Here is a 61,146-nt window from a genome sequence, read left to right as displayed (position 1 = left end):
AGAAGACGAAGACGAAGAAGAAGAAGAAGAAGAAGAAGAAGAAGAAGAAGAAGAAGAAGAGAACTCACAAGTCACAAAGCCATATCCTTTTGACCTGCTGGTGCTCTTGTCGGTGATGATAATTGCTTCAAGAAGCAGAGAAAGGAAGAAGCCTGAAACTGAAAACCTGTTTTTCTGCAACTTTTCGTGTATTTTGTAATTGTAGAAGAGAGTGGGAGAGATCCAGAACCAGAGGCGTCGAAACTCTGAGAGTAGAGAGCCTGAGACCGAAGGCTCCTCCCACTTTCGATAACTAGGTGAGAGCTGAGAGCCTGAGACCATCGGCCGCCTACCGGTGAGTGTTGTGAGAGCTGAGCTGCAGCGAACAAAACTTGAGATGAAGAAGGGACGAGAAAGAAAGGGTTTAGCCACTTAGGTTTTTTTATCGAAGAAGATGAAGAGTCGAAGAGGGATATTTTCTCTCTCTCTAGTCTCTAAGAAGTAAATGTACTGTATAGGGACTATGGTATAACTATGTCCTTACCAATAAAATTTTGAGTGAAGTACAAATCAGCCCTGCTCAGAATTTACTAGGCCCAAAGTAGAGGGGGAATGCATCATGACACTGAATTGATGCCAAATTCATGGGAGGGATGTGGTTTATAGGAGGGGACAGGGCTACTTATAGAAGGGGGGCTGGAATTCAGAATTCTTCAACGTGTCTCCCTACTTTTCCCTAAAATTTTCTAGAAAGGTATATATACTTATATATATATATATAATATGTATAATATAAATATATACATATAGAGGCTCGTTAAACTCGCGAGCCTAACGAACCGAACTTTAAACTGTTCGACTTCGGCTCGATTGACAGACGAGCCATATATGAGGCTCGTATTCGACTCAAAACTCGATCTGGGTCGAACCGAACTGAGCTTTGCACGAGTGAGCTCGAATAGCTCGTGAAGAGGTCGGTTCGTGTCCACCACTAGCAATTGCCCCAATTACGCCTCGCTTCTCCAACTTCCAATCGCCTCGCTTCAGCGGCTGAGCCAAAACCTTCAAAGTTCAAAGAAGCCCTTTCTCTCCCTTCTCTGTTTTCTCTCTCCGTTCTCGTTCGTCAAAAGTCAAAAAAACAGAAGAAATCTCGCAGTTGACAAACTCATATGGTTTGCTTCTTTGGTTTTGCTGATAGATGAGCCCAAGAAAACTGCAATAATGGAGAAACATTGCCTGAAGCGTAGCAAGTTATCAGTGGGCAACAGAGAGGAAGCTGAACCGGAGGAGGTTTATCATGTTACTTCAGGATATGAAGACTGCTCGAAAGGACTGAAAAGTAAGCAATGGTAACTTTGTACTTGGTACCTTACCTCTATCTGCTTGTGCTTGCTCTCCCTGGGTCTTCTTCCACCCAAGTGATTATTTCTAGCAGTTGAGATGTTGATGCGGCATTTACCGGTAATTCTTCTTGAGTAAACAAGTCTCGAACTTGTTAAATGGATCTTTCTGCTTTGTGGGTGTCATATTTTGCTCTAAATTTGTCACTAGAGCTAAGCATAAGACTGTAGACAGAAATAGAGAATCAGTGGCTTTGGATTTTCTAAGTGTCCCCATTCCTCGGTTAACTTGGAACTGTCATTGCAAGTTTGACCCTGATCCCTTTGTTCCTTTCTACTTATGGGCTGATTAAGGGAAGCCCTTGAGATGTTGTTTCTATAGATTTATAACTAATTTTAATTGAGTAAGCATTAGCGAGAATCTCCGATTTGTGAAATTAATCTGCTTGCTTTATGGGTTGCATGCTTTGCTTAGAAATTTCTTTGATTACAGAGTGGATAGTGGAATATCATGAAAGGAGACCGGGATTGAATATGTTGAAGCAAAGAATTGATGAATTCATAATTTCCTGCGAGGAACAGGAGGAACAGGTACCTTCCCTCTCTTATGCGTCAAAAATACTTGTTGACACTACTGCTTGAGATTATTCACAGTGACGTGGATTTCTGAAAAGGACATGAATATTTGCATTTATCCACTAGTCTAACATAGAATCATGTGTGGAAAGGGTTGGCATTATGCTAGATGTATTCAACTTTTTCTGCCTTGCGTACAAGAGTGTAAACCTTGTACCTTAACTCTATACATTTCTTATAATTAATAAAAATCATCATTTACTGTTAAAAAAATGATTGATCAAGATTCCCCATGCAGAAGCTATCAAAGTTTAGTTTCAGAGTTTACATGGGTTGTGGTATCCAATCTGGTGATAACAATTCTTTGGGATGAAGAAGCATCCATCACTTGCTAATTTCTGAGAAAAAGTCATCATTTCTGAAATCCCTATACTCTTTTTCTTGTCTTGGTTCAATGATCCATCTGGTTTGTAATCAAATCAAGAATGTTCACCATAGTTCTTTATTTGTTGTTGATGACTGTTGTTTTTCTTTTCTTTCATACAGATCATAAGACTGCTGCTCTCATGCTCCTCCACATAATCAATTCCAGTGTTTTAAAAGAAATTAAAAATAGTATTTAATTATAAATGCAAGCTTTAATTTTAAACACAATGTTTTAAAAAACCTATTAGCTCAAATTAAAATGCATAAACATAATACAGTAAACATAGGCAAAGTGAGGATGCAAAGATAAAATCAAGAATAACATATAAAACATGTTCAAGCACTCAACAATTCAAGCATATGAAATTTTCAACCTGTTTATTTCTTTCTCAATCACATTACTTCAAATAGCTAATGCGATGTTAAACATGTTGTATTGCTATTTCTGCAAGCTGCCTTTGTTAATTTGTACCAAGTCCCTTGAGGCAATACCAAACATGCTAGGTTTGCTTCAAGGGGCTTGGTACAAGGGCAGCTTGCAAATTATGAATATAACATGTTTAACATTGCATTATCTTTGCATCCTCACTTTGCCTATGTTTTCTGTGTTATGTTTATGCATTTTAATTTGAGCTAATAGGTTTTTTAAAACTGTGTTTAAAATTAAAGTTTACATTTTTTTAATTAATACTATTTTCTGTTTGCACCTTGCTGCAAAAAGCCTTTTGCCTTTTTTTTTTCACCTTGCACCTTAAAACATTGTGCACAATTACCCAGACAAAATCTCAGCCTCTCCCCATCACCCAACGTGTATCCTATCCCTTTAGAGAAAGAGCTGTAAAATTTTATCTCTTTTCATACAGAGTAGCCATAGGAAGCAAGGGGATCTTCTGAAGTCCAATCTGTTCTGGAGACCCCAAACTTAGTGGCAAGCAGCCTCCTCCACCACTTCTATCTTTCCACCCCAAGCATCCATACCCACTTCCCAAGCGAGGCAATATTAACATCTTTATTCTTCTTGATGCTCAAGCCCCCTTCCTTAAGAGGAAGGCAGATCTGATTCCAATTCACTACACGAATTTTGTTCTCCTCCTGCCATCCATGCCACAGGAAATCCCTTTGCAACTTCTTAATTCTATTAGCAACTTTCATTGGAATAGGAAACAAAGACATGGTAAGATGGAAAGTGAGAATGACAGCTTTTAATCAAGGCCATCCTTCCACCTTTAGATAGATATTTCATGTTCCAGGAGGAGATCTTTTAATAAAAGAAATTTTATTAAAAGAAAAAAAAGGTTATAGAAGAGTAGGAGGTGACAAGAAGGCACCTCAACACTATAAAGCAACAAGAGACCAACAAAAGGTCCATACAAACAAAAGCAAAATACTGAATACAAATCTGAAGAACAAAAACAACCCACCACTGTTTGTTCTTCTCTTAATCTTCTCTTCCCTCCTGGCTTTCTCAAGCTGTTCGAAATCCCTCCTTGCAACATCTTCCTCTCCCCCCCCCCCAAAAAAAAAAAAAAAACCCAAAGATTTTACCCACTATCACCTCGTTCTCGACCAAAGTATTAGTTTCTAGGTCACTCTTGTGCACCCCCTCTGAAACCCCTTGTACTCCTTCTCTTCCCTTCACTGCTACCTTTTCTTCCCCCCTCTGCTCCTCCAAACAGTCTTTTTTGTGCTCCTCCTATGTGGTACCTGTGTCAAACCCCTTATTTTCCTTTTCCTTACACAATTTCCTTCTCGCCTTCCCTACTATCCCCCCCCCCCCCCCCAACATTGCTAATTCCACCGAGGGGTTCTCCCCCACCTTTCAAGGGGTTCTCCACCGAGAGCTTTTTCTCCATGCTTTCAAGGACTAGGGCCCAAGCCCTTGGGGATTTTTTCTGGTCTTTCCTAGTCCAAATTGGATCCTATAAAGGGGGATCTAAGCCCTTATGTTGAGCCATTGCAATTGAAAATTAAAAGAGTTAATTTGATGAATGAAAGTTTAGTTTTGTAAATCCTGGTTATGTTCAGTTATTTCTTTATTCTTTATTTCTTTCTTATACAACAACTCTTTCTTGTGAAGTCTAAAACACACAAAGTCCATTAAAAAATGTCTAAAACACTCAGACAAGCTTCAACTGAATTGCATAAGACCAGCTTTATTCTCTCCAAAGAAGCTATATGGAGTGAATTGGTGTGGTTTCACTCAAAACTATTTTATAAAGCCAAATTTCTCAGAAAATAGTTATACTTGAACATGAATGGCTTAATCTTTAAGACATCACCAACTAATTTTCTTTAGTTTCTCAAAAAAAAAAAAAAAAAAGATAATGTAAACAGGTCCAACTTCAATGGCTCAAACAAGATCATTACTAAAAAGAAAACCCCATGAATTCTGCTATTAAAGGAATGACAATTCATGATTGTAAGGGGTGATGACTCATCACCTTCTTCTTGTATCCTCTTTTATTTTAATAAAATCTTTGTTTTTTACCTATCAAAAAATAAATAAATACAGCTTGCTTATGTCAGCAAGTCTCTATTGATCATGATCTGTAAGATTGCTTCAGGTTACTTTAATATCAGCTAGGTTGATCTCAGGTGCAGAGTAGATATATGGTAAATAGAAAAAGAGAAAGTTGTTACATGGGTCAAAGTAGTAAGAAATGATTTAAACACTTATAATTAAGTGAGAGATGTTGCATTAAACCAAATGGAATAGTGAAACAAGATTCATGTGGCTGACTCCATATAGTTGGGATAAGGTTTTGGTGATGATGATGACAAAGAGAATGGAAAGTGAAGAATGAGAGACAAGAAGGAAACAGAATAGTAAGAGCCAAGAGATCAGGGTAGTTGGTCCCTGTTTCGACTGTTGCTACAGTAGTCCGAACAGGAAGAAGAAGAAGAAGAAGAGAAGAAGAAGAAGGGTCTATCGAAAATCTGATGGTTGACCCATCCAGTCGACCCCCTTAATCTATATTAGATTCTAATAATGTTTACAAAGACAGAAATGACCTTACTTAAGTGTGGGGCAGAGTAACTCTAATAACACTGCCACATAAGCAAGTTACTTAATAAACAGAAGAAGACTAAACTACCCCTATTCGGCACATCTTAACACTCCCCCTCAAGTTGGAGAATATATGTCATATAATCCCAGCTTGTTACATAGATAGTTCACTTTCCCTGAGCTTAGAGCTTTTGTAAACAAATCTGCCCACTGGTCATTGGAGTCCACATGTTCTGTATTTATCTCTCTGGCAAGAACCTTCTCTCTCACAAAGTGGCAATCAACCTCTATGTGCTTTGTTCTCTCATGAAATATAGGATTGGATGAGATATGTAGTGCAGCTTGGTTGTCACAGTACAATTTCATAGGTTTATCCATGTGAAACCCAATTTCTTAGGAGATTCCTCAGCCACACTAATTCACAGGTAGTGTGAGCCATGGCCCTATATTCGGCTTCAGCACTACTTCTGGCTACAACCGTCTACTTTTTACTCTTCCATGTCACAAGATTTCCTCACAGAAATGTGCAATAGCCTGTAGTAGATCTTCTGTCACTCACTGAGCCTGCCCAGTCTACATCTGTATACCCAACTACTTCAAGTTTTCCTCCTGGTTTATACAATAGCCTACGGCCTGGAGCTCCTTTCAGATACCTCACAATTCTAAGGACTGAATCCCAGTGAGGTATACGAGGGTTCTGCATGAATTGGCTCACCATACTGACTGCAAAGGAGATGTCGGGTCTCGTGATAGTCAGATAGTTTAGCTTTCCCACTAGTCATTTATACCTTCCAGGATCTTCAAATACTTCTCCTGTATCACTACTCAACTTAACATTTGGTTCCATAGGGGTCTCAGCCAGTTTTGCACCTAACAATCCTGTTTCTTCCAATAGATCAAGGACATATTTCCTTTGGCACAAATTCACACCTTGTTTTGACCTGGCAACCTCTATTCCCAAGAAATACTTTAATGTTCCAAGATACTTTGTTTGAAAATGATTTTGCAGAAATACCATTAGTTTGCCAATCCCCAATTTATCACTACCAGTGATGACAATATCATCCACATAGACCACTAATAAAATCTTCCCAGCTTCTGAGTCATAGTTGAACACTGAGTGATCAACCTGGCATTGCTTCATTCCAAAACTCTTCACCACTTCGCCGAATTTCCCAAACCAAGCACGTGGAGATTGCTTTAACCCATAGGTTGAAGCAACTGACTTAGGTCAGGAGCATGGCTCTAATACCATGTTTCGACTGTTGCTACAGTAGTCCGAACAGGAAGAGAAGAAGAAGAAGAAGAAGAAGAAGAGAAGAAGAAGGGTCTGTCGAAAATCTGATGGTTGACCCATCCAGTTGACCCCCTTAATCTATATTAGATTCTAATAATATTTACAAAGACAGAAATGACCTTACTTAAGTGTGGGGCAGAGTAACTCTAATAACACTGCCACATAAGCTAGTTACTTAATAAACAGAAGAAGACTAAACTACCCCTATTCGGCACATCTTAACAGTCCCCTTATTAAATAAAAATTTACAGTAGCAACCCTTTGACCAGACATAAGTATGTTTAAATCATCACTTTGATCTTTTTACTAGTTTTCCTGAAACTAAATGGACCTTTCAAGCTCAGTCTCCCTCTTTCGTCCTCTTTCTTGTTTATTACTGAGGAACCAATGGTATCGGAATTAATTTGATTGACCATCCTTCTCTTGGTATACACATACTATTATTTCAAGAGGTAATTAATCATGTTTGTTATTTTTTGGAAGAACATTATATTTAGTTCTGTATTTATTTATGCAGAGAGTAACTTGATATCCAAGGGCTACATGGTATGTCTTAAGATGTAGGATATTGTCTAGTTACATATAGAATCGTTCATGTCTGCAACATGTTTAATACATCTATGTGTAGAGTTATTCTTTATGGTCCTTGTCCTTCTAGTTGGGATGCAGTTTATAAAATTTTGAAGGGCCTAGCCATTTAATTGCTTTTCAATAAATATAGGAGAAAAAACAGAGAGAAACCCAGGCTGCCGAAGGAGGATGGACAGTTGTGGTTCACCATAAAGGCAGGAAGAAGACAACTGATTCCGAAAGTGGGATAAGAGTGGGTTCTGTTGCCCAGGCTGCTGTGGTTGAGAAAATGGCCAAAAAGAAAAGCAAAGAAGTAGGTCTTGATTTCTACAGATTTCAGAGAAGGGAAGCCCAGAGGAATGGTATGGTACAATTACTGAAAGTTTAGCTTACATTTTTCTTTCTGAAATACTTGATCATGAATATTAATATTTCCTTCAGCTTGTCTTTTTACCTGTCAAATCCAAGACAGTGTAGATATATATGGTTTCCATTTGTAGTGTCCAAACCACCCAATGCTGCAGCTATACTTATTTTGCATCTACTTTTGTTGTACCGGCTATACTTATTTCATGCATTGACTACATTGTTTGTATTGATCATCTTGTTCACATGGGTGTCTAGAAGATTGGTTTCCTAGACATTCATGTGTTGCAGTGGAGTGGTGGAACCATAATTTATAGTGGAAGGCAATCCTTTGAGTTTGTTGTGCATTCTCCCAATTGCTTACACCTAGCTGTTTAATATAAACCTTTACACTTTGTTGACTATAGCTGGATCGTATGGTTGGGATAAGGTTTTGTTGAGTTGAGTTGAATTCATGAGGAAATAGGAAACTGGTTACTATGCTGACACACATGAACTTTGTATTTCAAGAAAAAAAAATATGACATTTAATATGCGGTTCTGGTACATTTTAGACATGCAAGATGCAACCAAAACCTCAGGGTAAGCCCATGTTTATTTGTTTTAACCCTTTCCAGCTTTTTTATACCGTCTTAGTGGGTTGAGCTTATAATCTATATGTAGTCAATTATATTATTCTAGCATGCTAATCAAGTTTGTTGGGGTCCCATGTTTATGCTGCCTTGGGCACATAAGATGGAGGATAAAATATGCAATTGTGTATCAATTATTTCAACTTACAATACATAAACACTTATCTCCAATTAAATGCCAGCAAAGCTATTTGTGTCATAACCTTGTAAGAGAACCTGTTTTCATTTAGCCTTTACTGATCAAAATTTTTTCCTTTAACTTATCAAAAAAAAAAAAAACTGTTTTCATTTCTGCAATAATGATCGTTTTCCCTCTTGTGCTAATGGGCTTTGCCTGATCAATTATATATTTTAAATCCTATGGGTGCAATACCCACGTCTGCATCCATAGCAGATAATTGGTTTTTCGTGTTCTGCCTTCTCATTCTGTTATATGGTTATTTGCTATGATCTGCTTATCCTATTCAGTTATATGTTATCAAATGTTGAAGGACCTTGTGGGCCTATATGGTATCTATTGAATGTAGACTGAATCAAAACATTTAATCTGTGCAGAGATTGTGATGTTGCAAAACAAATTTCAGCAGGATAGAAAGCGGATACAACAACTGAGGGCTGCTAGGAAGTTCCGGCCCTACTAAATGATGTAAGCCTTTTGATGGAAGATTTAGAAGCCTCCCAGGTGTTTCTCATGTATTTTCTATCAAACGAACACAGCTTTAATATTTCAAGATAAATTCTAGAGAATTTCTCGCTTGCTTATTGGTGAATTCTTGAAGAAATGGAGCAGATGGGTAAAACTCAGTAATTGAATATACCAGTTTTGTGTGGTTTAAGAGAAAAATTTTGAGGCATTTATCACACTAGATCTTTTCATTGGCCATTATTGGTTCCTCCATTTGTTCAAACGATGGTGACTTTGCCTACTACATACATTCTATCAACAAATAAATTATTTGTCACCCACTGTTAATTTCTTTCCCTTCGTTTCATCACTTCATCTTATAGCCAGAATGGCAGGAAGAAAGGCATCAGGACATTCCATCACATGGCACAACAAATGGAATACCAAAGCTTATGTGTTCCCAAATGAATACTAGACCTTGGCACACCGATGAATCTTGTTGCTCAGAATATCATGATAACATTTTTGTTCAGAACTTGAGGCTTCATATACAATACAAGGTTGTGGATGATTCATTTAGATGGGAAGGTGAACTTTGCAGTTCAGGCGAGGTTGATTTCATCCCACTGTCATACCCAGAACATAATTATTGATCAAATATTTCATACAAGATTTCCATGCAAGTTTTAGTCTTTTGAGATTCACCTTCACCTCAACCTCAACTTCTAAGCGGGAAGAATGAAAGAAGATTGAAGTGAAACATCTCAAGTCATGCTGCTGAATTTTGTTACTGATTAGATTAGAAGACCTTAAAGCACCATATTCTGAACAAGTGAGCAACCTCATGATGATGTAAACGGATTTGCTCCTTACACCAACCTCACAGTCAAGGTTCAAAGTATCGACGTGTATCGGTCCGTATCGGACGATACGTATCGTGCCAATGGCTTCCCGATACACTCCTCCAGGGGTTGTATCAGGTCAGACCATGGTTCAGAGGGTAGTCGGGCCTTAAACCGATTTCTGTGAACCGATTTTGAAAAAAATAAATAAAACTTACAGAAAAGTACCAATACAGGCTGAAATGCCCTACCAGCTTGTATCGATACTTTGAACCTTATTCACACTACGTTGCAGCCATGCATTCCATTGGGAATATCTCCACATGAATGTCAACATGTAAGTATGAGAGATTCTCGAATTGTGGTTGCAAATGCTGTGAGGTTGGTCTGGGGTGCATTCTGTGAGGAGCAAAACAAAACAAAAAACCATGCTGAGTAGAGTTAATGGAAGACCATGCAAACATACGTGGGCATATACCAATCACGAGAGAAATTTGGTTGGTAATACTGTAACAGGACCCTTGCAAAAACTGTTGTGGATTGGCACCTCTCTCTTTTCAAGGTCCAATCTCCAGCCCACGTCTATCCACATAACATCACTCACACACGAGGAACATCTCATCCTCCTATATAATATTATGCATGGGGAGATGTTGCCAATGCACGAAGGTATTGTGTTGTGAGACAGAGTTCTTGTGGACAGGAGATCTGGAGTCCTCTTTTCATAGCCTACTACAATTCTGGTTTAAAGAGGTTGTTAGGGTTCCATTAGAACTCAGGATGAACGTACAATAATCTAGTGTGTTTCAACACACCCTAGGATCCGTCACGTTTGCTGGAAGTAAAGATCTTCCTCACAATGTCCATTGAGTGAGTCCAGAACTGCGCCTCACTCAGCACGCTTCACTCCAACCTCACAGCGTGTCCTGATCACACATGAAGAACATCTCATGTACTTGTATTTATTATTCGTTGGAAGATGTTCTCAATACAGAGTGGAATGTGGTTGAAATTGCGGTTGCCCTTGAAGTATATAGTTGTTTAACCGTAAATAGATGCAGCCGTCGGAGAACTTTTGTTATTTAGAACATTCCTTCCATGCATTAGTGACCATTTATGGAAGTTGTCCAAGTCCAACTAGGCCATTAATTATTTTTAACGATCACCAGTAAAAGGCCTATGTGATGCATGGATAAAAATAGAATATAATTAATATAAACAAATAATTGAAATTCATTTTTAATTATTTCTAAAACCAATTATTGGATAATTACTCAACCTTTTTATAATTAAATTTAAAATATCAAACAAAATAATACAACCTACAATCCAAAAAACGAGCAAAACCCTGTAATGTTGACAACATTGAAATTATCAAAATAATGTCGGTACCGTTGAAAAACTTTAATTGAACTCTCTACAATAACTTACCCACACTAAATTGATCAAACTGAGTGGCAAATCTGTTCAATATTCATACCATCAAAACATCAAAATTATGTCAAAATTCAAAATCTACAAGACCTGTTGCTTGTGGAAGGAATCATTAAAAAAATATATCATAGAAGGGTAATCATGCATAAAGTGTTTTGAACAAAAATTTAAATTTAAATTTATCATAATATATGAGAACAATTATATCTCTAATCTTATCTTAATTTTACTTTATTAATAAAAGCCCTTTCTATGAAATTGAAAACAAATGAAAGGGTTTTAGTAAAATAATTCAAAAAGAAAAAAGAAAAGATATTTAACAAATAGCCAGATTTTGGCTTAGCAAAGTAGGGGCAGGATTCAACATGTAGTAACATAAATACTCTTAAGAAAAAGTCTAATTCACTTTGAATCTTAGGCCTCCTTAACCTCTCCATGACTCTAATTGCAGACATGTTCTTTTTGTAGCAATGTCAAGTATAAACAATCAAAATTAAAGAAGAATACACAAAAAAAATCCAACTACGAAAAATTCCAGAGGGGATGGAGAATTCCCGAACCAGCAATGAACTTGATTGCAAAGGTCATCATCACTCTAGCTTCTCAGAGAGGCCAGAAAAGCACAAATGATCTTCCTACCTCTCTAAACTATGAATTTAATATGTTTCTACTCGGAATAAAATTCTTAGCAGAACAAAAATAGAATCAGAAATTAACTAAAGAAGGAGATAGGGAATTCACTACAACAACCATATTTCTTAGCAGCTTCCTAAAGCCAAGGAATCAACGAAATGGAATTCTGAGACACATCCAGATCATTTTACAAGATGAAACTCGTTGAATTTCATCGAATCCTCATCTTTTAGTGTGAAAGAAGAAAAATATTCTACAATGTTCAATCTTATTATCGGAAAACAACAAGAAAATGGAGTGAATTCTAAGTAAATATTGATGTTTTGACAAAGGGTAAAAATGGATATATATTGATAGCAGGAATAAAAGTGGAAATATGAAATCAAGTTCTTTTGACAATAACCAATGAACCATTCTCATTTTTATTAATGGGTAATGGAGATTGGACTTAATCCTCTATCAAAAAATAAAAATTGTTTAAAAAACAAGTAAAGAAAGCAAAAAGAAAAAAAAAAATCTTCTTTTAACCTCCTCCAACCCAAAGGTCCCAAGCCCATTTCGATGGAGAGATGAAACCCCAAATCTCAGATGGAGTAATATAATAAATGTAATCATGCACAATTTTTCTTTCATGTCAAAGCTCAAAGTGAGGGTTACTAGTTGCTACTGTTGATATTATGTTTCTGATTTTCTCTCGTTCGTATTTGGAAGAGAAAATTTTCCATGTTCACATGATTTTTCTATTACAAGTTGGGATTTCGAAGAACCCGTGTACTTTTTTTGGAGAAAGAGAAGAGATTGGAAGCCTGCTTAAAATAATAACTAAAACATTAAAAAATATGAAAGTAAATATAAAAAGTTGATATAAAACAATTTTTTTTGTGTGTGTGTGAAAACAAATTAATTGTATCTTTAATGCTTAAAATATTACGAGCAATTTTAGTTTGCATGTCTAGGTGATGTCTAATTTAGATAATCTAGAAAGAAAAAATTATAAATATGAAACAAAATATAAAAGAACGATTCAAGTTTCAAAAGCATAATATTCACATTTGAAGAATACATGTGGCAAAAAATATGTAAACTGACTTTAAAAAAATAATTTGTATTTATATATGTATATGTAAACATCCTCGGCACCCTACTTTTGCCTCACCTTCACTTTAGGTCTTTTAAAACCTTTCCAGCTTATTCCCTATTTCGATTTTCCGATTAAAATGTTGAAAGGGATGACTTTAGAATTTAAAAAAAAAAAAAGTTTGATTTCCAACTTTATCTTTCCCAAATTAGTACCCTTATTTTATTTTTTTTTCTGATTTCTGAAAGCCTCCCAAATCAGCAAATGCTGTCACAAACTACGTATAATAAGAAATTTCTTTATTGTTTCCCATTTCCTCTTATTGTTATTAGGGAAGGGGTAAAACATGATGGTAAGTGGCTTGTCCAAGGTAAATTATTATATGAGAAAAAGTTTGCAAAAAATAAAATTTTTAATTAAAAGTTTGTTGAAAAAAGATAAATTTAAAATAAATAAATAATTTATAGATAATAATATATTTAATTTAATAAAATAATAAATAAATAAATAATCACGTTCATTGGGACAATAGAGTGAAAGAGGGAGACATGACTTTTGTCATTGTATTTTTGTTTTATATAGTGGAATAATTGTAAATAGTTAAATAATAATTAATTTAATTAATAAAAAATAAAATTATAAAATAAATAAGGTAAATAGAAAATCAAGTGAGGGAGTAAATATATATTAATATATACACGATTCTATGTCTTACTTTGCTAGCAATAATACTTTGTTCGATTATTAAATTATTAACTAATTAAATAATTTAGTAAAATAAGTAAATAAATAAATAAAACTTTATGTATTATCAACACAAGATTGGTAAAGGTTATCTCAAATTATTTAATTAAGGGAAAATTCTCAATCAATACAATGTACTTTGACAAGTGAAATTTTGGTCCCTGAAATTTAAAATGCGATAATTCAATACTCGAATTTTCGAAATGCAACAATCTAATACCTGCTGTTAATGGACCGTCAGTTATGCATATCACGTGACCTCATGTGCAATTTAAGACTTTTGATTATATCAAAAGTACCCTTCAAAATAAAATGGACAAAAATGCAATCTTTTATGACATACCCACTCATTGGATGGTTGGAATTGCTCCATATCATTTTTGTTTTCTTTATTTATATTCTAATGAGAAATGTGTAGATTATTACAATACAACTACTAAAGATGAAGAAAGAAAGGGAGAAAAAAACAGGAACCCAGAAAAGTAAGTTCTTCGTGTGGATTATGCATACAATACAACTAAATAAGCAGTCTTAACTCAAGTCTTCATACGCATTCCTGTTTTCTTTCTGCAAAAGTTGTATAAAATACGAGAGGAAAGAAAGGGAGGAAAAAGCAGCGAGCCTCAAATTTCTTTGAATTTCCCCCTAGAGAGGAGCCATCGGAGCTGTTTGCTGGTGATGGTGGGCGATGATAAATCATCTATTGCAATGGCGAGTAGAGATAGGGATCGAGAGCTTCTCATACCAGTTGCCGATGATGCCTCTTCCAAAGCTTCTTTGTCATCTGTTGCATCGTCTCATCATTTTGTAGAGAGGTCAGCTATTTTTCTCCCTTCCTAGCAATTCCTTTTGTTACTGGATTTGTCTTGCTGATTTGGTGGTGACTCATGCTATCTTTTTCCCCCTTGACTTTGATTTATTCTTTTTGAGACCTTAACACTTGATTCAGTTTGCTTTTAGAAACCCATTTGCCTTTTTTTAGGTTTTTGCTCCTGATAATGAGACACGCCTTATTTTTCAAATAGGTTCCCGTAGAAACCGATGTTTAGTTCTAGAGTTTTGTTGATAGTGGGAGAAGAAGGAGATGATTTGGTTTTCCTTGCATACGCATTCTCTCTCCTCTCCGAGAAGTCAGAGCTGGGAAGATTGGTAACCAGTACCAGAAAAAACCCAAGCGTATTATTGTTTAGTTTGCTATTTGATTGATTATCTCTCAGAGGGAAAAACTAAGAGGAATGAAAAATTTAATGGTTGGTTATGATTTTAGCAGATGGTTGATAAAGAAAATTAGATGACATTTGAAGAGCATTTGTGTCTTTTCACATGTCACTTAATAGCTAGTTAACGACAAGTAGGGGTGTAAACGGATCGAATTCGACTAGGATACAAATTCAAATCCGATTAGAAAATTCAATATCTGAATTCGACTCGATATTTGACGAATATTGAAAATTATTATCCGAATTCAAATCCAATTAAATATTCGAATATTCGATTCAATTCAATTTTGATTAATTAATTATTTTAAATAATTAATAAATATAAAAAATAAATATTTATTGATATAAAGTATATAAATATATAAATTATTTATATAACTTAATTATTATATATAAATTATACAAAATATTTTATATATTATATATAAGAATTAAATAATCGGTCAAATTGGAATATTTATCGAATCGAATAAGGTCATATCTAAATTCGAATCCAATTAAATATTCGGTATGAATAGGATATCTGAATTCGACCAATTAGATATTCGAATTATCCGAGTTTGATTCGATTATGTCGAATACCGTTTACACTCCTAACGACAAATACTAGATTGTCGCGTTTCAAAAGTTAGGGTATTAGATTGTTGCATTTTAAAGTTTGGGGACCAAATTGTCACTCGAACCAAAGTATAGGGTATAGATTGGAAATTTTCTCTTTAATTAATTAATTTATTATTGTTAATGGGTCGGGCTAAACTACTGGACTACCGAGCCCATGAACAAGATTAGCCCGGTTTGTGGCCCAGCCTAACCTAAGACCTAGCCCGCAGACCAGCCCAACCCGTGGCATGGCATGGGCCCCGTATGGGCTCAGGTTAAAATAAAATTTTAAGATCTTTAATTTTTTTGTCTATTTTTTTTAATTTATGTTAAAATTTTCATTATTTTTTCAAAATTTTTAAAAAACATGGCTTAACCCAGTTCGTGGCCTAGCTTAGCCTAAGACAGCCTATGGACCGACCTAGCCCGTGGCACAATATGTACCCGGGCCGTATATTATATACAATAATTATACAATATATTAATATATATATATATATAATTTTATTATCAATTTGATTATATTATTTCATTTTATTATTGCATATATAAACAATTTTACACATCAAAATTCATATAAAATAAAATGTTAAGATCTTTTTTTAATTTTTTGTCTACTTATTTTAATTTATGTTAAAATTTTCATTATATTTTTCAAAATTTTTAAAAAACATGGGTTAGCCCAGTTTGTGGCCCGACCTGGCCTAAGACTTGGCCTGTAGCATGGAATGGGCTTGTGTGGACTCGGACTGACCCCTAAAGTATCCTAGTGGTGGGAAGCACGACTTGTACGGCATGGCCTAATACGACTCGATTGTAAATAAAATGAGAGATAAAGTCAATTTTTAACAATTATGAAAAAGGTAGAAGTTTAGTGGCATCATTGTAAATAGTTAGTAGTGGCACCATTACAAATAATTACATGTTTAGTATCAAATATGAAAGAGGAAAAGGAGAAAGGATAAGTTATGATTTTTTTTTTTGTTTTATTTAATGACATCATAGTAATTAATTAAATTTGTAACGGTAATGGTTAAAAGCATGAAAAGGGAAAAATTATAAGATTATAAGATTTCATGTAGGTTATATAAAAAAAGATTCCATTTGGCAAATGTACAACAATCCAGACTTATGCTTTTAGGTTATATATAGATTATAATTTTTAGGCCATGTTTGGGAGTACTTAAAAAGTAGTGTTTATTTGAACTAAGTGTTTATCTGGGTTGGGACTATTACCATTAAGAACTTATTGGTGTTTAAAAAATAAGTCTGAAATAAGTGCTTATTTTAAAAATAATGGTTTATTTTTTAAGCCTACTTTTTTTTCTTCCAAAGTTATCCCTAGGTGAATTTTATAGAAGTGTTTTTATAAAAGTGCTTTTTTAAAAATGCTTTCGTAAAAGTGTTTTTATAAATGTTCTTTTATTATAGTGCCTTCATAAAGTAAAAGTGCTTTCATAAAAGTGTTTTCGTGTAGTACTTTTCATAAAATTACTTTTATATAAGTGCTTTCGTGTAAAAGTGTTTTTCATAAAATTACTTTCATAATAGAAGTGTTTTTTTATAAAAGTACTTTCATAAGGGTATATTTTGAAAATTAAAAAAAAATAGACAAAATAGTGACAAATGCTTATTTAAGCACTTACTGGAGAAAAAGACTACTAAAGGCCCAATATGAAATAAGTGCTTATTTGAGCACTTATTGAATAAGCACTAAATTTTGAGCACTTAAAAATAAGCACTTATTTTTAACATATACACTCCTAAGCATGGCCTTAGTACAACTTTCGAGCAATATTTTAGTAGATCACTAAATTTTGGGAGTTTAGACCTTTTCTCTTTGAAAGTTTAGAATGAGTGGTGGCTGAGTTGGTACGTTAGGTGGGTAATCCTAGCAAAACTGTGGATTTGGACTTTTAGTCATGTTACCACCTATCTTTGGAATTATTAGTGTGTTACCCTAAAATACCAAAAAAAAAAAGAAAAAGATTTTTGGCAAATTGCTGAAACCTTCCCTAAAACTTTTTATAGTTATTGATCTATGCCCTACTTTTTTGTATAATGGTAGTCAACTCCCTTGAAATTTCTAACACCCTTCCATCTACACCCTTTCTCTTATAATTATAATAGAAAATGTTGATGCCCAGGTCTCAATTTTTTTAGGGATAAGTAGACTGCTCCACCTCAGAATTCTGAATTAAACTGCAGACATATAACAAATCAAAACTATAAACACCTCCACCTATAACACCCATACTCGCTCGTGAATTGGCATCAATTCCGATCTGGCACCTACCCCTTAAAGGAAGGTTAGGATCCACCATATGGATGTCCGAACCATGTTAGATGGTTGGGCAAAATTTCAAAATTTTTCTAATCTTTTCGGGAATCGAATTCCCTATGTTTCGGAAAACAATATTTTTCAAGATCGATCTTGCACTGAATCAGACTATATTTGAAACCAACCAAAGAGGGAGATGTATACCTAACACGGATGACACAAACACATATCCCAAAGTGGAAGTTCACGCCCAAATCAGACCTAAAACCAGCATTCACTGAAGATGGCGTAGTGTATTCTTGAAGTCGGTTCAGCAATGCAGTTTTTAGTAAAATTGCAATCCAACTACTTAGATCAAACTGGGGAGGTGAGCATGAAATTCCTCTGAATTTTTTTTTTTTTGCAAAAATTAGAAGAACACTTATCTATATCAGTCTGGGAGACAAAAGGGTGCAGAGAGAACTAGAAACTGCAAAATATGAAACTGTCTTGGACTGGTCCGCCCCCTCTTTTTATAATCTCTTACGGAGCTATTTCCTAATCTAATTAGGAGATAATCCAAATCTAAATCGAATCTAGACTCTAATTAGAGATAGACCTTATCTTCTTATAAGATTATATGCTCTATACCTAAATCCAAACCCAGATTCTCCCCATGTCACATGACAACTTAATTAATCACATTAATTATGGGCCTTAGGCCCATCATCTATAAGGCTCACGACCCAAGGGTGTTGCATGGCCAAGTTAGGTTTGATTTCTATGGCGTGGGACCCCACCATGACCTCACATAAGTCCACATGAGATCAGCCCAGTCTTTGTTAAAAGGCTTGGCCGAATTCACTATTAAACATAGTGAACCCTTGAGCACATCACTATGGGCTCAAAAACAGGCCCAACATTTACACTAATGATCATTGAATCCAGTCATCCTATCAAGACCCAAGGATAATGGACTTAAGTAAAATAAAACCCATAAGGTAATCAACCCATAATGATCAAACACTGCCCGACAGGGAATGACCTCTCCCTTAGTTGCAAGGTACAGTGTCACACTCTCTACTCGGATGGATCTTGGGAATTAAAAAATTTTGCAAACATTTTTCATAAAATATAATATGTGTATATATATTTATATGATATGTGTATATATATATATTTGCAAAACCAAATCTCAAACGTAGTTGAAACCCATTGCCAGTAGTTTAGGTTTTCATCGGAGAGAGTAAAAACCCTATCATTCACATTATCCGACAAAGGGGTTGATTTTATATGATCACCCACTTAAATAAATTCTCAGACTGCTCCAGCATACCCAAGTTTTGACCTTTAATGGATCTCACTAATTGGCACATCAAAGACAACACAACCCAACACCTAGAGCAGTACCATAATCAAGTTTAGGGATTATGTGTAACTTTACAGTTTTGTCCATCAATCTCTAAGGTTCGGGACATAACTAAAAAATGGTCAAAGCTTAGTCAACCAAACATACACTGCGTGTACTTTGGGTCTAACCCTAACAACTAAGATAAGTTACTCTAATTTCTTTGGTAGCACATCAGTGTGAGCCTTGCCAGGATAGACTCTCCAAGTCTATCCAATGGCTGAGAACATTCTAAATTAACACGAGTCTCATAAGTATCCAATTTAAAGGATAATTTCACAGGAATATACCAATATCAACATGAAACAATAATGCACTTTTATTTACAATAAATGTATCTTTATATCAATCTAATTGAAACTAAGGACATACATTGTCTAACACCCCCAACTGTATGGTGGAGCTAGGATTTTTTAGGATGGGTTGAACAGTAAAAACCCCTTTTTTAAATTGCTAACACTACACTTAATTGAGACAATTTTCTTCAGAGGTTAATAATTGGCCTTGAGTGAGTTTTCAATAGTGCTTCCTATGTGTCCAGCATCTTTGCCACCCACCAGGTTTGCTCTCTTGTTTCTATTTAAAATCTTTTTTTTTTTCTAGTATAATTACTCATTTCTTCCTTGGATCTAATATACCCCAACAAGCATTGATTCTTGCTCGCATTGTCCTAGAGATAGATCTTCCACTCTCTTGCATCGGCCTAATCATATTTCTCTCAAACCCCTAGTTTCTTTTTTTTTTTTTTGGAAAAACGATAACAGTGTTATGAACCAACATTGGTAGATAGTTTATGCAACAAAACTTCCAACATCTTATTCATAGATGTCAGGTTCCATCTCTATGAACTAATCAGATTGCTTTTCAACGATCACAAATTCAAGACTCTCATCACCCCTTCCAACACAATTCATCTCTCTTTGAATCACCATCATTGTTTTTACCTGGGAGCATCACTGTTTGAGCAGAGTCAACTTGCAATAGATTTGGAGCTTCAGCCACAATAGAAATCATGATCCCCTTCCGCGATCATCTATGCTCACTGGAGCTCTTCTCCCTTTATCATCTCGGATCAAGACATCACTCTATAGACTGTTCTAGGAGGGATTGGCACTTTTGGAGGTCTCTCGTCCTTTGCCCTCCCAACTTATCACCTTCGCCACTCATCTTTTCAAGCTTTTCTTACGCAGCTGACAGCTCTCACTCAGAGGATAACGATAATGATAATCTCTATTCTCTCTTCTTGTGTCACTTGTAGATCACAACGGTTCATTTAGATGGTGTTTGGAAGTGTGGGCGTTTTTGGGACCAGGTTTCAAGAAAAAATGCCTATGCATTCTAAGACCCATTTTTCACAAAAAAAAAGAAAAAAAAAACGCTTTAATTTTGTTTGGGAATGTTTCTGTCACGTAGGTAGTGAGCAACACTATACTGTTTGGTAAGGTGATTTTCATCACCGCTTTTCATGTATGTGCACACATTACCCCATAAGATGATGCATACTAATATCATACCAAAATATATAGCAATGCTTATCAAATGGTCCAGATTAATTGGATGATTGTTTTATCCTAGAGATAGATATTCCACTCTCTTGCATTGGCCTAATCATATTTCTCTCAAATCCCTAGCTTTTTTTTTTGAAAAACGATAACAGTGTTGTTATGAACCAACATTGGTAGATAGTTTATGCAACAAAACAATCAGATTGCTTTTCAACGATCGCAAATTCAAGACTCTCATCACCCCTTCCAACACAATTCATCTCTCTTTGAATCACCATCACTGTTTTTACCTGGGAGCACACTATTTGAACAGAGTCAACTTGCAATAGATTTGGAGTTTCAGCCACAATAGAAACCATGATCCCCTTCCGCGATCATCTATGCTCACTGGAACTCTTCTCCCTTTATTATCTCGGACCAAGACATCACTCTATAGACTGTTCTAGGAGGGATTGGCACTTCTGGAGGTCTCTCGTCCTTTGCCCTCCCAACTTGTCACCTTCGCCACTCATCTTTTCAAGCTTTTCTTACACAGCTGACAACTCTCACCTAGAGGATAACGATAATGATAATCTCTATTCTCTCTTCTTATGTCACTTGTAGACTACAACGGTTCATTTAGATAGTGTTTGGAAGCGTGGGCGTTTTTTTTTCTGGAACTTCTAATATACATAATACAATTTCTAATTTTAAAAATGTAAGGTGAAATAATGTTTAAAGAATCTTGTACACAAATTTAAGATGTGACATACACATCTAATATGATTTACCATTTAAACTTGGTCTTAATGGAGACTTTAAAATATTTATAGTTGAATCATTATTACTAGCATTAATTGTTGGGTTAGTATGTGGCCATTCAGGTATTCTAAAACTTAAAATTCTTTATTGTAAAAGCTAGTTTTATCAATAAAATGCCCCATGAACAAATATAACTAATATTATATTTGGAGGTCTAAATATCAGATGTAAATGAAATTTTAAAATTAAGTTTTGATAAAGTACAAATTAAATTTTCTTTATATGAATAAAAAATTTAAAGCATTTTCTTTGATAGTATTTCTAGAAACTTTTTTAAATTGATAATTTACTGATTGTTGTAAAAATCTTTTGTAACCTAGGGTCTTTAGCTAACAATAACGGTTGTTCAACATGTGTAATATAATTAGCTAATTATTATCTAATTTTTTCTTAAGTGTTTAAAATTACCAAAATAACTTGTGCCTAATTGTGATTTATTTTAATTATTTTTATTTTTCAGATGATTGATCATATGTCTATCCAAATGGCCAATACCACTTACTATTATAACTAAAATCACTTATTCGTTCTCTTTTCACCCTTACTATTAGTAGTAGGGGTGATTTTAGTAATATAAGTTATAGAATCATTAGCATCTCATATCGGTGTTATAATATTATGACTAAGCATCCTCAACGCCAAATATGTTGGGAAAGGGATTTTGAGAGGAATCAACCATTTTTAAGAATTTTTAGTATTAAAATCATAAAATACAAAAATTATTTATAACTTATTTGGCCTGTTAGTTCAGAATCTCAACTTAATTTTAACTATTAAGGTTTCTAAACCTCCTAAGTTGTTAACTTGAGACACTTGAACGACTAAGAAGCACGAAATTAAGAAAGTATGAGATTGTATGGGAGAGTATTTGAGGGTATAAGAGAATATAAGAATTGGTGTGATGAAAATGAGGTAGGGTACGTAAAGATATCTATAGGGAGTTGGAAATAATTTAATTAACCAAAATACTCTTAAAAATTATTTGCTTTATAATTGTTAGGAGGGTTATTCTGATCTTTCATAAAGTTAGTTATTACTTTACCAAAATGCCCCACACAAATTAACTGTTATATAGCTATTGGGGGAATTATTGTTACTTTTTCTCCCCCAAAGCCAAAATACACATACCCCCAAACTAGCTATGTATAATTATTGGGGAGTATTTATGTAAACAACCCCACCCACCCCCACAAAAAAAAAAGTAAAAACTAGTCATTGGGGACCTCTAACGGCTCAAAGCTGAATTTGTATTGTGCTACGCCAACCCGCTGATTTCAAAACCCAAGCCTGGCACAACCTATATCGTGCTAGGCCGTGCTGGCTCATGGGTGGCACAACCCACTTTAAAATTTTACTCTTGGCTGTTAAAATGGAACTCAAAGCAGCTCATTATTTTTATCCTCAATGACCCGAGTATGAGCTGTGTCATGCGAGAGGCAAGCTATACACGCCTTGTTGTAGAGGCCACTATCAAACATTGTCTAAATGTTTCAAGTTTTGTCTATCCTTCCACAACTGGTTGCATGTTGGGTTTCTACCTAGCCCGCTCAAAGAAAACAATGATGTAAGCAACACTGAATAATAAGAATTTGTACTTGCATCCTAAGCATAAGTAACAACATTGAAATGAATGAATCCAACTGGCCCCTAATCCCAAGTCCCAAACTTCTCGGACAAAAAGACGAGCTCTCTCTCTCTCTCTCTCCATATAATCACATTTAGCAGTTTCTTGTTAAGAAACAGTGTCATTTCTCAATGTCATCCTACACAGAGAACATAGTGCAGGCATACTGCATAAGAGCAAGAAAATTCACCAAATCAAATGGTAGCAAGACCAGCATGACCCATTATCCACCACCATTCTACTAATAGATAAAAATAAGAAAAGAACCGAATAATAAATGAAAATAGAATTCCGCCCAAAGGAGAGAGAGAACAATAGAGACATAGCAAGAGAGCACAGCGGTGAACACTTCGGCCATGGCAGATCCGCCGACGTTAACTCCATTCGACAGTTGTAAAGCCACCTTTTTGGATAATCAACCATAGCAAATAGCAATTTATAGAAAAAAAAAAACAAAACAAAACAAAACTCCTGTTTCAAGCTCAAGAAGAAAGAGAAGAAAATCTCCCACCTTATGCAACTTCAGGCACAAGGCAAGCGGTGTACGTCTCTTAACACATTGGAGCCTACACCCATCACGTCCACTGCGAGGCTACCGAGGCCAAGCGATTTTTGAGCAACTTGCCTTGAGGCACACCTCTCGCCTCACGCCTGACGCCTCTAAAACCATGGTCAACAATGCAGATTTGCAAAGGAAAACTATAATAAACTTATGAAACAATTCCAATAATGTTTGTATCCTCTGATTGGCTAGTGATGAGAACCCCCACAAGATGTGGCTAGCTTATTCAACTCTAATTCTATGTGGCTACAGAAAAAAAAAAAAAAAGGATGAAATGCTTATGGAAGGTAACAAGAGCAGCTGTAGTTTGGACCATCTGGGAAGTAATTGAAACCCAGAGCAGGTCAAGAGAGGAAGTAATTGAAACAATCAGAATCAGATCTGCATACTGGGTAAAAACTATTGACATATTCAAAGATAGCTCAATAAATGATATAATGAGAAAATGGAAGGAAGTGACTCAGATGGGAACACAGAGATTACTAAGATGGACTGGAAACCTCCAGAACCACATAAATTGAAGCTGAACTTTGATGGCAGCTAGCTCCATTGGAAACCCTGGGAAAGCAGGAATAGGAGTATTCCGGAACCACAATGGGGAAATTGCGGCCTCGTACTCGGGACCAATTGGGTATGGAGACTCGGTTCAAGCAGAGACAATGGCACTCCTACAAGGCCTGAAAGTAGAAGAACAATTAGAAGCTAGAGATTTGGAGGGGGACTCACTTCTGGTTATTGCTTGGGCTAAGCAAGTAAACTCAGCACCATGGAAGTATAAATTTGCATTCAGGGAGATCAATTCTCTTGCTAAAAGATTTTACTCCACTTTTGGATGGGTTAAAAGGACAGGGAATGGACTGGTAGATACTCTAGCAAAACAGGGAGTTCATAAACCTACTCTATTTTGGGCTAAATTGTAGCTGGCTGTATCACAACAGTGGGAGGTTGATCTACATAATCTGGGTTTATTTGTGTGAGCGTTGAAAAACGGCTCACTTGCCACTTGGGCTAGCAATGGAATCTGTGTGATGAAGGGGAAAATAAAGGTAGTTTTGGGTGAAACTTCTCCGAGTGGGGTTTTTGGATAGTCAGAGATAATTCATAAAATCAGATTGAGCCAAGTGGGCCCGGATCGGGCAGACTTAGAATCCGGTCAATCTACGGCCTCAAAATAGAATCTTTGTGGGGTTGAGGGTAAATGAAGGTGTTTTGGGCTGGAATTTCGTATGTAGGGCTTTTTTGGTATTTTGGGGTGATTGGAAAAGTTTGATTGGTCTAGATGTGTTCGGATCGAGTGGATATGGGTTATGGGTGTGATATGGTCGAAATGGAATCTTTGTTTGATGGATGGATGAATGAAGGAATCTTGAGTTCAAATTTCATGAGTATGGGTTTTGGATGTTCCGGGTCTAATGGTTGTGTTTGATCTAATGAGGTGTAAGTGAGGGTCAATCGGGGCCATCGGATAAGTATCGGGTAGGTTTAACGGTGGATTTGAAGGCTCTCGGGGTGAAATTTGGGTTTTCTGGGTTTTTGGGTGTTTCGGAGAGGTCAGAAGGGTCTGATCGGGTGTTTGGGGTGAATTGGAGGTTCAGGGGCAGACCGAGCAAAAATCGGGTACTGACACAACTACCCCTCTTTCTTGTAAGGTAGGAAACTACGAAACAACAAAGACAAAAGAAGCACACAACTATTTTTGCGAAGGACAAGCTTAGAAGAGGGGCAAGACGAGGAAGGAGAATTGTAGTAAGGGAAGGCAAAGAAGATGAGGAATTCCCGTGCAGCACCCTTTCATTACGTTCTGACCATTTTATTCTTGGCAAAGCGACCTTTCCTAGGTAGCAAGAACCTTCGGAATCAGGGTACATTTGCCTTGAAAGAAAACAATTGATAATAGAAAAACTATTTAGAGAAAAGACCCCTCCTTGCAGAATCAGGGATACGTTTGCAAAAACTAGATTTCACTAAACCTACAAGAAACTGTATCTGGATAAATCTGCGAAAACTGGATTAAAGTAAATCTGCGAAACTTGGATCTAGGATAAAACTGTGAGAACTGGATTTATTATGGATTTGGGAAAAATCTGTATTAAAGTACATCTGGATCTGTGAAAACTGGATTAAAGTAAATCTGTGAAATTTGGATCTGAGAAAAATCTGCAAAAACTGGATTAAAGTAAATCTTCGAAATCTGGATCTGGGAAATCTGTTTTTCTGAGCTAAAAGTACATCTGGGAAATCTGGATCTGGGAAAGTTGGATTAAAGTAAATCTACGAAATACAAATATGGGAAATCTGTGAAAAACTAGATCAGGGTAAATCTGGGAAATTTGGATCTAGGAAAACAATTGTGAAAACTAGATTAAAGTAAATCTTCGAAATCTGGATCTGGGAAATCTATTTTTCTGGGCTAAAAGTACATCTATGAAATATGGATCTAGGAAAGCTGGATTAAAGTAAATCTACGAAATCCAGATATGGGAAATCTGTGAAAAACTGGATCAGAGTAAATCTGGGAAAACAATTGCGAAAACGGGATTAAAGTAAATCTGGGAAAACAATTGCGAAAACGGGATTAAAGTAAATCTCGGAAATCTGGATCTAGGAAAACCGGATTAAAGTAAATCTGTGAAATCTGTATCTAGGAAAAACCTGCTAAAATTGTATTAAAGTAAATCTGCGAAATCTGGATCTAGGAAATCTGTGAAATCTGGGCTAAAAGTACATCTGTGAAATATGGATCTGGGAAAGCTGGATTAGAGTAAATCTGCAAAATACAAACCTGGGAAAACTATGAAAAACTGGATCTGAGTAAATCTGGGAAATTTGGATATGGGAAAACAATTAGATTTCCCAGATCTAGATGTACTTTAATCCAGATTTTCCCAGATCTAGTTTTCACAGATTTATCCCAGATCTAGTTTCTTGCAGATTTATCCCAGATCTAGTTTTTACAGATTTACTCGAACCTAGTTTTCGCAGATTTCCTAGATCCAGATGTACTTTAATCCATATTTTCCCAGATCTAGTTTTTCGTAGATTTCCCAGATCCAGTTTTCACAGATGTATCCCAAATCCAAATTTCACAGATTTACTTTAATCCAATTTTCACAGATCTATATGTACTTTAATCCAGATTTTATCAGATCCAGTTTTCGTTGATTTTTTGATCCAAATTTTGCACTAATCCAGATTTCGCAAGATTTTCCAAATTTACTTTGAGTAAATCTGTAAAAACTGGATCTAGGATAAATCTGCGAAAACTGGATCTAGGAAATCTACGAAAACTAGATCTAGGAAAAGCCGGATTAAAGTACATCTGGCTTTGGGAAATCTATGAAAAATTAGGTTCAAGTAAATCTGTAAAAACTAGATCTGGGATAAATCTGCAAAAATTGGATATAGGAAATCTACGAAAACTAGATCTAGGAAAATTTGGATTAAAGTACATCTGGATCTGGGAAATCTGCAAAAATTGGGTTCAAGTAAATCTATAAAAACTAGATCCGGGATAAATCTGTGAAAACTGGATCTGGGAAATCTGCGAAAATTGGGTTCAAGTAAATCTGTAAAAACTGGATTTGGGATAAATCTACGAAACTAGATCTGAGAAATCTAAGAAAACTAGATCTGGGAAAATCTGGATTAAAGTACATCTAGATCTGGGAAATCTGCAAAAACTAGGTTCAAGTAAATCTGTAAAAACTGGATGTAGGATAAATCTGCGAAAACTGGATTTGGGAAAATCTACAAAAACTAGATCTATGAAACTGGATTAAAGTAAATCTATGAAATCTGGATCTGGATAAGTCTGCGAAAAACTGGATTGAAGTAAATCTGTGAACACTAGACCTGGGACAAAACTGTGAATATTGGACGAAGTAAATCTGCGGATTTTGGATTAATCCAAAATCTGATTTGGGAAAATCTGGCTTAAAGTACATCCAAATCTGCGAAAACTGGATGAAAGTAAATCTATCACTAAGAAAAACAAGTTAGAGACAAACAAATCAATCACAAAACACCAACAAGTATTCTTTAGCTGTTTTTTCTTTTTTCCTCCGTTATTTTTCATCAAACCGCATGGGTGTTTACTGTCTTTGAATACTGCTATACATTTTCTGTTGAATCTTTATGCTCTTTTGTCACTGTCGTAGTAAGTTAGATCGTGTCTTTTGGTGCATTTGATTTAGCTTTGTTTAACTCAGTGTGCCTACAAAAGAATTTTGGTTATTACCGAATGATAAGATTAGTTAGCATGGGTATTTTAATTTCTGTTGAACAGTGAACTATTAATATGAGTGTTCTAGCTTCTGTTTTTTCTTTCACCTTATTTTCATTATTATTCCTTGTTATTCTTACTTTTTCTCAATTTTTTTATCTTCACGTTCCATGGTCTTTTTGGATCAGGAAAAAGGGTTTGTTCTAGCTTGTTAAAATAATTGCTAGGGTGTATGCTCACTGGGGTAGTGATCGGTTATGTCTCTCATCAAGTTTATTTATGCTGGATAATGTGTTCCAGACCTTCATTTAATTCAGATTATCGGTTTTCCTTAATCTGCATTTAATGGATTTCAGCATCCCATGTGAGCCCCACTTTTGGACCCAGGAGAGGAATGCCTAACCCCTTCCCTCTCCCCTCCAAGACCTACCCGGAATGGTTGAACCAGTGCCTTGGGCTGCGGGAGCCACCATTAAACCGAGCATGCTTTCCAATGTCGATCTCGGAGGTCCCATCACCTCCAATCCCATGTTTGATGGGTGGCGACTCCATATCCAGCCCAAGTGGCAAGTGAGCCGTTTTCTGATGCTCACAATTTGTATATTGTAATACTCCGGAGTGCAGAGTAGAAAAAGAAACTGTAATCTGTTTTTCAATTTAATAAAAAGCTAAATTCTCTTTTGCTGAAAAAAAAAGTATCTAAACAAGCTTATTTCTAAATTATTTACTCTCTCTCATCCTAAGCCCTCCCACAGCAACCCATCTTAACACATGGGAATGATGGATGTCCATACAATACAACTCATCATCCAGCATTCCAGCCTATACTAAACACAAAATTTTGCAAAGTTCCTATGAAGTAAAAAAATAAACAAATCAAGACAAAAGAAGAAAAACAAATGTGGCAGTTGAGTCTATCGTTGCATATTTATCCCATAATCAATGAACAAGCCTTTAGCGTTAATCCACGATAATATATGCTAAAGATTTTACTCAGAACATCAGGCGTGTTATGATATACATCACTACATAATCATCCACACCAAGACCATCAACAGAGTGAACAGACACAATAAACAAAACAAGGAAACATATGATACTGCATTATATATGAACCAAAACTTTTGTTTTTTTATATATAAATTCCTTCTACAACAAGGATACTGCAGTTAACCAACCTTGCAAGGCCACGCCCAAAGCACCCTCAACCCCATATCTCACTGTCACTTTTCTTTTCTTTTCAAAGCAAAAGGTCCATTTAAGAACAAGGTAAAAAGAGATTAGATATAATGAATTAAAACTTACAGACTGAGATCAGTGGTGCCACTTTTTAATCTTTCTGGTTCTTCTGTCTTGAACTGACAATCATACAATGGACTATTTCCATATATATCTTTAGATAGTGATTTTGTTGTCCGCTTCTTTGTTGGTCGAGCTTCAGGATCAAAAATAGGAGCCTCTACGTAAGGAGTTGAAAGCCCCGGTCCACCAAGTTGCAACTCTGGGGAATCGGCAGGATCCGCCCACGATAGTGGATTAACTGCAGTAGAATAACATATATGGACCTTGTCAACAAGAAGACATTTGAGTACCATTTGAACAATGAAGGTTCTAAAGTTATCTTCGAAGATGTACGTTTGAGTACCACCCACGCCAGAGATACCTTATGCCTAACCATATGATTCAATCCATTCTTATAGACAGTGAAGAGTCAAGAGAGTAAACCAACTTTCCAAAAGAGTCGAGTGTATTGATTGGAACTAAAAAACATGTTGTGCACAGATAGCCCATCCCAAGCTCAAGGATTAGAGAAAAGCCTGGTAAACCAACCAATTTCTCTTGGTTTCACTGAATCCAGACACAAACAACATTCCACCCCCATGAGGAGATGCCCATTTTAGGAAAATTTTCCACTCAAATCACAATGATTTAAAGGCTAAAAATAGTCTACAGTAGAATTATCAAAAAAAAGTCTACAATAGAAAGGTGCACATAAGCCAAGGAAAATGAAGGGGGGGAAAGAATATGACTGAGGAATAACAGCAATCTAGTATATCCCATAGCCATCCCATTAGCCCTATACCATGATTAATGGTTAACTTAAATCAGATAAAGCATTTCAGAACACAACTTGGTTTAATTTAATGTAAATTCACCAACAATGTTGTGTATCATGCAATCTTCTATTAAACCAGAAAAACAAACTGAAGTTAAATCAGTCAGATAGATGGGTTTCAATCTAAGGGTTTTATGGATGATAAGTTCTAAAGAAGTTCTATTATATCAAGCTGGGCCAAAGCTAAAGGAATTTTAATAAATAAATTATGTTCTCCAGTAGGTACTCATAATTATGGTTAGTTTCTTCACGCACCATCTGTAGGTTCAAGAGGACTTGAAATTCCAAGACCAGAGCCATCATATGAAGGTGCCACCCGTGGGAGGCCTGGGGGCCGCTTTCTTACATAGTTTTCTTGTAATGGTTTTGGGATTTGGAATGAAAATTGTGACATAGTCACCCCAGCATCAGTATACTCTGGGTGTTCAAGTAAATATCTGCACAAACCAGAAACATGTAAAACAAATGTCAAGGAAAGACAGAAAACCAACATTTTCCTAGTACAACATTTACTTTTTATCACCTTTAGTTATGGTCACCCCACAATGAATATACTCCTAATATTCTTAGTTTTTATTTTATTCATGATCTTCTGAAGAACAAAAACCAAGAAGGGAGGGACAGGAAAAAGTCGTTTTTTCAGTTATTGTCATGGAGTACATGTACCTCTGGATCTCCACCATGGACCGGAGTCTCTTTCCTGATGGTGCAACATAATAACTGAAAACGTTTAAAGAGAAATCAAAATATTGTTGTGATTTGATGAACCCACAAAATATAAAATGCATCATCAGTTATCAAAAAGGGTCATGGATCATCAATTTCTTAATAGGATGTCTAGTGAATTTCCAAAATTATATATGTGGATTAACAATATATAGATTCAACAAGAGGAATGAAATCATATTACAACATCAGTTGCAGGACATGGTAGCACCCAGGACTGGAATAGATTTTTTTTATACAAGAGAGACACAATCCGAGAAAAAGAACCAACTAAAGAATCTACAAAAAAAGTTGTAGTCCAACTCCAACGAATGCAAACTATTTGTGTTGATTGAACATTGATGACCCTCAATGGCCACCCATCCGCAGCTTAATCCCCCTCCCTATGAACATGATGATAGCTAATTCTTAAACACAGCATAATAATCATAGAAAATGACATAATAAACTATTTACTGCACAGTCGGGAGTAATTGACAATATGTTCCAATTCATTAAATGCAACACTTAATCGCTGTTATGTGCCTATAGGTTCTGAACAAGTGGGCTGTTAGTGGGTCCATGGGGTCAGGTATTAGAGACTTAGGTGCTCAAATGTATGGAGCTGGCAGGGTGGGGGGCACATCTGGGTAAACTAATGTGAGACATTTACGTGTAAAAGGCTTGGAATGGTTGGTCACATAAGAGTAGGGATGTATGAGGGTTACTCCCTTGAGGAATGCTATGAAGTTATCTAATTACACTTTCAGTGGAGGTTATCCAATTTACTCCTACTCCTGGAGTGTTAGACAGTTTTGTATGCCCTTAGCTTCAATCTGATTTGATGTACTTTTGTTATTTAGTGGAAATAAATAAAGTGCATGTTTGATTCATGTTGTTTGGTTTAATTCTGTGTAAAACCCTAAAACTGAACATTTATAGAGACTCGTGTTAGTTTTAAATGTTCACAGCCGTTGGATAAGTCTGGGGAGATTTATCCTGCCAAGACTGATACTGGTGTGCCACCAAGTGTTGGGATGGCCTGTCTCAGCCACCAGGGTAAGACCCGAGGCACATGCAGTATGGGATTACTTGAATCCTTGAACCGGACCAGATTTCCAGTATTGCCCTGGACCTTGGAGATAGATGGGCAAAACTGGAAAGCTACACCTGACCCCTAGACTCGATTATGACACTTCACTAGGTATGGGATCAGGCTGCCTTTGATATGCCAATCAGTGAGATCCTTAGCGGGGATCAAAACCTGGGTATGTTAAGGCAGTTTGAGAATTCATCTGAGTGGGTGATCATAGTGACAGAATCAGCCACTTTGTCGGACAAAGGGTAATGATCGGGAATGCACTCTCTCTGATGGAAACCAAACTGCCGGCAGTTGATTTCAATCGTTGGAATTTTGTTTTGCAAAATTAATATATTTATATATATATGTACGGTTTCAAATTGTTTGCAAATGGTTTTAATTCCCGGGATCCATGTGAGAGGAGAGTGCGGCACTGTTCCTTGCAGCCGAGGGAGAGGTCCTCTCTTGTCGGGCAGTGCTTGATCATCAAGGGCTGAGAGGTTAAGTGTAAGACCATTGAGGATAATACCTGATGGGCTAATCTTGCACCTGCCCACAGTCCCTGAGTTTTTATAAGATGGCTTGGCCCAGGGACCACTTAATGTAAGTGTTGAGCCCATAGGGTCCATATGATGGACTCAAGGGGTTCATTGAGTTTTTCAGTGAATTCAGTTGGGCCTTGTATTAAAGAATGGGCCGAACCCATGTGGCTGGTGTGTAGATCAATGCTTGGGTCCCACGCCATACAAAGAAGACCAACTGGGCAGCAGATTGGAAAGTAATTAGACACTGAACACTTAATGGGCCAGAAGCCCATTTCGAGGTGGGCTGATATGATCACCCATCCTTAGGGCGAATCTGAGATTAGTGCTAGTAAAAGGATTGGGCCTTTAGCCTTATCCACTCTTGGAGACCAAATTCAAATTAGATTTGAATCTGGTAACATCCTGATAAGATCAGGAATAAGCTAACTTTATCTGCAGATAGGATTAAGATTATCCCCTATCCAAATACTGATTTGGATTGGGATAACTCCTAATTAGAAGGATTCTTAATCAAGAAGAAAAGAGGAGAAACCCTAACCAAAAAGGAGAGAAATACAACAGATTTCGAATCAAGAAAAATCGCAAGAAAGGTTCATGCGAATTGAGATCAGAACTCATACTCCAGAAAAAGAAAAAAGGCAGTTCAGCCTTTTCGCCTTTAGAGTTCTCCTCCTGCCGCCGCCATCTCCTTTGCAAGATTAGATCTTTGCAGAAAAGAAAGTCAAGAAATCTGTTCTTGACATCAGTCTTGCAAGAAAGACTGAAATAGATTCAGTGTTTAATGCTTCCAGAGGATATTTGCGAAGGATCCAATGTGTAGGACGCACCCTGCTGGTTCTGTTCCATCCACAGCTGTGTCATCTTCAGCAGGAACGGATCTTGGAGCATTCTTTGGGCGTGAACACCAACTTTGGGAGATAGTGCTTCTCCGGATCAGGTATATTCCTCCCATTTGTCTTTTGGTACAGATCTGGTTTGATTATGGTTCATGTAGGATCCTTGAATATTGTATTCTAAATTTAGGGAATATGATTCCCAGTTGGGAGAATGTAGGAAAATTTTTGAAATTCGCCCACCCATTCCGCAACCTTTATGGCGTCCATTAGATGGATCCTACCATTCTTTCAGGGAGGCCAATTACCCTCAAAGCAAACTACTCTCTTTTCTACATTTTACATTTTGGTTCTATTTTCTCAGTTAATGTCCAAGCAGGAACGTAACACACACTCAAAAAAAAAAAATATTGATCCTTTTCATGCACATCCACTTTTTCCATTAATGACATTGATCCAAAATAAAAGTAATGCAGAATTTAACAACTGATTTTTTTACTTTCTCTTGCAGACTGATATCCAGATCATTCATTCTTTTCCGCCTGGATCAGGTATTAGTTGTTCTGTTCTTGATTCTTTGGTAGAAATTTGCTATTAGATATCCTATTTGCAAGAACTAAGGCTTCAGGTATTTGAAAAATCTATTTTTGTTCATTTCAAAAGCTAATAGACTATTACTAACATACAAATAGCAACAATAGGTAATTTAGAAATTGATAAAACCATTACAAAGGCACAAGACAAACCACACACACAAATAAGTAGAAAAAAAAAAACTAAAAGAGGAATATTTTAAAAAGGTGTGCACTTCATCTAAGGCACAATGCACACCAAGCACACGCCTTTCTGAAAGGAGCTACACCTGGGTTCAAGTAAGGTACATGTCTTGCCTCTGCACCTAGGCAAGCATTCTTAAACACTGCTTAAGCCTCAAACCTTGAGGATTACACCTCATCCATCTAAAGGTCCTGGTGCCTTACCTCATGGCTGTGTTTTTAAACATTGCTTGATACCTTTGGCTCTTCTTTATAAAAAAACATCTTTAAAAAAAAAAAGAACTGCTTGATTACCTGTAAAGAGACTCAAAGCAACATGGTTTGGCAGCTATTTCAATCTTATATCAAAGACAAATTCTTTGTATACAAGGTATGAAGAAATCTGAATATTTTAGTCCACCAATAGGAATATCCACTTTCAGCAAACAGCAAATAAAAGTAGTTGTGAGTTTATCATCCAAACAAAGTTTGACCAAAGTTCTACAAATCCATTCCAAATTTTTTTAATGATTTATAAATAAACAAAATAAGTTAGACTGAATATAGAGTTAAGTTTTATGCATATTAAGGAATATTTGTTCACTTGCAATTTTTATCAGTACCTGATCAGAGTTTTATTACATCAAAAGAACTGCATAGTAAAAGGACTAGTAGAGGAAAAGAACATTAAAAAAACAGAGAGGTTGAAACCCTTGTCCAAATAAGAGAACTTTGAAAAAGAACTAAGAAGAAAAATAAAAATGAGAAGGTATACATACATATCAGCAAACCTGGTGCTCCCTTCACCTCTTATCCTAAGGAGTCGTTCCCATCCAGGAGGGGGCTGTGCAATATTAGGTTTGTCAATTGCCCAAAGCCTGCTTCCATCTTGGGAGATGTCTGTTGGATCATCACAAGTTATACCAGGACGCCATGCACGAGCTGTTTCACACACAAAAGGGTTCTGCAAAATAGTTTCACGTATTTCTTCATATTTTTCCTTTGTTGGGATAAGCCTCCATTTAAAACAGTTAGCACACTGGACAGTAAATGCCCCTACAGAGGGCAAAATTCTCGAAGGTGGGTTTGGTTTTGCGTAAATAGACAAAGGTTGAAGTTGATAACCATCAAGGTCAGCGTCATTAGCCAGTTCACTTTGATCTGTATCAGTAACCTCAGGATTATAAACCACTAACTGGTTTGAAGTATTTCCATTAAACTGGTCATATTCATCCTCTAGGAATTGCACATCATCTTCTTCCTCTCCCTCCAGGGGAGAATAATACCCAGGTTGCTGAATAGTGTCATCCAAGTGACTTAAGGAGCTAGACTCAGTCAGTTCATTCTCCTTTAACTTTGGGGGAGCATCACCATGAAATGTTTGCATCTGAATAGACCTTTAGTAATCTGCAAATATCGATAATATCATGATAAATAGCATGTATTGATGATAGTTCGTAAACCTTCTGCCACAAGCTATGGTTTTGTGGAGAAATAAATAAACAGATGAGCAAGGCTAGGAATGGCAATTTTCCCCATTTCCCTGGGGATCCGCCCCGAATGGGGCGGGGATGGGGATGATTCCCCCCCCCCCCTTGCAGGGACGAGGATGGGGAAATTTTCATCCCCGTTAGAGGGGACGGGGAGAGCACTCCCCGCCCCACGGGGATCTCGATCCCCGCCCCGTGGGATCCCCACTAGTATATATGTATATATGTATATATATACACATACATCTATATGTTAATATTTTTAAAATATGGTTGAATATATTTGAATCTTTTCTATTGCCATTCCTAAGCAAGGCACAATACAAAAGTCAAGTCTTCTGTCCAAGCAATTGGAATTCATTTATCAATCCTTTCCTCAAAAGGCTACTACCATCACAAAAATAAAATAAAACAAAAGAGAATAGAAAGAAAGGGGGAAGGAGTAAGGAGCAGGCCGAAAAGGAGTAAAGGAAATGGGTTGGAATAGTAAGCCATGATTTGAAGAATAACAATTTAACAATGCATATTGCCCTAGAGGTGAAACAGGATTTATCTCTCTGACACCAGATAGTTGGTCAAAACTTTGTTAATTTGAGTATTTTTCACCATTGCCTAACGGCAACTAAACCATCCACATAAGTGACTTAACGCGTACCACCCTAGAACACAATTCATCAATAAGTTGTTGCATTGCTTGTTCTCTAGCATATATAATCACAATGGAGCATCCATCTCTTGTTGATCTTCACGGCGCTTGCTACGGCATGAGACTTCGAGCCATCTAAACTGATCTACACAATTGAATGTAAAGCAGCCCGCACCACACACACGCACACAAGAAAATGAAAAAAAAAAAAAAAAAAAAAAACTAGAAATAACAGAAGAGCTTAAGAAGCAACGCATTTCGATCCTAAACGTCATAACAAACAGGTAGGAACCGATCTATAATAATACTTCATACCAAATCCATGGCGTTCAAAGTTCAAGAGAAACTAACCTTTTGACTATATAAGCAGACTTATCTTGAATCGAACAATACTAACTACCATGCCACGGATATCTAATCTTCCAGCATTTCTTGTTCAATCCCTGAAAAAATAAATAAATCTATCACATTCAATGCAACAGACGCGAAAACCCAAAAGAAAACAGAACCAAACGATAGAAACAGATCGCCCTGAACATGTATGGAGTTGTCTATACTTCGGCTAATAAATATATAAAACTAACCAACAAATTCCCAGATAAAAGAACAATGGACATGACGATAGATAAAAGCTAAACACACCCGATGCATTGGAAAAGAGACGAAAGAAATAAAAGAAAGGTCCGATCCCCATGAGAATGTTGAAAAACAATGAGATCCAAAGGCTGAAACTATACGGAAAAATAAATTTTCATAAAATCTGAACATTCAGCATGCGAACCAAAGCCGCCAAATCTTCGTTTGAATTGAATATTCAATTTCAGACCTTAAAAACCAATCTAACTACACCATTATCTTTTTCTTCAGAAAAACAAAACCCAAACCATCAACAGCTCCAAAACGGTAAAACCCCGGTGAAATCCAAAACCAACGAGCCGGAGACGACTATCTCCGTCTAGCATCCGGCACCCATGGAAATTTCAGAAAATACCGCTTCGTCTCCGCACAGTTCTGAAACAACGAGCCTTGCTTCGTTCTGCTCGCAGAAAGAGAAAAAAGAGAGCGACCGCAACAGAACAGAAGCCAAGAAGCCTACTTTCTTCACCTAAATAAAACGAATTTTTCTATTAAAATACGGTGTCCAGAATATAAAGTTATTCAAATACCCCTGATATTTTTATGTAATAACGAATCTGGTAATATCGCCGAAAGTACAGTTATAATCGAGGAAGCAAAAGCCGGAGAGACCCACAGCTGAAAGTTGAACTTCAAACTTTATTATCCCAAAGTACGGTATCTAAAATTCTCAATTTGACCTCGCCAATGAATCTTTCCGTTAGATTCATAAAAGATTTACTTTCGCCTTCTTCCGGTACTTTCTTTAGATGATATCACTTTTTTTTATTGTTATATTTGGTTGCAGCGCAAATAAATGCATTTTTTAGTAGAAAGATGATTTAATTAAACAGGAGAATAAAGGGAAATACGGACCAACAAACAAACCAAAACAACACAACACCAAATTAGAAGAAAACAAGCCAAGATAAGCAAAGACACTAACCCAAGGAATCTAAAACAGACACGAACCACAAGGGGAAACTAACTATTCACCATCTAATAAAAACAGTTATAATCCCGTTAAGTTTGGAACTAGTATAAATACAAATATGTACACTAATACATACAGAATGTAAGGTTTTACACCCTATATATTTGTATTTATACTCTTTCTCAAACCGTTGCAACAATTTATGAGCAACAATATTTGCTTCCTAGGATCCACATGAAACTCATAACCAAATCTTTACAAAATTTTACAACATCATCTTTTAAAAAACCTAAGTCTTGCTTGACCATTTGCCATTGAACCATTCAAAAGATAAACAAAATTTCACAAGGCAACTTGTTGTGACCTAATAGCTATAAATATATAACCCTAGCACGTTCACTAGCTATCAAGTAGTATAATAATATCGTTCCTATGGGGATTTAACAAAATAAGTATTAGAATCACAGTTTTCCCTAATTATTTGGACAATCAAAATTTAGGATTGAGCAAGAACTACTAAAAATAAATCTGGAACAAAGAAAATAAAAACAAGGGTGATCACTAATCGAATATACAAATGATGAAATCGCTAGAACTTTAGGTCCACCTAACCAATATAATGAATATTGATGGGTCCGATTATCCAAGACTAATTGACATTCCTATAAGTTGAGATTTTCCCAAATTTATTTAATATTCTCTCTCAAGGTATACTAAACCTATGCCCATCAGGTAACCCTTCGATCTCTCGAGTAGAGCTCTCAATATTGAAGTGCATTAAGTCTAAGAAAACCATTAAATTCATATGAATCATGTATATATATCTCTATATACCATTCAATTCACACTATGAATTATTCTGTCAATTATGTGAATTCCTCTCTCAATTCATTCACATAAACCAAATCAATTAAGAGTTGGCCAAGCTCTTAATTGCAATAAGCACAATAATTCATAGACTATATGAAAATCACAATCTTGGATAAATCAAGAAGATAAAAATATATTCAGTAACATGGTTAGGCTTTCCATAGCCCTAGCAAAAAACAAATGGGAAGAAAGAACTCTTGAATTCGCCCATGGTGCTGAGATCTCCTCTTCTTGTCGCCACCTTCTTCTTGAAGTTTCTTGAATTCTTGAACCATTCTTGAACCCTTATTGACTGATTGCTCCTTGCTTCTTGATTCAAATCAAGAAGTGAGTGATTGAGTGATCCCCTTAACTGGTCTGCCCCCTCCTTTATATAGATTGAAGGGGAGGGGGTGGTATCCTACTTCCTCTTGAAGTTTATCTTACAAGAATAGAAAGTCAGATCCTAATTCTAATCTTATCATTTTATCTAATGAACTCAATCACTTTATCTCTCTAAGATTACATCAAGAATTTAGATCTAGAAGGATTCTTCTTAGTTTCTTGTTCTTGGATTTGTAATAAACCTCCTCTGCGAATTGGGCTTCAGTCAGGCTTTTCTGCGATTTGGGCTTCAGCTGCGGAATGGGCCTTCCTACTAAATTTCCCCGACTTCGAGCCTGGATTTGACTTCGATGCAGGCTGAATCAGTGAAAGCCCAAAATACAAAAGTTGTGGCTTTTTCTCTTAGCTTTCCAGTGGGTCTTGAATCAACCCATTCAGAATTTGGAGACGCGAGTTAGGCCCAGACCACTGAACGATGTCAAAATTGTGAAATTTCATCCGATTTGTCTTTCTTTGCTCTTTGTGCCTTCTTTCATGCCCTGAATAGAAATATAAGTCCAATTATGTGCTAATTCAGTATAAGTCCAATTAATAGCTTCAACAAGAGTGAGAGCATCTACAACTAAAGAAGAACCAGAAAGATTTGATCCACATTTAACCAATCAACAAACTCTTTTTTGCATCTCTTGCCAAAAACCCACAAGCAGCTTTATTTGGCAACAAAAAACCACCACCTACATTTACCTTGAAAAAGCCCACTTTTGGAGGAGATAGTGTTGTTAAGTGGACTGGATTTGGTAAAATACAATCTAATCCAATATTGGGCCATTTATAAATGGACTGGACCAAATCCTAACAAACCAAGTCCGATATGGTCCAAATAAAATGGAAATGGACCGGATTGGGTCCAATCCAATCCAAATTGAATCAAACACCAAGATAACATGAGAAATCTAGAAATATATATAAAACCAGCACTTTGATAAAAGTACTTTTGATAAAAAAAAAGGACTTCGGCAAAATGCAGATGGACCGGATTGGGTCCAATCCAATCCAAAATGAATGAATAAAAGTACTTTTATAAAATTCCTTTTATGATAAAAGTACTTTCGTAAAAGTGGTTTTATAAAAGTATTTTCATAAAGTGTATTCGTGAAAGTATTTTTATAAAAGTGCTTTCGTAAAAGTGCTTTTATAAAAATACTTTATTAAAAGTGTTTTTATTAAAGTGCCTTTATATAAGTGTTTTCACATAAAAATACTTTTGTAAATGTGCTTTCATAAAACTACTTTTGTAAAAGTGCTTTCATAAAACTACTTTTGTAAAAGTGCTTTCATAAAAGTACTTTTCCAAAAGTGCTTTTGTAAAGATGTTTTCATAAAAGTGTTTTCATAAAATTACTTTTATAAAAGTACTTTTGTAAAAGTGCTTTCATAAAAGTGCTTTCATAAAAGTATCTTTATGTCGGCTTCAGCTTTGGTCAGTTTCAAATTAGACAAGGATTTGGCCTCATGATCAAATTGTTAGGAATATGGTTTAGGTCCAATTCAGACTAATAAGAATATGGACCAATTTGTTTTGGATTAGCCCAATCCAATAATTATAATGGACAATCTAAATCCAATTTGACAAGGTTTGGATCAGTTTGGATCCAATCGAAAACCGGTCCATTGACACCCCTACGAGGAGACCAAGCCTCCTAAAAAACCTTGCCTCTACTAATGGAGAAGCTTTCCCACCCTTGATGCAAGGGCAAAGACCTCTTTGTTCTCAATTTGTTTATTCGATGAATGACCAAGAGAGGATTAGCAATTTAGTTTTCAAAATAAAATTTATTTTTATCCTTCCAAATTTCCCATAAATAAATAGAAAAATTAACAGGAACATGCTCAAACCAATTAATAAAGGGCTTACAATTCATTATTGAATATGTTCTTAGGCTCATCTAGAACCAATCCAAATACATCTAGCTCTGCCATAAAAAAAGAAAATGCTTTTTCTTTAGGTCAATTGGAAGGTGCCATATGGTTAATTAGCACCTTCTCAATTTGAGCTTGACCCTTTTACCCACACACCATTGCCATTCTTTAATTTAATAATTTTGTTCTTTGCTCTTCTCCTCACAGTAGGTTGTGAAAAAAAAAATCTTGTATTTTTATTCTCATACTATAACCAATTGACTCTAGACTTCTAAGCCTACATATTTTCCTCCCTATGTAGCAAGGTATGTAACTCCTCCAATATTTTGGAATTATCACCATTAAAATTAGATCCCCTATTTCCTCTTCTCCCCCTTTTTTGAATTCTTATTTACTCCAATTCCTAAGTACAGAGCTTAGCTTGTAACAAAAGCCAGGCTTGGATTTTCGATCCTCAGGCCCAAGAAGTCGGGCTTTTTTATTTCTCAGGCCAGGCTCGGACCTAGCCCTTAGGTAACCCGAACGTGGCCCAATTATATGCATTTACATAATATATATATATATATATATATTGTGTGTGTGTGTGCATGTAAATGTTGCATACATATTTACATATATATACATACATATTTGTATAGAAATTTTGCATACATATTTGCATACATACATAAATATATGGATATATATATATATATATATATATATATATATATATATATAATTTTAAAGTGGGTTCATTGACCAACCGAAGCCCGAATTAGGCCTGAGCCCAACCCGAGTGCATCAAATTACATGGACCTACCATATTATTGCCTCCTTAAAGCCAAATTCCTTTTTGTTCAAAAACTTGGACCTTGTCTTAAAACCATCATTAAAAAAGCCAACAAACCCAACTTCCTATTAAACCTCCTAGTGCTTCCATCTTGCACCACACTAGTACCTCCATCTTCTAAGAATAGTTGCTTTTTAATAAGGAAACACCGACTTCTCTTTACTAGTTTAGCAATATTCCCTTCCCATTTCAGTTTTAATGATTTGTAATATTTATTCTTGTCATATTACTACCTCCTTGAAGACAATTCCTCTCTAATTGAAAATTTGGACCTTGTTAGAAAATCTTCACTAGAGAAACCAACATATCAAACTTCCAATTGAACCTACCAGTACTTCCATCTTCCATTACACTAGTACCTCCATCTTCTAAGAATAGTTGCCTTTTAACTAGGAAGCACACACTACTACTCTAGACTGCTTCAACAATATCTTCTTCCTATTTTAGTTTTGATGATTTATCCTTTATTTTACCTCTCGTATTAGGTTATTTCCTTTCTCCTTGAATACTAACCACACTCATTCCTATCACTTAGGTCCCCTGCTTCTTTGCTTTCTTTGTTCATAAATTGTTTGTTTTCTATACCTTCCTTAGCTTTTAACCATGGCCCATAAATACTAGGACCCTCAAAATCTTCCATCATTTATCCATTTTTTGAATTAAGAGCTCCACCTGTTTTGTTATTGAATATTTTTATCTACACAACTCTTTTCATTGTGACCCTACCTTCCATAATGATAACAAAATAGCAAGAGTTTTTTTCATACTTGAATGGGACCACTCTTCCTTACCATATTCTAAGAATCCATTATATCGTTTGGTTAGCAATTCTTTGACATTTAACCTCACTCTAATACATAGACCAGTATCCTACTTTGGCCTGTTCTTCCTCCTCTTGCACATCCATTATGGATTAATTATAGCTTCACCCACTTCCTTAGCCAACATCTCCATAGTCTTTCTCGTTCAGTACTCCATAAGCCCTTCTAATATTCAAATCTAGATAAACTTGGTTACTCCGGTGGTTTTTGATTGGTGCTTGAATGGTAATGAGAAAAAAGATGAACTTGGTTACTCCGGCAAAGGGATCTGGTAGGTGTGCACTTGAGTTTTTGTTCGTATTTTTGGTGGTGTGCCACTTCCCTTCCGGCAAATTTGTTGGAGGGAAGCGAAGATGGGAAGTTCTCAACTGGTACCGAAGAGTGGAGAATGAAGGGCGGGCAAGGGTCAATCTCTCCTATAGTGAGGCAGCGGCAACAAGTGCTTGGCCTACTTTTGGGTTGTCGAAGGTGAAGATGATTGGCGGTAAAAGGGTGGTAGTTACGGACCCTTAGGCGATGAATGCAAGAAGGGAGTTATTGCAGAATTGTTTAGTGGGAAAGTTCCGATGGGGGAAGGGGACTAGGGAGGTGGAGATGTGGGCAAACAGGCAATGGAGGGAGGTGGGGGAGTGAAAGTGAAGAGAATGACAGACGACCTCTTCCTTTTCATCTGTCTGTTAAGAGCTGATGCGGAATGGGTATTAAAAAACAAGCCTTAGCAGTTGGAAAGAAACCCCCTATTGCGGGGTCTTCATAGAGATAGATGATTCTCCTCTAGAGATTGCGACTTGTGAATGGGTAAACATGAAAGTTTGTAGGGGTAATCAAATTCTAAGCAAGATCAAAGTGGTGGTGGGGGAGGTGTTGTTCATTGTCCAGATTTGGCAAGAGATGATGTCGTCTGTTTGAAAATGGAGAGGGGGAGAAGAGTTGCCTTGGGACATTCAGATAGAAGAGAATGGGCTTTCAGATTGTACCAAGACTTAGATCTTGGAAGATGCCCGTATATCTGAAGAGGCACAAAGTCAAAAGATTTGTACACGATCAATCTCTCTGACAACCGGTGGTAGAGAAGAATATGCAAATCTTAGATTTCTTATGAGCCATCCAATTTCAGTGACAACAAAGGGTCCAAATGTGCTCGATGAGGAAGCCAATGGAAAGGAAGTTTGAATTTCAAACCTAGGTGACAATGGGCAGACCTTGGGAATAGATGCCATTAAAGGTTTGATCAAAGAGTGTCTGGCCAATCTACAACTAGCACCTAGGGAGGGTCGTGCGTCAAATATTCAAATCGTGGACCACTAGCCCCCTCTTCACAACTCACATGTGGCCCATGGCAACTTAGATGATGGTTTTGGGACTAGGTCACCCTTTCCAACCTAGTCGGGTTTATCTTCCTTTAACTCAGATGTTGGGCCTAGGCCCAAAGCAAATAGTGAGCCCAGGTCCCCGTGGTCGAAGGGTGCAAACAAACATTGATCTCAGAACCCCTGGTTGGTTCAGCCAACCATTTACGGGTTTAGGGGCCGCTCAGGGTTCTCAGGACCAACGTTTAAATACTCTATGAAAGGAGAAGAAGGGTGGGAGGGGGGACCTTGGTCCTCCGCTCACCTGAAGTGAAGCCTAGGCCCCCTCCGACTGCTTTTATTGAGGCAAGGTCTCAGTTGGAGTTCAACAAGTTTGTTGTGCTACGAGTGGAAGATAAGTTGATTGAGGTGGATCCAATTGCAATGGTGGCTTCAAATTCTTTGGCCAAAGGTGGTGGAGGTGAGCAAGAGGGTGCCGGTTCATAGGTGGAAGGTAGCAAGCTTTGTGCTGCTAATGTGGGTGTTGAAATGGAAGGGAAAATGTAGGAGATCAACAGTTTGATAGTGGTTCAACCGAGTCTAGTAGGGGAGCAACCAATGAGTGCATGTGCTTCTTCCTAGGTTTCTTCTAAGATGTTGGGTTTGGGCAAGTTTCTGGGGATTTCATTAGGAGGGTTTGAAGAGACAATCAAATATTTGGAGGGATTTGAGCAAAGAATGTTTCTGGATAGGGGAAAGCTACAACAAAGAACGGGATAACAAATCTAAGAGAAGCAAAGAAATGATGTGATTGATTTGGGGCTTAAATGACAAAGAAGGCAGTAGTGAGGGGGGAGAAAGGCTTGAGTGCCAAGCTTTCCTTTGCTTTAGTGAACTGAAATGGAGTTAAAGTAACTCTCTTAGAACGTTAGGGGTTTGGGGTCAGCGAGAAGGAGGCTTGTAGTGTGTGTGTCTGAAGAAGTCAAGGTCAAAAGTTGTGTTGCTCCAACAAACTAATATGGATAGTGTTGAGGCTACAGTGGTTAGAAGCATCTGGGGGGAGGGAGATGTTAGGTGGAGATCAAAGTCAGCAGCCAGGAGTACAGGGGGGTTGCTGAGCATGTGGAACCTGGAGGTTTAGAGTTTGGTTTCCAATAAGATTGGAAATTTTTTAATTTTCCTTGTCTTGAAGTTTGTAGATGGTAATGTTTGTCAAATTACTAATGTGTATGCTTCTAATGATCAAAGTCTAAGGGAGGAGTTTTGGGAAGAGTTGGATGTGGCAAGGGGAAGTTTCTCTTATCCTTGGGTTATTGGTGGGGATTTTAATGTCACTTTGTCTATAGAGGAGAGAAGCTCTAGAGGAAGAAGATCAAGGGATATAGTTTAGTTTGTTGGTTTCATTAACAGATTTGAACTTCAAGACCTACCCGTTCACGGTAGTCAATTTACTTAGACCAACAACCAAGATTTGCCTACCCTTATGAGGCTAGACAGGTTTTTGGTTACTTCTAATTGAGAATATATATTTCCAGAGTTTAAGCAGATTGCCCTTCCTAGGCCAGTTTTAGACCACATTCCAACTCAGTTGGTTTGTGGTGTCAGACTGAGAGCAAAAGTCCCTTTCAAATTAGAGAATGCCTAGTTTGAGGATGCTACCCTTATTCCTTTGTTGAAGTCTGTTTGGGAGGATCTGTCGGTTGTGCATACCATTTCAATCATTCTAGCAAAGAAATTGGGGGCCATCAAAACAAGACTAAATATTTGGAAATTGAAGAAAAATATGAGTCTAGATGTTGAGAAATAGGCTCTCCTAAGTACCTTAAAGGAAATCGGCTTAGCTAAAGAATTGGGTCCTATTTCTAAGGAGCATAGGCTAAAAAGATCTCAAGCAAAATTCAAGTTTGATAAATTGGCAGTGTTGGAAGAAATCAAATTGAGAGAAAGAGCTAAAGTGGCTTGGATGAAAGAGGGGGATAGGAATACACACTTTTTTTCACAAAATAGCAAATGACACAACTAGAGCCTCTGTAATTACTAGGTTGGAGGGAGAGGGCAGGGTGGGTGTCTCTGAGACTGATATAAAGCTAGTGGCTACTAGCTTTTATAAAAAGTTGTACAAGGAGTATTGGTTCTTCAGAGCTTTTCCTAGATCCCTTTCTTTTAATCAGTTGCGTGATGTGCAATCATTTCTTATTGAAAGATCCTTCACGGAAGAGGAAATAAAAGTATCAATCAAGTTGTTGGTTGATGAAAAGTCTCCATGGCCTGATGGTCTTATAAATCTTTTCTATATTAAATGTTGGGATGTGGTGAGACAAGACATTCTGAATGTTTTCCAGGACTTCTATGAGAGGGGACCATTGTAGAGAAGTCTGAATACTACCTTTATAACCCTCATTCCAAAGATTAAAGGTGTGGTAAATATTAAGGACTTCAAGCCGATTAGTCTTCCGCATAGCTTTTACAAAATCTTAGCTAAAGTGCTTGTTGAGAGAATGAAAAGGGTCCTTGTTAGTGTTATCTCAAATAACCAAAGTGCTTTTGTTCTAGGTAGGCAGATGTTGGACTCTGTTCTCATTTCCAATGAGCTCATTTATTCCAGGAAAAAAAAGGTTCCCCAAAGCTGATTTGTAAACTTCATATTGAAAAGGCCTAAGATCATGTCAACTGAAGATGTGTTGATCTTGTGTTACATCCGATGAATTTTGGGCAAAAATGGAGGAATTGGGTTAAAGATTGTATCACCTCTCCAAAGTTCTCGGTCTTGGTGAATGGATAGTCTGCAGGCTTCTTTGATAGTTCTAGGGGTCTTAGATAGGGTGACCCCCTGTCTCCTCTTCTATTTATATGTGTAATGGAGATCCTCACTCTATTCTTTAAGAAGGTTGCAGCTTTAAGTGAGTGGGAAGGTTTTGCAATTGCTCCGGGGGAGAGAAGGTGAATATTCTTCAATTTGCAGATGATACATTGTGATTTGTGGATGCCTCTCCCTCACAAGTGGAGTTAATCCTTGGGATCTTATCTTGGTCTGAAATGACTACTGGTCTAAAAGTTAATTGGAACAAGAGCCAAATTATCCCAGTGGGTCAGATTTCCAACTTAGCAGATTGTGTTGGTATTTTGGCTTGTCAAATTGAGTCCCTTCCAGTCGAATATTTGGGACTCCCTCTGGGGGTGAGTGGTGGTTCTGCAATTTGGGACCCAGTAATTGAGAGAATGGAAAAAAAGTTGGCCTCTTGGAAGGCAAAATACCTCTCTTTTGGGGGTAGGGTGACTGATTAAGAGTAGTCTCTCCAATTTACCCACCTACTTCTTGTCTATATTCCCTATTCCAAACAAGGTAGCAAATAAGCTTGAAAAGCTTCAAAGGAGTTTTCTTTGGAGAGGCTGGAAGGAGGAGAAAAAAGTGCACTTGGTGAGTTGGAAGCAAGTTTGCCTCCACAAAGTTGAAGGGGGGTTAGGCATAAGGAAGATGAAATCATTTAATTCTATTCTCCTCTACAAGTAGATTTGGAGATTTATAGCAGAAAATTATGCCTAGTGGAGATCTTTCATTGCTAGCAAATATGGTGTGCATTGGAGTAATGGAGAATGAGGGACCCTCCTCCCAATTGGGATAACTCTCTGTGTAAAGGGATAATGAAGAATTTTTCAACTCTAGTTGCTAGGATCTCAATTAAAGTTGGCAATGGTAGCAGGACCAAATTCTGGAAGGACCCTTGGTGCTCAAATGAACCCCTTGTTGATTCCTTCCATCTCCTCTTCTAGTGTGCTTCGGATCAAGAGGCTTCAGTTGCAGGGTGCTATAGTGTATCTGGTGGTTCAGTTCTTTGGTCTCCTTCATTTCGAATGAACTTTTTTCATTAGGAGGCGGATAAGGTTTTGAATCTGTTGACCTGTCTTCAGGACCATGAGCTGGATTACAATATAGAGGATAAGTGGCAATTAAAGTGGAACTCAGATGGGGTGTTCTCTGTCAAATCTCTAGCTTCTAACCTCTGTAGGAGGGGCATTCCTAATTTCTCTGATCAGGAAGTGTGGAATCCAATCAGCCCAACTAAGGCCAACTTCCTAGTTTGGACTATGTCTCTTAATAAATGTCTTACTAGGGATAACCTAGTGAGAAGGGGCATTCAGATGTTGGACCTATCTTATAGTCTGTGTGGGAGTAGTGCTGAATCCACTGACCATTTGTGCATCCATTGCCCGTTTTCTGCTCAATTATGCGACTATTTCCTTAGCTCCATGAAGTTAAGTTGGGTGATGGCGAGGTCGATTAAAGAACTATTGTGTTTCTGGCAACTTATGGGTTTGAGTAAGAAAAAGAAGACTATTTGGAAGATGATTCCAATTGTTGTAATTTGGTCCATCTTGACTAAGAGGAATAGAAGGATTTTCAGTAACAAGATTCTAAATCCGAAAGAGCTAATTCAGAAAACAATGGGCAAGTTGACATCTTGGGTGTCTGTGTCTGCAGATTTCAAAATTTGTAATGTGTCAGTTGTTTTTCTTTGTAGCTCATGGTGGAATGTGTAATTGCTGATTTGATCAGTCAGCCTTTTCTGGGACTGATCTCAGCTTCCTATGTGTAATTTCTTCTCAATAAATATTTCTTTACCTTTTCCAAAAAAAATATTCTATTCTAGATGTCTAAGGTATCAAAAACTAGATGTATAATTGTCATTGAGGGTGACTACAAGACATCATTCTTAAGTTTCTCGATCTTATAATCTTCATCCATCCACCACCAAAGTTAATAAAGCTTTTGCATCACTCCTTCCACATTAAGTGGTTTGTTTAAAAGGATTTTTTCCATAAAGACTACACTTCTCTATTCTATTTCATTCACTACATATCCACATTTCTTTGAGTTTCCTATTTGCGCTTATGCTATTCTCCACTTTTCCTTCACCTTCATTCAAATTCTCCATCTATCTTCATATATGTAAAAAACATGCTTATTCCCTCTCAGAGCAGTTCGCACGCTCTCTCAAAGCAACTCCCCTTAGAAAGTTTTGGAAATGTGTGGGATTACAAATAGGTAGATTGTAAATTGTAGTTTACTTTCTGCATTTTGCTTCAAATTTGGTGTTGTCCCCCCCCAATACACACAATTTGTATGAGAGAAATTTGAGGTAGGAGAAAGGTGATGCAAGTTTTGCATCAGTTTTTGATATGCAAAATTTACATTACTAGAGAGTGCAAACGAGACAGTAAGTACAAATTTTGTATCAAGTGTGCAAATCATAGTCACAATTTAGACTCAGTCTAGGAAGAGTCCAATACAAATATATACAATGCAAATACAAGGTTTAGAAATACTATATAAAAGGTTTTGTACTCAACATATTTGTATTTCAACTCTTTTTTAAAGAAAACTAATAGTGTCCTCTTCCCAAATTGAGCCTGAATTTCCTCATGTGGGTTTATGAAATATCACAATAACCAAAAACAACAGATTTGCATAGATTTGCTTGTAAGTAGGGTCACTTAGTTAGACATCCATATAGTTTTAGGTATTTACTAAAACCTACCCTATAGTATTACTAAGTGTCTGTTTGGGAGGGCTAAAGCACAAAGGCTTTTTGTTTTTTTAGATGGGTCCTAGGTGGACAGCTAATAAAATGTGTTTGATGAAAAGTCTAAAGAGCCCAAATCTGCTACAATCAATCACTTGAAGGGTTTTCTTCTGTAGCCTCTTTGAATAGCTTAAAAATTGGAAAATAAAAAATAAGTTGAGAAGAGACAATGATTTTCTAGTAGAGCTATATTTTGTAGCTTGCTTTGAAGCAGTTAGTCAACACAGCTCAATCAATGTTGAAGCTCTCCGAGACGAGCTCTAAAAACATGAGAGGGTATGGGTTAGAGGTTTTAATTTTGAAAACACCCATGACAGATCTCTAATCAACATTTTAGAAATAAAAATTAGGGGTATAATCAATATTTTGGCCTTTTTCTTTCCCTTCAATTAATTTGATCAAACAAACATTATGATCAAAAACATAATTTCTTGCTCACATCTGAGCATAACAAGATAGGTATAGTAAATAGATGAAACCATATCGGATGTTTACGATGACCCTTGTAATTATCTTTTGCATTTATCAATTTTGATTTTTTTTCTTTTCATTTGGAATCATTTACTTGCAATTCTATCTTTCTCATAAAAACAAATGTAAAACCTTGAAAAAATATAAACCAAGATTTACACTCGGCAATTTATCTTTCCATACATAATACATTAGCACCCATGCATGCATAAATGAAATTTGTACCACAAAGTAAAAACAAAACAAATGGATTTGTTATTTTGGAACATGTGATGCATCTTCGGCCCCCATAGTGGTGACCAGGTGAGGTACTACATGCTACACCATTTTATTCAATTCATAGTGTAGTGGATTAATGGAAGTGATAGGGCACATATGCGGGTCCATGTAGGGGTGTAAACGGATCGAATTTGAACCGGATCAGGTAATATTTGAATTCAAATCTGATTAGAAAATCAGATATCTGAATTCGATTTGATATATAATGGATATTGAAAATTAATATCTAAGTTTGAATCTGATTAAATATTTGAATATTCGATTTGAATTCTATTAATTAATTATTTTAGATAATTAATAAATATATAAAATAAATATTCTATTGTATAAAAGATATAAATATATAAATTATTTATATAACTTAATTATTATATATAAAATATATAAAATATTTTATATATTATATATAAGAATTAAATGATCAGCCGAATTCAAGCATTTATTGAATCAAATCAGGTATCCAAATTCGAATCCGATTAACTATTTGATAAGAATAGGATATCCAAATTCGACCGGTTAAATATTTGAATTATCCGAATTCAATTCGATTATGTCGAATATCGAATTCGAAATAAGATTTTCGAATACTATTGCCACCCCTAGGTCCACTAGCAATCCCTAATTGAACTACTCTCAACTATTGGGGTCATTGGCTACAAACAAATGGATTTAGGCCATACTTGAGTGGACTCCCAAGCAAAGCTAAATTGTTTATAGCCTTTGGACTGTTTGATAATGGCTGAAGTGGTTGAATTGAATCACTTATAATAATAAAGTGTTGGGTTTTAGGCGCAAGATGGGCTAATCTTCTATTGTATTGGTTTATCTCCCTTATGATAATGGTTAATAAAATTTTAAAGTGGTCATTCCTCCACCTAGAGTTATTCACTAAAACAAAGAAATAAATCATTTAGTTTAGCAACCTCAACTGTTATCAAATATCTCCTTAGGGGCCATTTGATATAACTGCAGATGCTTAACTAAAAAGCTTATAGATTTGTATTTTAGGCTATGTTTGCTTTGAAGGAAAAAGTAGGGAAAGGTAGAGAAACATTTACAAATCTTGTATAGCTTTCCTTACCTTTTCCTTCCTTTCCCTACATTTTCCTTCAAACCAAACATAGCCTTAGTAAATAAGATTTTAAAAAAGTTTCGGGACTTTAAGTACTCTTACACGTGGCTTAAGATGGAGTTGCCAGTTGTTTCCATATTTGTTTATCCGATGCACTTAGATCTTGTCGTGACTTCTAGAAGCTAAACTCCATCAGCATTGAACCATGGCTTTAAGCTAGGTAATTCAGGTGTGTGGAATTAACACTTTTTTTTTTTGTTTTTTTTTCCCTGATGTTCTAAGGCCATGTTTAGGAGTTCTCAAAATCTTGTTTCTAATGGGCCTGGCCCGAAGTCCAAACCTGAGGTAGTGTAAAATTGGGCCCAAAGCCCAGCCTGTGAACAGGTCTAGGCCCACGAGGTAGGGGCAAGGTTCAAAAAATTGACATGTATCGACCTGTATCGGGAACACCCCGATACGCCCCTACAGAGGGTGTATTGAGGTTTTGACCGGTTCAGGGGGTAAAGGAACCTTAAACTGGCCCCTGAACTGGATTTGAAAAAAAATAAAAAAAAAATTAAAAAAATATCAATAACCCCTATCGGTGTATTGAATGTATCGATATTTAGAACCTTAGGTAGGGGAGCAAATGAATCAGATCATAATCCAATTTGATTCAAATATCCCCATTTCATGTTTTTGGATCAGATTGGATAATAGGATCCAATAAAGGATAAAATTCGGATCACCAACTTATAATATATATATATATATATATATTGTATATGTATATGTATGTATGTTATTTATATTGCATTTTGTGTTTTTTATAAAAAACATGTATACATAATGAAAGTAGTTGAAAAAATACATACATTTTTTATTTTTGTTTATTTAAACTATTATATTTTCTTTTCCTTTTAATAATTTATTATAATTTTTAAAATGAAATCAAATCAAACCATATTAAAACATCCAACGTCCTTATAAAATTTGAATTCAAATCAATACTTATAAAATCCGATTGAATCTTTGAATCTATAATTTGTAGTTTTGAATTAGATTTAGATATACACTAATTTAAATCCGATTTGATCCATTTGCATCCCTAAAGGTAGGGTCGGAAATGATCAACCCATGAAAAAGGTAATGAATCTCATATAAACCTTGCCTCTACACCTTAATCCCTCTTAAATGAAATAAAAAATATATATAATTAAGGGTGATCATTTCAGCCTAAATGAAAATTTTTGGGCTTAGCCCTTGGTTTTATGTTTAGGCCAGAGCGAACTTGCATCCGACCCACAAATTTCGGAATTTGGGGATCGGTAGGCCCAAAAGTAGCTATAACCCTCATCACCTCAATGATCACCCTTACCCATAATGCATATTATATGCATTTCGTGGGTTCTCTGTCCTATTAACATGGTGGGACCTGCAATTTGACATGGACACATGGCACGCGGTAAGCTAGAGTAAAAAGGGATACCGAGATTTGGTTTGATGTACCTTCTATGGATTGTTTTGATAGAATAGAATACTTCTTTATCTTTTGGATGAAGCAATGAGAGGAGATGATGCAAAAATATGTAAATGTACGGGAAATGTGGTATAATGTCAGCATAGTTTTTGACTTTTTTTTTTCACGAAAATGGAGGCGTGGACCGCGTGGTTGGATTTCAATTGTCCACATGGTTTGATGTGCGAGGGCGTGCCAGTGAAGTAGCAGAACAGCGGGGAATTTGTCTGCTGGAAGAGTCGGAAATATGGGTAGCTGAATTCAGAGTTTACTCTTGATTATTCTGGGACTTGGGCAAATTAAAGGTGGTTTGTTGCCTCGTTGGTACTCTAAATGAAAATGCCATTTGACAAATAGGAGGAGACACAACCGTATACTTTGATATATTCATATACGGTGGACCAGGACCCATAAACTGGAAACAAACTAGCGAAACAAAACAAAACAAACGGATTTGAAAAAAAATAAAAATAAAACCCAAAAAAGGCCCATGAGGCATGGACCAGTACTCGGTGGTCCTGTCTGTATTCTGTCCGACTTCGGGTACTAATTAAAATGAAAAAGCACGGGAAATTAATGTGTACCGTTCGGGGGAGCTGTGACCAGTAAATTAATGGGTCCCACCATAGATATTATGGTTTTCATGGTCCCAGTGTCCCACTACCACCGCAGATGTTGAGGGTGGTGGACTTCATTGCTGGAGATTTCGGATCTGCTGTTCGCAAAACGCGCCTCACACCGACCTTACGGCACGTTTCAGCCGTGCATATGAAACATCTCCGTAATTGTACGGCTGAAACTTGTTGTGAGGTCGGTGTAAGGCGTGCTCTTAAGAGAAGATCTGATCTCATTGCTGGATCGTGGATTGGATCTTTCGAGGGATTCCGGATCTCCTGTACGCGAGAACTCACTACCTATACCATGGTTTTCAAAACTGGATCGTACCGGAAAAACCGGGAATTGGTTGCCTGATCGGTTCCGTTTTTCCCTAAAACCATTGATTTTGGTTAGTAAATCGTTGAACCAGTTGGTTAACCATTTAAACGGTTTTAATCATTTTTTGATTTTTTTGTTAGAATGGGGCGACTGTTCGGATTGAACAGTCTGACCGTTCAAACAGGTAGCTGGACCCCTACCGGTTTGGTTTTAAAAACCATGACCCATACCATACGTACCCCCAAACATTACTTCTGTGCATTGGGATCATCTCCTCATGATTCACATCTACACCCCACATGCACATCTCAGCGTGAATGTTCCCAACGCACATTGAGATGTGCATGTGGGGCGTTTGTGGGGCACAAATGTGATCTTCATAATATCATGTAAGAGGATAAGATGTTTCCCATGTGTGGCTACAATTTTAGAATCCGGATCTGCTCCTCAGAGTCACAGAGCACACCTCACACTAACTTCATAGCATGTTTTGATCGCATATCGGGAACATTTCTCATACTTATATTTATTATTCATGGAGAGATATTCCCAGTGGCCCAGTGGGATGTGACGATGAGGTTGGTGTGAGGTACGTTTTGTGAGGAATAGATCCCAACTTGTGATGTTATATGGGTAGAATTGTTGTGGATAGGAAATCCAAACTCCTTTCGTAGACATCGCATCCCACTCGGTTAAGGGCCATAACCCATAGGGTAGGATGAATTAGTTCAAATCTCTTCCCAACCAAAAAACCGCTCCAATAGTTTTAACCATGGATTTTAAAAACGGCCCAAAGACCGAATTGGTGAGGGGTCTGGTTATCAGATCGAATGGTCCAAACACTCAGTCCAATCGTCTCGTTCGGTCCGATTTTGAAAACCATGGTTTTAACATCATCTTCGGATCGATTCTTTAAAGAGGGTTCTTCACATGAATTCGGGAACTCCTCACATTGACCTCACAACACTTTTCAATAGGGTTGTTCACAGGTCAGTTTACTGAGATTTTTCCAACTGACCCGACCTGGTTGGGTTACCTGAAATTGAAACCGGAACCGACCCTGTGTTAAGCAAAACCGACCTAGTCGATTTGAATCAGGTTGGGTTAGTTTCGGCTCTAAGTTCAAACATGGTAATAAATTGAAATTTCAAAATTTTGATTCTTGAGAGTCAAATTGTATTAGAGATTGTGTTTGAGTTGAGGGGCTAAGGGGGGCAGACCAAGTTAGAATAGAAGTTATCAAGAAAATAGAAAGTCAAAATGTATTAGAGAAAAAATATTGAAATTTGTATATTTCAAAAGCCTTCTAATCTAAGTAAAAGAGGGCACCTAATTCTAATTGGTGTAATAGACCATAGAAACTAGGATCCTTTGATTATTTTCTTTAAACTTTTCCACAAAAATTCCTTGTCTAATTGTCATACAATACTTGCCATTAATGTCATTCATAAGTAGAAGACTAGAAATTTAGGTTGTAACTAGAATAGAGACAACTTAGTTAAGTAGGAACTAAGTAGGTTTTAACTATTAACTAGGAACTAACTACTATGTCGGTTGGTTCAGTTCGGGTCGATTTTGGTTTTCACACATGAAAACCAAAACCGACCCGAACCATCGGTTTATGATTTTTTATAACCCAAAACCGACCAATATTGAAGAAAACCCGACCGACTTGGGTTGGGTAAGTCTGAATTAGTCGATTTGGTTGGGTTGGGTCTTCTTATGAACAACCCTACTTTTCAACTATACGTATAGAATATATCATTGCAAATTTTTATTCACAGGTAATTGTTCATTTGGAGAGACTAGATCTGCTCCTCACAACTGGCGCCTCACATGCATCCTACCATGCATTAGGAACATCTTCTTACTTATCAGTAAATATTCACGGTAGATGTTCCCAGCGTACAGTGGATGTGCGTGTGAGACGCCAATTTGTGAGAAGCAGATCCCGTCACTCATTTGGGATGTGCTCTACGGCAATACGCACTCTATGGGGAACCAATGTGAATTTATCCATGTTCACTCCCATACATGATGAATCCTAATCCAATAGTGAGATTTGCAATGATGATTGATCTTTGACCTCCCAAAAGCATGTCATCTCTAAAAAAAGGTGTTTACAAGATTGAAATCTTTTGCCCTTTTTGGGATTTTTAGACCGCAAAGAATATATAATTACGTATTTGAATGCAAAGAATATTGTTCTAATATTTGACTTCTAGTTATGAGAAATGACAAGCGATGATTTTAGGGTGATAATATTATGATAAGTAGTAATTGTTTTGAGAAGGTGAACTATTTGGAGTATAATAAAAAATAAATTATTTTGTAAAAAGGAATTTAAAATTGATAAGATAAAACTATCAAAATGTCCTTGCCACCAATAACTAGTGAATAATAATGTATAATTACATATTTATATATATTGATTAAATATTTATAACATGTTACTACACATTTAATAACTATTTATTAAATATGAATTAAATAATAAATATTATTTGCATTTAAATTATTAATAATTAGTAATTAATATGAAATACAAGTAATTAATTACAAATAATTAATTGAAGTCAATAATTAAATGTTCTTTATTAAATAATTAATTAAAACAATAATTATTTCATTATTAAATAAATAATTTTTAAAGTAACTAATGACTTGATTAATTATTTACTTAAATATATAATTACTTATGTATTAGTTAACTAATTTAATGATTAACTAAATTAATAAAAATTATTTAACTAAAAATAAATATAATATTTAGAAAACTCTATAATTAAATAAATAAAAATTAACTAATAATAACCAAATAAAACTTAAATAATTATTGTACAATTAAAATAATTAAATCATAATAAATCATTTATTAAAATAATTAATTATGATAACCAATTAAATAATCAATTAAAGTAATTAAATAAACATAATTAATAAAATAATTATCTAAAAAATAATTACTTATTTAGTAACCTAATAATTGCAAGTTAATTTAATAAATAAATATATAATAAAAAATAAATAATTAAGAATAAATAAATACTAATTTAATTAATAATTATTATTATAGAATAATTAATTAGTAACGATTTCATTAAGAGTAATGGCATAATAGTTATGAAATAATTAAATATTTAATTCAAAAAATTAGTTGAAAATATTTAATTAAATATTTTTGTAATAATTGGTTTGAATGATCTAATTGGTTAATTAGTTGGTCAAATATCGATTTAATTGTAAAGTTGAAATGACTAGAGCTTCTTGGCGTTTGATAGATGTACCGACCGGTCAATACTCTGAAACGATGGAATAAATCATAGCGGATTCCGTGATTTTTTAGGTTTCATGTAATGACTCCTAAGTAGAAACTTCAATTAAGGACGTACGGAAATTCGAATCAATGCCGCACCCGGATACACCGATGCAGAATTCTAAATTTCAGCCCCCCTACAACAAGCCCTCTCCCCCTATAAACTATATCTTAACCGAGAATTTGGCATCAATTCACGGTCAAGATGCATTCCCCCTGAACTTTGGGCCTAGTAAATTATGATCTGGGTTGATTGGTACTTCTCCCAAATTTATTTCGACTCCCTCTCCACATCAGAAAAGTTAAAATTCCAATCCCATTATACCCCTCATCTCAATGGTAATCTTCTTTCTCATTCAAACTGAACGCAACAATGGTGTCTCTCCATCGTCTTCTTGCTCACCCCATTCTTCATTCGAACCAAATCAGCAGCGTCTTCTTTTTCCTCGAAGAACCGAACCAGCAACATCTTCTTCTTCCTCGAAGCTACCAATGTTAACTTGTAATCTTCTTCCTCATTCGAACTGAATGCAACAGTTTCAGTCTTCTTCCTCATCCGAACCGAATGCAGCAGTTTCAATCTTCTTCCTCATCCGAACCGAATGCAGCATCTTACTCACCGAAGCTATATTTCGAAGCTACCGCAACGTCGTCTTCTTCCTCATTCGAACCAAAAGCTCTACAGCATCTTGCTCACCAAAGCTAAATTTCGAAGGTCAAGAATTTTATGGCATTGTCTTCTTCGCCATTCACATAAAGACTGCCTATGTTTTCGGCACGATGCCTGTGTATCTGGTTCATTCTGATTTGGCCACCTGTGCATTTACTTTGTTACATTTTTTTCCTTAATTGGTTGTCGTAAGGACCTCTGTAAATGAATATTTGAATGTTGCTTAGTTCAGTTCTAATGAAAATTAAGTGTTTAATGTTGATTAAGACATGAATGCCGTTACCGTGGGCTAATGAACATTTGTAGGTATGAATAGCCGACATAGTGTCGGGAATGAATGTCCAAGTATTTTGCAATATGATACTAAGTATTGCTATTGTAAATGAAAATGCATCCTTCAAATTTCAACAACTTGGAATAACCCACAAAAGTTATTTTATAGTTGTCGATTAAAATCGAAAGTAATACTTTTTGTGGGATGATATTATGTTAGTTATAAGGCATGTATATTGCTAATGGCATGCGTTGCACTTGCAGGAGCAGGTATTTGATAGCCCAACAACTGAAAGCGATTCTAATGGTGGTTGCAAATTTTTTGAGTGGGCAAATTCCTCAAGGTTGGTCCGATGAGGTTACAACGGGAAATCGTCATGATGAAGTTTTGGAATGCCTTGAAAAAGTGGAGAAATCGTCGATGTTTGCATAAGGCAGATTGAGTCTATGAAATTAGTCCATGAGTTAGCTACTGAAGGGATGGTTACAGTTAAGCAATTTGTTTTTGTTCTTTTTGTTATTATTCCCTTTACATTGGTGTTTTAGAAATATTTCATCATTGATGGTGAATGCATATGTTTAGTGTTTTTAATATTGCGTTAAAAGACTCCCCCCTTCTGTTTCCATGTTGGTGAACTATTTTTGTATCTTATTGTAATTATTTTTACCTTTTAAATATCAGTATATAAACATAAATTGCTTAGAAGATATTTTTTTCTTGACTAAGAAGTATATATTAATTCATTGAAGATATCTTCCCGCAAGAGGCAGAGAAGCTCAAGCTCATTGGTAAGTCCCCTGGACATACCTGGATGAGGCGGAGATGCCCCAGGCCAACAGGGAAGGCCGACGGTGGGAAATGGTGCTTTTGCAGAACCACCGTTTCCCATCGTCTGCTCGGGCCATTGGGCCGACCGACGATTAGAAGGTTTTGCGATGATCATTGGATTAGTGTTATTAGGAAGGAGTGGGTTTGGTGGCCATCGCACCCATCGGATTGGCCTCCGGGCGATTCTGCCAATTCACAGAAGCGGTCTCGGAGGGGGCCGTGGGGGTAGTCGGGCGGCTGAACCACCCCCTTGGGGTGGGGAGAGGTCCCCTACAAGTACCTAGATGAGGAGGAGATGCCCTAGTCAATGAGGAAGGCCGACGATGGGAAACGATGCTTTTGTAGAACCACTATTTCCCAACGTTGTCATCACAATTGCAAGATAGCGACTACTGTCATTACAACTGCTAGATAGTGACGATACAACTACTAACATTAAAATTTCCAGATAGGTACTAAACTTAAGAGTGGGGTGGACTACGGAAGGGACGATACAACTTTTGGCGTTATAGATTGTTGCTCGATACACTAAAGCATCTACATCTCTCTATAGGATCTGGCTCTGCCTAAGAGCACTGCGGTATTCTGGGTATGTGATATCCACCATACGGACGTGGTCGTCTTCTCTGATATGACGAATTCCTTTAGTAGTCATTGTTTGTATGCTAGCTCCCGACAATGGACGTAGTTTACCTGTAAATGATACCTCGTAACCACGCACGTTCAAGGCCACGGTTGCTTGGTAGAGGTCATTTCTAGAACTCATGATCCACTCTAATCTAGTGCATTCAATTCGTGAAAGACCAAGTTGAGCAACTCCCTCCATGGAAGAATGACAATAGTAACGTTATTCTGCTCCATTGTGGACCTAAAAAATTGAGTATAATTTGGTTAGAATGTGAAGTGTGTTAACCAAACTGACCTTTTCCACTCCATTTATAGATGTTTTAAGAGCTTGGGCTATCTGTTGACGGGCCACCACATTGACCGATTAACAGGCATCACACCATAGTGCTCATACTTTATATCAAATTGCCCCTTGGTCATTTGGCTGCAGCTCGTACCATGATATCCTATACACTCGAGTGGCCATCAATCATTGGCCTACACCGCAATCCCATCGATTCTATGCTAGCCTTGGACCCCGTGCAGGGGTGGCCAAGTCATGGGTCAACACTAAATAGGTTTGGGCTATACCTTTAGCCTATGGTGATGTCTATTGACAAGTCACCCATTGACCAATTGACATGCATCACGCTACAGTGCTCCTGCTTTGCAATTGATTTCCCCTTGGTCATTGGGCTGTAACTCATACCGCCATAGCCTTTACACTCGAGTGTCCATCGGTCATCAACCTGCATGGGCAGCCAAGTCATGGGTCAATCACTACATAGGTATGGCCTATACTTCCAGCCTATGGTGATGTCTGTCGATGGGTCACCCACTGACCGATTGACATTCATCATGCTATGGTGCTCCTGCTTTGCAACGGATTGCCCCTTGGTCGTTGGGCTGCAACTCGTACCGCCATAGCCTTTACACTCAAGTGTCCATCGATCATCGACCGGCATGGGCGGCCAAGTCATTGGTCAATCACTACATAGGTCTAGCCTATACCTCCAGCCTATGGTGATGTCTATCAACCGGTTACCCACTGATCGATTGACATGCATCACGCTATAGTGCTCCTACTTTGCAACGGATTGCCCCTTGGTCGTTGGGCTGCAACTCGTACTGCCATAGCCTTTACACTCGAGTGTCCATCGGTCATCAACTTGCATGGGCGGCCAAGTCATGGGTCAATCACTACATAAGTCTAGCCTATACCTCCAACCTATGGTGATGTCTGTGGATGAGCAACCAACTAGCCGATTAACATGCATCATGCTACAATACTCGAAATACCCCTACTCCTCCTATTTAAACCCTACCCCCATCAGAAGCAGTTATCTCATAAGCACCAACCTCCACCACCAAGGTTGTTGATGGTCTACCTATCATTCGGCTAATACACTGTATTCTGTTTGTTCTTCTATGATTGATGATCTATATCTTTTTTTTCAAGTGTGTCTTTCGTTCACAAACACGTATGGATTCTAGGGCAGGTAATTCAGTCTTATTCATTTGTAGCTTCAACGGTGAATCAATTGGCACCACTGCAGACAAGACCACAAAATATGATTCATTCGTGTTGGACATTTGTAGTAGTTTTAGCATCAACCCATGTGACGCGAAGTTATATTACACGATCCAGTACAAGGAGCAGTGCACCCTCAAACTTTGTAACCAAAATGACATATAGACACTTATCCAGTTCAACACTAAAACTTCAAACATTATAGTCTTGTTGAATGAACCAACGAGGGATGTGAGCTACTAGAATGATTATGGAGAACCCGACTCCGACGCCAACGACCAAAGCATGAACACGTGTGTTGGCTCAAATGGTATGCTTGACAGCGGTAACATGGTAGCAACAATGTGGTTTGGTCTTATAATTGGAGTTGGGCAAGTGTTTGATGACGTGGCTGCATTTCAGATCGCCTTGTCTAAAAACTCTATAGCCCATAGATTTTTCTATACATATAAACAAAACGACAAAACACACATTAATGCACAGTGCAATATGGACAATTGCCAATGGGAAATTCGAGCTAGGGCACTGAGAGGAAGGCCTATGGTCCGAGTGCATA

At 36.7% G+C, this 61,146-nt stretch overlaps 2 protein-coding genes and 1 long non-coding RNA gene across 3 annotated transcripts; 1 reads left to right on the top strand and 2 right to left on the bottom strand.

The window, feature by feature from the left end:
• Positions 1 to 823: 823 nt before the first annotated feature.
• On the top strand, positions 824 to 9,037 carry LOC148844244 (ribosomal RNA-processing 7 protein). The gene is made up of 4 exons (XM_088959952.1): positions 824 to 1,318; positions 1,813 to 1,910; positions 7,347 to 7,557; positions 8,749 to 9,037. Exons 1-4 carry the CDS (start codon positions 1,201 to 1,203, stop codon positions 8,832 to 8,834), a joined length of 513 nt encoding a protein of 170 aa, XP_088816078.1. The 5' UTR covers positions 824 to 1,200; the 3' UTR covers positions 8,835 to 9,037.
• Positions 9,038 to 22,908: 13,871 nt separating this feature from the next.
• On the bottom strand, positions 22,909 to 25,404 carry LOC148844243 (uncharacterized). The gene is made up of 2 exons (XR_016103337.1): positions 23,479 to 25,404; positions 22,909 to 23,370 (listed from the first exon to the last, which is right to left on the bottom strand). It is a non-coding gene; the product is annotated as an uncharacterized LOC148844243 (long non-coding RNA).
• Positions 25,405 to 28,824: 3,420 nt separating this feature from the next.
• On the bottom strand, positions 28,825 to 37,293 carry LOC148844242 (methyl-CpG-binding domain-containing protein 2-like). Its single transcript, XM_088958159.1, has 6 exons — positions 36,914 to 37,293; positions 36,274 to 36,365; positions 34,566 to 35,193; positions 30,534 to 30,587; positions 30,123 to 30,304; positions 28,825 to 29,291 (listed from the first exon to the last, which is right to left on the bottom strand). Exons 3-6 carry the CDS (start codon positions 35,171 to 35,173, stop codon positions 29,053 to 29,055), a joined length of 1,083 nt encoding a protein of 360 aa, XP_088814285.1. The 5' UTR covers positions 35,174 to 35,193; positions 36,274 to 36,365; positions 36,914 to 37,293; the 3' UTR covers positions 28,825 to 29,052.
• Positions 37,294 to 61,146: the final 23,853 nt, after the last annotated feature.

This window comes from Nelumbo lutea, chromosome 8 (genome assembly GCF_056320005.1).
Source record: "Nelumbo lutea isolate HS-2025 chromosome 8, American lotus-T2T, whole genome shotgun sequence".
Classification (NCBI taxonomy): domain Eukaryota; kingdom Viridiplantae; phylum Streptophyta; class Magnoliopsida; order Proteales; family Nelumbonaceae; genus Nelumbo; species Nelumbo lutea.
The sequence above is the reverse complement of the archived record's forward strand: the minus strand, read 5'-3'. Positions and strand labels throughout refer to the sequence as shown.

Excerpts from the sequence above, each read along its gene's own strand:
- LOC148844244 (XM_088959952.1), top strand. The coding sequence starts at position 1,201 with ATGGAGAAACATTGCCTGAAGCGTAGCAAGTTATCAGTGGGCAACAGA. Across the intron at positions 1,911-7,346 it reads GCGAGGAACAGGAGGAACAG|GAGAAAAAACAGAGAGAAAC; the intron begins GTACCTTCCCTC and ends CAATAAATATAG. Across the intron at positions 7,558-8,748 it reads AAGGGAAGCCCAGAGGAATG|AGATTGTGATGTTGCAAAAC; the intron begins GTATGGTACAAT and ends TAATCTGTGCAG.
- LOC148844242 (XM_088958159.1), bottom strand. The coding sequence starts at position 35,173 with ATGCAAACATTTCATGGTGATGCTCCCCCAAAGTTAAAGGAGAATGAA. Across the intron at positions 30,588-34,565 it reads AGCACCAGGTTTGCTGATAT|TTATTATGTTGCACCATCAG; the intron begins GTATGTATACCT and ends AAACGTTTTCAG. Across the intron at positions 29,292-30,122 it reads TCCTCTTGAACCTACAGATG|TTAATCCACTATCGTGGGCG; the intron begins GTGCGTGAAGAA and ends ATTCTACTGCAG.